Source organism: Oncorhynchus mykiss, chromosome 2 (genome assembly GCF_013265735.2).
Source record: "Oncorhynchus mykiss isolate Arlee chromosome 2, USDA_OmykA_1.1, whole genome shotgun sequence".
In the NCBI taxonomy this organism is placed as follows: Eukaryota; Metazoa; Chordata; class Actinopteri; order Salmoniformes; family Salmonidae; genus Oncorhynchus; species Oncorhynchus mykiss.
The window spans coordinates 102,269,520-102,341,608 of record NC_048566.1 but is presented as its reverse complement, the minus strand read 5'-3'; the positions used below and the strand labels follow the sequence as shown (position 1 = coordinate 102,341,608).

At 45.1% G+C, this 72,089-nt stretch overlaps 3 protein-coding genes across 5 annotated transcripts in view; 1 reads left to right on the top strand and 2 right to left on the bottom strand.

The window, feature by feature from the left end:
* Positions 1 to 27,174: 27,174 nt before the first annotated feature.
* LOC110501451 (immunoglobulin superfamily containing leucine-rich repeat protein 2) lies at positions 27,175 to 34,112 on the bottom strand. Its single transcript, XM_036961261.1, has 3 exons — positions 33,910 to 34,112; positions 29,884 to 30,129; positions 27,175 to 29,618 (listed from the first exon to the last, which is right to left on the bottom strand). The coding sequence occupies exons 2-3, from the start codon at positions 30,118 to 30,120 to the stop codon at positions 27,720 to 27,722; spliced, it is 2,136 nt and encodes a 711-aa protein (XP_036817156.1). The 5' UTR covers positions 30,121 to 30,129; positions 33,910 to 34,112; the 3' UTR covers positions 27,175 to 27,719.
* A 15,140-nt stretch (positions 34,113 to 49,252) lies between these two features.
* On the top strand, positions 49,253 to 53,714 carry commd4 (COMM domain containing 4). Of its 3 annotated transcripts, none has more exons than XR_005039315.1 (9): positions 49,253 to 49,387; positions 49,654 to 49,725; positions 51,123 to 51,188; positions 51,277 to 51,316; positions 51,468 to 51,587; positions 51,824 to 51,904; positions 52,139 to 52,315; positions 52,415 to 52,900; positions 53,421 to 53,714. XR_005039315.1 is itself a non-coding variant. In XM_021579008.2 (8 exons), exons 1-8 carry the CDS (start codon positions 49,385 to 49,387, stop codon positions 52,453 to 52,455), a joined length of 600 nt encoding a protein of 199 aa, XP_021434683.2. In that variant the 5' UTR covers positions 49,253 to 49,384; the 3' UTR covers positions 52,456 to 53,714. The 3 variants fall into 3 exon arrangements, 1 of the variants encoding a protein (XP_021434683.2); XR_005039316.1 differs by lacking the exon at positions 49,253 to 49,387 and adding an exon at positions 49,423 to 49,575; XM_021579008.2 differs by having other exon boundaries at positions 52,415 to 53,714.
* Positions 53,715 to 62,725: 9,011 nt separating this feature from the next.
* The window catches only part of LOC110501429 (kunitz-type serine protease inhibitor bitisilin-3), a 16,767-nt gene continuing 7,403 nt past the window's right edge, over positions 62,726 to 72,089 (bottom strand). Inside the window, exons 3-6 of the mRNA XM_021578996.2 lie at positions 65,348 to 65,524; positions 64,894 to 64,938; positions 63,343 to 63,421; positions 62,726 to 63,188 (exon numbers count right to left, since the gene is read on the bottom strand). Coding sequence (XP_021434671.2) covers positions 63,104 to 63,188; positions 63,343 to 63,421; positions 64,894 to 64,938; positions 65,348 to 65,524 — 386 coding nt within the window. The 3' untranslated portion in view covers positions 62,726 to 63,103. The remainder of the gene's footprint in view (positions 63,189 to 63,342; positions 63,422 to 64,893; positions 64,939 to 65,347; positions 65,525 to 72,089) is intronic.

Here is a 72,089-nt window from a genome sequence, read left to right as displayed (position 1 = left end):
GTTTCATCTCTGTCCTACCCTCGCTCTGCTATATTATCCACGTTTCATCTCTGTCCTACCCTCGCTCTGCTATATTATCCACGTTTCATCTCTATCCTACCCTCGCTCTGCTATATTATCCACGTTTCATCTCTGTCCTACCCTCGCTCTGCTATATAATCCATGTATCATCTCTGTCCTACCCTCGCTCTGCTATATTATCCACGTTTCCTCTCTGTCCTACCCTCGCTCTGCTATATTATCAACGTTTCATCTCTGTCCTAACCTCGCTCTGCTATATTATCCACGTATCCTCTCTGTCCTACCCTCGCTCTGCTATATTATACACATTTCATCTCTGTCCTACCCCCGCTCTGCCTAAACATCCACATTTCATCTCTGTCCTACCCTCCCTCTGCTATATTATCCACGTTTCATCTCTATCCTACCCTCGCTCTGCTTAAATATCCACGTTTCATCTCTGTCCTACCCTCGCTCTGCTATATTATCCACGTTTCATCTCTGTCCTACCCTCGCTATGCTATATTATCCACGTTTCATCTCTGTCCTACCCTCGCTCTGCTTAAATATCCACGTTTCATCTCTGTCCTACCCTCGCTCTGCTATATTATCCACGTTTCATCTCTGTCCTACCCTCGCTCTGCTATATTATCCACGTTTCATCTCTGTCCTACCCTCGCTCTGCTATTGTATCCATGTTTCATCTCTGTCCTACCCTCGCTCTGCTATATTATCCACGTTTCATCTCTGTCCTACCCTCGCTCTGCTATATTATCCACGTTTCCTCTCTGTCCTACCCTCGCTCTGCTATATTTTACACGTTTCATCTCTGTCCTACCCCCGCTCTGCCTAAACATCCACATTTCATCTCTGTCCTACCCTCGCTCAGAGAGAGATGTCCTACCCTCGCTCTGCTATATTATCCACGTTTCATCTCTGTCCTACCCTCGCTATGCTATATTATCAACGTTTCATCTCTGTCCTACCCTCGCTCTGCTATATTATCCATGTTTCATCTCTGTCCTACCCTCGCTCTGCTATATTATCCATGTTTCATCTCTGTCCTACCCTCGCTCTGCTATATTATCCACGTTTCATCTCTGTCCTACCCTCGCTCTCCTATATTATCCACATTTCATCTGTGTCCTACCCTCGCTCTGCTATATTATCCACGTTTCATCTCTGTCCTACCCTCGCTCTGCTATATTATCCACGTTTCATCTCTGTCCTACTCTCGCTCTGCTATATTATCCACGTTTCATCTCTGTCCTACCCTCGCTCTGCTTAAACATCCACATTTCATCTCTGTCCTACCCTCGCTCTGCTATATTATCCACGTTTCATCTCTGTCCTACCCTCGCTCTGCTATATTATCCACGTTTCATCTCTGTCCTACCCTCGCTCTGCTATATTATCCTCGTTTCATCTCTGTCCTACCCTCGCTCTGCTATATTATCCTTGTTTCATCTCTGTCCTACCCTCGCTCTGCTATATTATCCATGTTTAATCTCTGTCCTACCCTCGCTCTGCTATATTATCCACGTTTCATCTCTGTCCTACCCTCGCTCTGCCTAAACATCCATGTTTCATCTCTGTCCTACCCTCGCTCTGCTATATTATCCACGTTTCATCTCTGTACTACCCTCCCTCTGCTATATTATCCACGTTTCATCTCTATCCTACCCTCACTCTGCTTAAATATCCACGTTTCATCTCTGTCCTACCCTCGCTCTGCTATATTATCCACGTTTCATCTCTGTCCTACCCTCGCTCTGCTATATTATCCACGTTTCATCTCTATCCTACCCTCACTCTGCTTAAATATCCACGTTTCATCTCTATCCTACCCTCGCTCTGCTATATTATCCACGTTTCATCTCTGTCCTACTCTCGCTCTGCTATATTATCCACGTTTCATCTCTATCCTACCCTCGCTCTGCTTAAATATCCACATTTCATCTCTGTCCTACCCTCGCTCTGCTATATTATCCACGTTTCATCTCTGTCCTACCCTCGCTCTGCTATATTATCCACGTTTCATCTCTGTCCTACCCTCGCTCTGCTTAAACATCCACATTTCACCTCTGTCCTACCCTCCCTCCGCTTTGTTAGAGATCAGGCGTAGAGTCTTCCCTCACTCTGCTTTGTTCGAGATCAGGTGTATTCTTACATTGAGGGTATAATTTAAATTCTATTTACATGTGAGTGTCATGTTTCAGATCCGCAGGCTTTTGGAGTTGCCTACATTAAATGAGGTTAAGCAAAATAACACTTGATTTAGGCTACATTACAACATGCTACATTTTTCAGTGATGTATGGGCTACCACTTATATGCCCAGACAGAAACCAATTAACCAAATGGCCTATACAGACGGAGATTCATTGAAACAAAATCCCATTGATTGATTATCAGGCAGTTCTGTGAAGTCACAGACTTTTGGTTGGGAGTAGGTCTAGGCTACTAAGTGACTGCGAGTGAGCAGTAAAATAATCCACTTGGTAAACTACATAACATGCTAGCAAAATGTTCTGAAAAATTAGCCAACTAGAAAATATTATCGTGAGCAACATAGCTTGCCTAATTATAACCTAACCAATATCCAAATAACAAAAATCAGACATTTATTGATTTAACAAGATGAGTGCGCACGCTTGTCTCAAAGCATACAAGCCTACAAATACTGCATTTGAAAAGACTGGTTTCTCTTTGGATGAAGTACATGAGACTGGTAGAGCTACATCTGTTGTTTTAACATTCTGTCTGTCTGTTTTTGTGTGAACATGCTGTCTGTCTGATTATTGTGAACAACCTATGTGTCTGTCTGTTCAAATGTATACTCTGTGTGTGTGTGTGTGTGTCTCTCCCCCAGGCATCCATGTCAATCAGGAGGAGAAGCAGCAGCGTAAGGTATCTATCTCTATCTCTAAACGGGCACGGGACAACTGTCTGCTCTTCTAGACCCTGGTCACTGATTGGCTCTAGGAAGCACTTCCAGCTTCAGAGTAGAAGCCTAAACAGACCCGCCAAGGAGGGAAGCAAGAAGGAGGCAGGGAAGAAGACAGAGACAGCGGCTAACTGAAACTGAATGAAGGCAGATAGTCTCTATAGTATTATACTGCATGTCTATGCAAAGATCTGACTGCATGTCTGTTGACTCAATGAACCATTTACGATTTGTTTAAAACTCGAACGATTTAATTATTATTTGAAAGTCTGAGTCTGGTGGCATTGATGTTCAAATGGAAATGACAGGATTTTAGCAACATGAAATATTATGACAATCTGTTCATATACACCCCCAGGAAGAATATTACAGTTTTTTAAATTTTCGAACACGCGATCACTTAGATATTCTCATTTACACATTTTCATAAATTCTTAGAAAGTTGGGGAATTAGTTATTGGCCTGCCATCATCACTTTGAACTGGACTGTGTGTTCACAGGCAGTAGGGCCTGCCATCATTCACTTTGAACTGGACTGTGTGTTCACAGGCAGTAGGGCCTGCCATCATTCACTTTGAACTGGACTGTGTGTTCACAGGCAGTAGGGCCTGCCATCATTCACTTTGAACTGGACTGTGTGTTCATAGGCAGTAGGGCCTGTCATCATTCACTTTGAACTGGACTGTGTGTTCACAGGCATTAGGGCCTGCCATCATTCACTTTGAACTGGACTGTGTGTTCACAGGCAGTAGGGCCTGCCATCATTCACTTTGAACTGGACTGTGTGTTCACAGGCAGTAGGGCCTGCCATCATTCACTTTGAACTGGACTGTGTGTTCACAGGCAGTAGGGCCTGTCATCATTCACTTTGAACTGGACTGTGTGTTCACAGGCATTAGGGCCTGCCATCATTTACTTTGAACTGGACTGTTTGTTTACAGGCAGTAGGGCCTGCCATCATTCACTTTGAACTGGACTGTGTGTTTACAGGCAGTAGGGCCTGTCATCATTCACTTTGAACTGGACTGTGTGTTCACAGGCAGTAGGGCCTGTCATCATTCACTTTGAACTGGACTGTGTGTTCACAGGCATTAGGGCCTGCCATCATTTACTTTGAACTGGACTGTTTGTTTACAGGCAGTAGGGCCTGCCATCATTCACTTTGAACTGGACTGTGTGTTTACAGGCAGTTGGGCCTGCCATCTCTGCAGATCCTCTCAACCTCTGTCAGGTTAGACGGGGAGCGTTGCTGCACAGCTATTTTCAGGTCTCTCCAGAGATGTTCGATTGAGTTCAAGTCCGGGCTCTGGCTGGGTCACTCAAGGACCTTCAGAGACTTGTCCCGATGCCACTCCTGCGTTGTCTTGGCTGTGTGCTTAGGGTCAATGTCCTTTTGGAAGGTGAACCTTTCCCCTGGAACAGGTTTTCATCAAGTATCTCTCTGTGCTTTGCCCCGTTCATATTTCCCTAGATCCTGCTGCCACCACCATGCTTAATTGTAGGGATGGTGCCTCCACATGTGACGCTTGGCATTCAGGCCAAATAATTCAATCTTGGTTTTCATCAGACTATCATGGTCTGAGAGTCCTTTAGGTGCCTTTTGGCAAACTCCAAGCGGCCTATCATGGGACTTTTACTGAGCAGTGGCTTCCGTCTGGTCATTCTTCCATAAAAGCCTGATTGGTGTAGTCCTGCAGAGATGGTTGTCCTTCTGGAAGGTTCTCCTATCTCCACAGAGGAACTCTAGAGCTCTGTCAGAGTGACCATCAGGTTCTTGGTCACCTCCCTTACCAAGACCCTTCTCCACCGATTGCTGAGTTTGGCTGGATGGCCAGCTCTAGGAAGAGTCTTGGTGGTTCCAAACTTCTTCCATTTAAGAATGATGGAGGACACTGTGTTCTTGGGGACCTTCAATGCTGCAGACATTTGTTGGTACCCTTCTCCAGATCTGTGCCTCAACACAATCCTGTCTCGGAGCTCTACGGACAATTCCTTCCACCTCATGGCTTGGTTTTTGCTCTGACATGCACTATCAACTGTGTGACCTTACGTAGACAGGTGTGTGCCTTTCCAAATCATGTCCAATCAATTGAATTTACCACAGGTGGACTCCAATCAAGTAGAAACAAGAGACTCTTAATTGAGCTCAATTAAGAGTTTCATAGCAAAGTGTCTGAATACTTATTTACATAAGTAATTCTGTTTTTTATTTTCAATAAACGTGCAAAAAATTCAAAAAATCGGTTTCCACGTTCTGATTATAGGGTATTGTGTGTAGATAAAAATAAAAATAAACTTAATTTAGTCAATTTTAGAATAAGGCTGTAACATAACAACATGTGGAACAGGTCAAGAGGTCTGAATACTGTTTTTGTCCAAAATAGTCATTTATTCTGAGTCATTGAAACTGAAACAGTGCATCCCGAATGGAGGCAGCAAACAATGAACCAGGCCATTTACAACCTGATAGCAATATTTGTTGGACTACCAAGAAATACCAAGAAATGTATTGGTGAATTATATTAATCATGCATTCAACTGCATCCATCTATTCTGCCAACAATGCCTTCGTGCACGTCATGGAACGTTGACTCAAATATAACCTATTTTTAAAACCTCTTATGAAGTTGGTATTGTAGCAAGAACTGTGAATTTGATATTTTTGTCTAATATTATGATTGTTGGTTTGTTTCATATCTGCTAAGTAGTTTAAATTCTGTCAGTTCCAATGTAAAGACCCAGTACAGTCAGTTTTTTAAATGATATTTCCCCACTATGAGGTCGATAGAAAGATGATAAGGCCCTTTTTGTGTAAGAGGTGTTTGGAAAAAAAATCCTACCATTTCAGCCTGGACATTCCTGCAGTCAGCATGCCAATTGCACGCTCCCTCAAAACTTGAGACATCTGTGACATTGTGTTGTGACAAAACTGCACATTTTAGAATAGACCTTCATTGCCAATTTGAATGCACAAAAATACTGTAAAGAGATCCTGAGGTCCTTCTTGAGGCCCATTTTTTTAAGGTATCTGTGACCAACAGATGCATATCTGTATTCCCAGTCATGTGAAATCCATAGATTAGGACCTAATTAATTTATTTAAATTGACTCATTTCTTTATATGAACTGTAACTCAGTAAAGTCAAGGACATTGTTGCATGTTGGAGTTTATATTTTTGTTCAGTATTGAAAAATGATGACGTCTTGAACCAGACTCGTCTTTATTGTAGATCACCTGGTACCTCTTAGACATTTCTATACCATCATCTTGCTGCTAATGTTTTCGAATGTTTGGTTGTTTGTTGCTGTGAAGATATTCAGGATCCTCTTCTTATTTGCTTTGGATTCTTAATTTTAATATCCACCATTATATCCACGTTCAATTGTATATTGCATTGTATTTCAAAAGTGCCTCATGCTGCTTCTGACATAAATCTATTTGTATAATTAACATGAATCTACAACGAAAGATTTCCTTGTTGAATTATGTGTTAAGTCAAATGAAATATACTGTTTCGTTTCATGCCTTGAGGAAATAAATCCCTCTCACACCTTTATTTAACCAGGTAGGCCAGTTGAACATCTTTATTTAACCAGGTAGGCCAGCTGAGAACATCTTTATTTAAGTAGGCCAGTTGAGAACATCTTTATTTAACCAGGTAGGCCAGTTGAGAACACCTTTATTTAATCAGGTAGGCCAGTTGAGAACACCTTTATTTAACCAGGTAGGCCAGTTGAGAACATCTTTATTTAACCAGGTAGGCCAGTTGAACATCTTTATTTAACCAGGTAGGCCAGTTGAGAACATCTTTATTTAACCAGGTAGGCCAGTTGAGAACAAGTTCTCATTTACAACTGTGACCTGGCAAAGATAAAGCAAAGCAGTACGACAAAAACAACAACACAGAGTTACACATAAACAAATGTACAGTCAATAACACAAAAGAAAAGAAACATAGAAAGATCTATGTACAACGTGTGCAAATGTAGAAGAGTGGGGAGGTAAGGAAATAAATAGGCCCTAGAGGCGAAAATAATTACAATTTAGCATTAACACTGGAGTGATAGATGTGCAGATGATCAAATCAAATCAAATGTTATTGGTCATATTCACATGGTTAGCAGATGTTAGTGCGAGTGTAGCGAAATGCTTGTGCTTCTAGTTCCGACAATGCAGTAATAACCAACGAGTAATCTAACCTAACAATTCCACAACTACTACCTTATACACACAAGTGTAAAGGAATGATTAAGAATATGTACATAAAGATGTATCAATGAGTGATGGTACAGAACAGCATAGGCAAGATGCAGTAGATGGTATCGAGTACAGTATATACAAATGAGATGAATAATGTAGGATATGTAAACATTATATAAAGTGGCATTGTTTAAAGTGGCTAGTGATACATTTATTACATCAATTTTTCATTATTAAAGTGGCTAGAGATGAGTCAGCATGTTGGCAGCAGCCACTCAATGTTAATGAGGACTGTTAAACAGTCTGATGGCCTTGAGATATAAGCTGTTTTTCAGTCTCTCGGTCCCTGCTTTGATGCACCTGTACTGACCTCGCCTTCTGGATGATAGCAGGGTGAACAGGCAGTGGCTCGGGTGGTTGTCGTCCTTGATGATCTTTATGGCCTTCCTGTGACATCAGGTGGTGTAGGTGTCCTGGAGGGCAGGTAGTTTGCTCCAGGTGATGCGTTGTGCAGACCTCACTACCCTCTGGAGAGCCTTACGGTTGTTGGCAGAGCAGTTGCCGTACCAGGCAGTGATACAGCCCGACAGGATGCTCTCGATTGTACACCTGTTGAAGTTTGTGAGTGCTTTTGGTGAAAAGCCGAATTTCTTCAGCCTCCTGAGGTTGAAGAGGCGATGCTGCGCCTTCTTCACCACACTGACTGTGTGGGGAATGTAGTGCTCCTGAAGCCCAGGCTGTGGCAGTGAGTGGATAAGGGGAATGTAGTGCTCCTGAAGCACTGCTGCGGCAGTGAGTGGATAAGGGGAATGTAGTGCTCCTGAAGCCCAGGCTGCGGCAGTGAGTGGATAGGGGGAATGTAGTGTTCCTGGAGCCCAGGCTGTGGCAGTGAGTGGATAGGGGGAATGTAGTGTTCCTGAAGCCCAGGCTGTGGCAGTGAGTGGATAGGGGGAATGTAGTGTTCCTGAAGCCCAGGCTGTGGCAGTGAGTGGATAAGGGGAATGTAGTGCTCCTGAAGCCCAGGCTGTGGCAGTGAGTGGATAGGGGGAATGTAGTGTTCCTGAAGCCCAGGCTGTGGCAGTGAGTGGATAGGGGGAATGTAGTGTTCCTGAAGCCCAGGCTGTGGCAGTGAGTGGATAGGGGGAATGTAGTGTTCCTGAAGCCCAGGCTGTGGCAGTGAGTGGATAAGGGGAATGTAGTGTTCCTGAAGCCCAGGCTGTGGCAGTGAGTGGATAGGGGGAATGTAGTGCTCCTGAAGCCCAGGCTGCGGCAGTGAGTGGATAAGGGGAATGTAGTGCTCCTGAAGCCCAGGCCCGGGTCAGTGAGTGGATAGGGGGAATGTAGTGCTCCTGAAGCCCAGGCTTCGGCAGTGAGTGGATAAGGGGAATGTAGTGCTCCTGAAGCCCATTTCCCAGGCTGCGGCAGTGAGTGGATAAGGGGAATGTAGTGCTCCTGAAGCCCAGGCTGTGGCAGTGAGTGGATAAGGGGAATGTAGTGCTCCTGAAGCCCAGGCTGTGGCAGTGAGTGGATAAGGGGAATGTAGTGCTCCTGAAGCCCAGGCTGTGGCAGTGAGTGGATAAGGGGAATGTAGTGCTCCTGAAGCCCAGGCTGTGGCAGTGAGTGGATAAGGGGAATGTAGTGCTCCTGAAGCCCAGGCGGTGGCAGTGAGTGGATAAGGGGAATGTAGTGCTCCTGAAGCCCAGGCTGTGGCAGTGAGTGGATAAGGGGAATGTAGTGCTCCTGAAGCCCAGGCTGTGGCAGTGAGTGGATAAGGGGAATGTAGTGCTCCTGAAGCCCAGGCTGCGGCAGTGAGTGGATAAGGGGAATGTAGTGCTCCTGAAGCCCAGGCTGTGGCAGTGAGTGGATAAGGGGAATGTAGTGCTCCTGAAGCCCAGGCTGCGGCAGTGAGTGGATAAGGGGAATGTAGTGCTCCTGAAGCCCAGGCTGTGGCAGTGAGTGGATAAGGGGAATGTAGTGCTCCTGAAGCCCAGGCTGTGGCAGTGAGTGGATAAGGGGAATGTAGTGCTCCTGAAGCCCAGGCTGTGGCAGTGAGTGGATAAGGGGAATGTAGTGCTCCTGAAGCCCAGGCTGTGGCAGTGAGTCGATAAGGGGAATGTAGTGCTCCTGAAGCCCAGGCTGTGGCAGTGAGTGGATAAGGGGAATGTAGTGCTCCTGAAGCCCAGGCTGTGGCAGTGAGTGGATAAGGGGAATGTAGTGCTCCTGAAGCCCAGGCTGTGGCAGTGAGTGGATAAGGGGAATGTAGTGCTCCTGAAGCCCAGGCTGTGGCAGTGAGTGGATAAGGGGAATGTAGTGCTCCTGAAGCCCAGGCTGTGGCAGTGAGTGGATAAGGGGAATGTAGTGCTCCTGAAGCCCAGGCTGTGGCAGTGAGTGGATAGGGGGAATGTAGTGCTCCTGAAGCCCAGGCTGTGGCAGTGAGTGGATAAGGGGAATGTAGTGCTCCTGAAGCCCAGGCTGTGGCAGTGAGTGGATAAGGGGAATGTAGTGCTCCTGAAGCCCAGGCTGTGGCAGTGAGTGGATAGGGGGAATGTAGTGTTCCTGAAGCCCAGGCTGTGGCAGTGAGTGGATAGGGGGAATGTAGTGTTCCTGAAGCCCAGGCTGTGGCAGTGAGTGGATAGGGGGAATGTAGTGTTCCTGAAGCCCAGGCTGTGGCAGTGAGTGGATAAGGGGAATGTAGTGTTCCTGAAGCCCAGGCTGTGGCAGTGAGTGGATAGGGGGAATGTAGTGCTCCTGAAGCCCAGGCTGCGGCAGTGAGTGGATAAGGGGAATGTAGTGCTCCTGAAGCCCAGGCTGTGGCAGTGAGTGGATAGGGGGAATGTAGTGCTCCTGAAGCCCAGGCTTCGGCAGTGAGTGGATAAGGGGAATGTAGTGCTCCTGAAGCCCATTTCCCAGGCTGCGGCAGTGAGTGGATAAGGGGAATGTAGTGCTCCTGAAGCCCAGGCTGTGGCAGTGAGTGGATAAGGGGAATGTAGTGCTCCTGAAGCCCAGGCTGTGGCAGTGAGTGGATAAGGGGAATGTAGTGCTCCTGAAGCCCAGGCTGTGGCAGTGAGTGGATAAGGGGAATGTAGTGCTCCTGAAGCCCAGGCTGTGGCAGTGAGTGGATAAGGGGAATGTAGTGCTCCTGAAGCCCAGGCTGCGGCAGTGAGTGGATAAGGGGAATGTAGTGCTCCTGAAGCCCAGGCTGCGGCAGTGAGTGGATAAGGGGAATGTAGTGCTCCTGAAGCCCAGGCTGTGGCAGTGAGTGGATAAGGGGAATGTAGTGCTCCTGAAGCCCAGGCTGCGGCAGTGAGTGGATAAGGGGAATGTAGTGCTCCTGAAGCCCAGGCTGTGGCAGTGAGTGGATAAGGGGAATGTAGTGCTCCTGAAGCCCAGGCTGTGGCAGTGAGTGGATAAGGGGAATGTAGTGCTCCTGAAGCCCAGGCTGTGGCAGTGAGTGGATAAGGGGAATGTAGTGCTCCTGAAGCCCAGGCTGTGGCAGTGAGTGGATAAGGGGAATGTAGTGCTCCTGAAGCCCAGGCTGTGGCAGTGAGTGGATAAGGGGAATGTAGTGCTCCTGAAGCCCAGGCTGTGGCAGTGAGTGGATAAGGGGAATGTAGTGCTCCTGAAGCCCAGGCTGTGGCAGTGAGTGGATAAGGGGAATGTAGTGCTCCTGAAGCCCAGGCTGCGGCAGTGAGTGGATAAGGGGAATGTAGTGCTCCTGAAGCCCAGGCTGCGGCAGTGAGTGGATAAGGGGAATGTAGTGCTCCTGAAGCCCAGGCTGCGGCAGTGAGTGGATAAGGGGAATGTAGTGCTCCTGAAGCCCAGGCTGTGGCAGTGAGTGATAAGGGGAATGTAGTGCTCCTGAAGCCCATTTCCCAGGCTGTGGCAGTGAGTGGATAAGGGGAATGTAGTGTTCCTGAAGCCCAGGCTGTGGCAGTGAGTGGATAAGGGGAATGTAGTGCTCCTGAAGCCCAGGCTGTGGCAGTGAGTGGATAAGGGGAATGTAGTGCTCCTGAAGCACTGCTGCGGCAGTGAGTGGATAAGGGGAATGTAGTGCTCCTGAAGCCCAGGCTGTGGCAGTGAGTGGATAAGGGGAATGTAGTGCTCCTGAAGCCCAGGCTGTGGCAGTGAGTGGATAAGGGGAATGTAGTGCTCCTGAAGCCCAGGCTGCGGCAGTGAGTGGATAAGGCGAATGTAGTGCTCCTGAAGCCCAGGCTGTGGCAGTGAGTGGATAAGGGGAATGTAGTGCTCCTGAAGCCCAGGCTGTGGCAGTGAGTGGATAAGGGGAATGTAGTGCTCCTGAAGCCCAGGCTGCGGCAGTGAGTGGATAAGGGGAATGTAGTGCTCCTGAAGCCCAGGCTGCGGCAGTGAGTGGATAAGGGGAATGTAGTGCTCCTGAAGCCCAGGCTGTGGCAGTGAGTGGATAGGGGGAATGTAGTGCTCCTGAAGCCCAGGCTGTGGCAGTGAGTGGATAGGGGGAATGTAGTGCTCCTGAAGCCCAGGCTGCGGCAGTGAGTGATAAGGGGAATGTAGTGCTTCTGATGCCCATTTCCCAGGCTGTGGCAGTGAGTGGATAAGGGGAATGTAGTGCTCCTGAAGCCCATTTCCCAGGCTGCGGCAGTGAATGGTTAAGGGGAATGTAGTGCTCCTGAAGCCCAGGCTGTGGCAGTGAGTGGATAAGGGGAATGTAGTGCTCCTGAAGCCCAGGCTGTGGCAGTGAGTGGATAGGGGGAATGTAGTGCTCCTGAAGCCCAGGCTGCGGCAGTGAGTGGATAAGGGGAATGTAGTGCTCCTGAAGCCCAGGCTGTGGCAGTGAGTGGATAGGGGGAATGTAGTGCTCCTGAAGCCCAGGCTTCGGCAGTGAGTGGATAAGGGGAATGTAGTGCTCCTGAAGCCCATTTCCCAGGCTGCGGCAGTGAGTGGATAAGGGGAATGTAGTGCTCCTGAAGCCCAGGCTGTGGCAGTGAGTGGATAAGGGGAATGTAGTGCTCCTGAAGCCCAGGCTGTGGCAGTGAGTGGATAAGGGGAATGTAGTGCTCCTGAAGCCCAGGCTGTGGCAGTGAGTGGATAAGGGGAATGTAGTGCTCCTGAAGCCCAGGCTGCGGCAGTGAGTGTTGAGTTTAGTCAAAAGCAGCTCTATATTATGATGATGCACAAAAGGTATATTATTATATCTATAAATAAATTAAAAAGACGTTATTTGTTCAAATCACTTTGTCTGCTAAATGTAATAGCATAGCATGTATTTACAATTTAGAACCCAGTCTAAATAACCAACTCTTATCCCACAATGCATTTGTTCTCGATATAGCTCTTTCATATCAGTAAGAAAAATGTCTACAAATGTGAAGGAAAGAAAAACATTTTGTTATTTTGCTAGAATACAAAACAAGCTTCAGGTGCGCTTGATCACATACAGGCCAAAGCCCAAAATCATTAACCCTATATAAAACCCTTGTCACACCCTGGTCAAAGTATTTTGTGTTTATCTTTATTTATTTGGTCCTTCTCACCAAAAAAAACGTAACAGAATCACCCACCACAAAGGGACCAAGCAGCGTGTCAACAGGCAAGAACAGCCCAAAGTGGAGTACAGTATGGACTATACTTCTTGGGAGGAGATAGACAGGTGGGCGGTCGACCCAGGGAGAGTGCCGGAGCCCGCCTGGGATTCGATGGAGCAGTGCGCGGAAGGATATAGGAGAATGGAGTTTGCGAAGCAAGCAAGGCGGCGCGGACGGAGGCCCCATAGTCAGCCCCAAAAATTTCTTGGGGGGGGGCTCAGGGAGAGTGTGGCAGAGTCAGGAGCCAGACCTGAGCCAACTCTCCCTGTTTATCGTGAGGAGCCAAGGAGGAGACCAGAACCAGAGCCGGTGTTGGAGGTGAGCGAAACAGAGACTGTGAAGGAGTTAATGGGGAAATTGGAGGAGAGAGAAATGAGGGAGTTGCTGTGTTGGTGTTTTAAACATGGAATTCGCCCGACGGAGCGTGTCGGGGATTTGATGGCACCTGGGTCAGCGCTCCATACTCGTCCTGAGGTGCATGTTAGTCGGCTGGTGAAGATGGTGCCAGTCTCACGTACCAGGCCTCTTGTGCACCTCCCTAGCCTTGCACGTCCTGTGCCAGCACCGCTCTCAAGATCTCCAGTACGCCTTCACGGTCTAACCCATTCTGTGCCACCTCCACACCCCAGCCCTCCGGTAGCAGCTCCCCGCACCAGGCTTCCTGTGCGTGTCCTCGGCCCAGTACCACCAGTGCCAGCACCACGCATCAGGCCTACAGTGCGCCTCGCCTGTCTAGCGCTGTCGGAGCCCTCCTCCTCTCCAGCGCTGTCGGAGTCTCCCGCCTGTTTAGCGCTGTTAGAGCCTTCCTTCTCTACAGCGCTGCCGGAGTCTCCCGCCTGTTCAGAACTGCCAGTTAGCATAGAGCTGCCAGTTAGCATAGAGCTGCCAGTTAGCATAGAGCTGCCAGTCTGCAAGGAGCTGCCAGTCTGCAAGGAGCTGCCAGTCTGCAAGGAGCTGCCAGTCTGCAAGGAGCTGCCAGTCTGCAAGGAGCCGCCAGAGCTGCCTGTCTGCAGGATGCCGCCAGAGCTGCCAGTCTGCAAGGAGCCGCCAGAGCTGCCAGTCTGCAAGGAGCCGCCAGAGCTGCCAGTTAGCATGGAGCAGCCAGGGCCGCCAGTCAGCATGGAGCAGCCAGGGCCGCCAGTCAGCATGGAGCAGCCAGGGCCGCAAGTCAGCATGGAGCAGCCAGGGCCGCCAGTCAGCATGGAGCAGCCAGTCAGCATGGAGCAGCCAGTCAGCATGGAGCAGCCAGAGCAGCCAGTCAGCATGGAGCAGCCAGAGCTGCCAGTCAGCATGGAGCAGCCAGTCAGCATGGAGCAGCCAGAGCTGCCAGTCAGCATGGAGCAGCCAGAGCTGTCAGTCAGCATGGAGCAGCCAGTCAGCATGGAGCAGCCAGAGCTGCCAGTCGACCAGACTCTTCCAGATCTGCCAGTCGACCAGACTCTTCCAGATCTGCCAGTCGACCAGACTCTTCCAGATCTGCCAGTCGACCAGACTCTTCCAGATCTGCCAGTCGACCAGACTCTTCCAGATCTGCCAGTCGACCAGACTCTTCCAGATCTGCCAGTCGACCAGACTCTTCCAGATCTGCCAGTCGACCAGACTCTTCCAGATCTGCCAGTCGACCAGACTCTTCCAGATCTGCCAGTCGACCAGACTTTTCCAGATCTGCCAGTCAGCCAGGATCTGCCGAAACCACCAGCCAGCCAGGATCTGGTAGATTCATCAACCTGCCTGAGCTTCCTCTCACTCCTGAGCTTCCTCTCACTCCTGAGCTTCCTCTCACTCCTGAGCTTCCCCTCAGTTCCGAGCTGCCTCAGTCCCGAGCTGCCCCTCAGTCCCGATCTGCTCCTCAGTCCAGTGGGGTTCTGGGTGAGGACTACTAGGCCATGGTCGGCGGCGAGGGTGGACTATCCAGGGACGCGAGGAGAAGGGACTAAGACATTGATTGAGTGGGGTCCACGTCCCGCGCCGGAGCCGCCACCATGGACAGACGCCCACCCGGACCCTCCCTATTGTTTTGAGGTGCGTTCGGGAGTCCGCACCTTAGGGGGGGGGGGGGTTCTGTCACACCCTGGTCAAAGTATTTTGTGTTTATCTTTATTTATTTGGTCAGGCCAGGGTGTGGCATGGATTTTTGTATGTGGTGTGTATGTATGGGGATTGTAGCTAGTGGGGTGTTCTAGCTAAGTCTATGGCTGTCTGAAGTGGTTCTCAATCAGAGGCAGGTGTTTATCGTTGTCTCTGATTGGGAACCATATTTAGGCAGCCATATTCTTTGAGTTTGTCGTGGGTGATTGTCCTTAGTGTCCTGATGTCATTGTTCTGTGTTAGGTTACACAAGTATAGGCTGTTTCGGTTTTCGTTAAGTTTATTGGTTTGATAGTGTTTGTGTTTAGTGTGTTACTTCATTAAACATGGATTGCAATAGACACGCCGCATTTTGGTCCGACTCTCCTTCTCACCAAGAAAACCGTTACAACCCTGTTTTCTCATTTAATGCACAGCAGTTTAAAGATATACAACCGCCAAGTTGAATGCCTCCGGAGTGGCGGAGCTGGGACTGCATCGCAGTGCTTTAGGCGTCACTACAGACCTTATTTGATCACAGGATCAAAAAGTTGAAAAACATTGTGCTGAACCAATGACAGGAAATCTGAGGATGCAAACATGTTGTTAGATAATTTATTAATTTCACGTACATAAAATCATATAAAAAATCTTGAAAGGTCAGGAGATATTTGTACAACATCGTTGGGACAGTAACTCACAAAAACTCACGATGCATAAAAATACAGGACACTCAAATCCACCTGATGCTCTTTAAAGTGTCAGTTGATGATACTGTAGAAACTGATCATTTATGCTTTCACCAAAAAAATACAATTCCTTTCAATTTCACTGGGTCTTTACATCACTTTTCGACATTAAGAACAATATCTAAATTCCTATAGAATAGGCCTACGCTAAAAAAACACACGAAGGAAATAAGTAAGTATAATAAGTCATCTGTGTGACATGCCATGGACATGTTCAGATTCATTAGATGTTAAATAAGTCACATGTCAAAGCCCTCACATTACATTAAACAACATCAGTTGACAGTGAACCGGGAACATGCCTTGACTACATAACATGATGTTCCCTCTTTGATCATCACAGCTGTCACGAACCTCGCCGAAGATGGTGCCTCTTCCTGTTCGGGCGGTGCTCGGCGGTCGTCGTCGCCTGCCTATTAGCTGCCATCGATTCCCTTTCCGTTTGTTTTGGGTTATTGGGTAATTGGGTACACCTGTTTTGTATTAGGGTTTGTTTGTAGGGTATTTAAGGGCACTAGGCCCGCTGGGTATTTGTGCGGGCTTGTTTGTGTTACTCTGTGTTTGATGGTGTGATTTATTCGAGTCTTTATTCTCCGGACTATTTTGTCCTGTTGTTTGGACTGGCAACTTATATACGCCCTGTGTGTTGGCGTGACTGTTTTGTTGCGCTGGGGAATAAATTTGAAGAACGACTGAACCCTGCTCTCTGCGCCTGATTCCACCCACCACACCTAGTTGAGCGTAACAGAAGCCCGCACCACCAGAAATGGAGTCAGCAGGAGCAGCGACCACCCCTCTCCCCACTATGGAGGAGCGTGTCCATCACCACACAGCTGTCCTCCATCGGATTGGTACCGCGATGGACCAGATGATGGAGAGGATGGAACGATGGGAGAGGTGTGGTCTCCCGACGTCTACCCCAGCTCCCCCACTGCCGACACCACCTACTCCACCTACGTCGTCCTCTGGGTCCGGCGCACTGCATCTCTCCCCCCCCGAGGGAGTACGATGGAGCGGCGGCTGGGGTGCCAGGGATTTTTGCTCCAGCTAGAGCTCTACCTGGCTACCGTGCATCCGGCTCCCTCGGGTGAGGAGAGTGTGAGCCTCCTCGTCTCCTGTTTAACGGGTAGGGCCCTGGACTGGGCTAACGCAGTCTGGAACAGTCCAGACTCGGCTCGGGACAACTACCTGGAGTTCACCCGCCGTTTCCGAGCTGTGTTCGATCATCCACCAGAGGGTAAAGCGGCGGGTGAGCGACTGTTCCACCTCAGACAGGAGACGAGGAGCGCGCAGGACTTCGCGTTGGAGTTCAGGACCCTAGCTGCTGGTGCTGGGTGGAATGACAGGGCCCTGATGGACCATTACCGGTGTAGTCTCCGGGAGGACGTCCGCCGGGAGCTAGCTTTCAGGGACACAACTCTCTCCCTGGATGAACTAATAGACATGTCTATTCGATTGGACAACCTGCTGGCTGCCCGCGGGCGCTCCGATGGAGTTGGGAGGAGCTGCATCTAGGGGGATCAGTGGGGGCTCCTCCTGCTCCTATTGTGGACGGAGAGGACACACTTCGGACCGGTGTTGGAGGAGTCCCTCTGGGAGTCGAGATGGTCGGCGGAACACTCCTCAGCTACCCCAGGTGAGTAAGCACCAAACTCAGTCAGAGCTCCCTGTTGGTCACATGTTTTTGTTAATTTTTTTCCCTGCGTTTTTCCCCTCTCTTCAGCATAAGGCGCTAGTCGATTCAGGCGCAGCTGGAAGTTTTATGGATCGTGGACTCGCCCGTAAATTGGGTATTCCGTTAGTGCAGATAGACCCACCTGTCCCCGTGCACTCCTTAGATAGCCGACCGTTAGGGTCAGGGCTGGTCAGGGAGGCCACGATTCCGCTGGACATGGTAACGCATTGGAATCATAGGGAGAGGATCAGTTTCTACCTTATTGATTCACCTGGGTTTCCGGTGGTGTTGGGGGTTCCCTGGCTGGCTATTCACAATCCCCTTATTTCCTGGAAACAGGGGGTTCTTAAGGGGTGGTCAGACGAGTGTTCAGAGAGGTGTATAGGAGTTTCCATCGGTGCCACGACGGTGGAGAGTCCAGACCAGGTTTCCACCGTGCGCATTCCCCCAGAATATGCCGATTTGGCTATCGCTTTTAGTAAGAAGAAGGCGACCAAATTACCACCCCATCGACGGTGGGATTGCGTGATAAACCTCCAGGAGAACGCTGCACTTCCCCGGAGTCATGTGTACCCACTGTCACAGGAGGAGACGCTGGCTATGGAAACATATGTCACGGAAGCTCTGAGACAGGGGTACATTCGGCCCTCCATGTCACCCGTCTCCTCGAGTTTCTTTTTTGTGAGGAAAAAGGAGGGAGGTCTGCGTCCATGCATTGATTATCGAGGTCTCAATTCGATCACAGTGGGTTTTAGTTATCCGCTACCTCTCATCGCTGCTGTGGTGGAATCATTCCACGGAGCGCGTTTCTTCACAAAACTGGACCTCAGAAGCACGTATAATCTGGTGCGTATTCGGGGAGGAGACGAGTGGAAAACAGCGTTTAGTACCACATCAGGCCACTATGAGTACCTTGTCATGCCGTATGGGTTGAAGAATGCTCCAGCCGTCTTCCAATCCTTTGTAGATGAGATTCTCAGGGACTTGCACGGGCAGGGTGTGGTAGTCTATATTGATGACATCTTGATTTATTCTGCCACACGCGCCGCGCATGTTTCCCTGATGCGCAAGGTTCTTGGGCGACTGCTGGAGCATGACCTATACGTCAAGGCTGAGAAATGTGTGTTCTCCAAACCAGCCGTTTCCTTCTTGGGTTATCGCATTTCCAGCTCGGGGATGATGATGGAGTGTGACCGCGTTAACGCCGTGCGTAATTGGCCGACTCCGACCACGGTAAAGGAGGTGCAGCGGTTTTTAGGGATTGCCAATTACTACCGGAGGTTTATCCGGGGTTTTGGCCAAGTAGCGGCGCCCATTACCTCACTGCTGAAGGGGGGGCCGGTGCGTTTGCGGTGGTCAGCAGAGGCTGATGGAGCCTTCAACCAGTTGAAGGCACTGTTCACTGGGGCTCCCGTGTTGGCGCATCCGGACCCTTCGTTAGCATTCATAGTGGAGGTGAATGCGTCCGAGGCTGGGGTTGGAGCCGTGCTGTCTCAGCGCTCGGGCACGCCACCGAAGCTCCGTCCCTGCGCTTTCTTTTCTAAGAATCTGGGTCCGGCGGAGCGGAACTATGATGTGGGGGACCGGGAGTTACTAGCTATGGTAAAGGCCCTGAAGGTGTGGAGACACTGGCTAGAGGGGGCTAAACACCCTTTTCTCATCTGGACTGACCACCGTAATCTGGAGTATATTCGAGCAGCGAGGAGACTGAATCCGCGTCAGGCTAGGTGGGCCATGTTCTTTACACGTTTTAGATTTACGATCTCTTACAGACCAGGTTCCCTCAACACTAAGGCCGACGCGCTGTCCTGTCTCTATGACGCCGAGGACCGTTCCATCAAACCCACTCCCATCCTTCCAGCCTATCGGCTGGTGGCCCCAGTGGTATGGGAGGTGGACGCGGACATCGAGCGGGCGTTGATGGTTGAACCTGCGCCTGCACAGTGTCCGACTGGTAGAAGTTACGTACCGCTTGGTGTCCGTGATAAGTTGATTCGGTGGGCCCACACACTACCGTCAGCGGGTCATCCGGGGATCGATAGGACAGTGCGGGGTCTTAGAGGGAAATACTGGTGGCCCACCTTAGCTAGGGATGTGAGGCTCTATGTCTCTTCCTGTTCGGTATGCGCCCAGAGTAAGGCTCCTAGGCACCTTCCTAGAGGGAAGTTACAGCCCCTCCCGGTTCCACAACGGCCATGGTCCATCTCTCGGTAGATTTCCTGAACTTCCCCCATCTCAGGGGAACACTACCGTTCTGGTCGTTGTGGATCGGTTCTCTAAGTCCTGCCGTCTCCTCCCATTGCCTGGTCTCCCTACGGCCCTACAGACTGCAGAGGCTCTATTTACCCACGTCTTCCGGCACTATGGGGTTCCAGAGGATATCGTCTCCGATCGGGGTCCCCAGTTCACGTCTCGGGTTTGGAAGGCGTTTATGGAGCGTCTGGGGATCTCGGTCAGCCTTACCTCTGGTTATCACCCCGAAAGTAATGGGCAGGTGGAGAGAGTAAACCAGGAAGTGGGCAGGTTTCTGAGGTCGTATTGCCGTAGGTCGTAGGAGAATGGGCGAGGTACGTCCCGTGGGCAGAGTTAGCCCAGAACTCTCTTCGGCATTCGTCCACGAATATGTCGCCATTCGAATGTGTACTGGGCTACCAGCCGGTCCTGGCTCCGTGGCATCAGAGTCAGACCGAGGCTCCTGCGGTGGAGGAGTGGGTACAGCGCTCTAGAGAGACCTGGCGGGCAGTCCAGGATTATCTCAGGCAGGCCAGTGAACGGCAGAAGAGAGACGCTGACTGCCACCGCAGTGAGGCCCCGGTGTTCGCACCAGGGTACAGGGTCTGGCTCTCGACCCGAAACCTGCCCCTCCGCCTGCCCTGCCGGAAGCTGGGGCCGCAGTGTGTGGGGCCATTTAAAGTCCTGAGGAGGATAAACGAGGTGTGTTATAGATTGCAACTTCCCTCTTATTATCGTATTAACCCCTCGTTTCATGTGTCTCTCCTCAGGCCGGTGGTAGCTGGTCCCCTACAAGACAGTGAGGTACCGGAGGTCCCTCCACCCCCTCTGGACATCGAGGGGTCCCCGGCGTACACAGTACGAGCTATTCTGGACTCGAGACGCCGGGTGAGGGGCCTGCAGTACCTCGTGGACTGGGAGGGGTACGGTCCGGAGGAGAGGTGCTGGGTACCGGGGAGGGACATTTTAGATCCTTCCCTCTTGAGAGATTTCCATCGCCTCCACCCGGATCGCCCTGCACCTCGTCCTCCGGGTCGTCCTCGAGGCCGGGGTCGGCGCGCTGCGGGAGCCGCGCGTCAGGGGGGGGTACTGTCACGAACCTCGCCGAAGATGGTGCCTCTTCCTGTTCGGGCGGTGCTCGGCGGTCGTCGTCGCCGGCCTATTAGCTGCCATCGATTCCCTTTTCGTTTGTTTTGGGTTATTGGGTAATTGGGTACACCAGTTTTGTATTAGGGTTTGTTTGTAGGGTATTTAAGGGCACTAGGCCCGCTGGGTATTTGTGCGGGCTTGTTTGTGTTACTCTGTGTTTGATGGTGTGATTTATTCAAGTCTTTATTCTCCGGACTATTTTGTCCTGTTGTTTGGACTGGCAACTTATATACGCCCTGTGTGTTGGCGTGACTGTTCTGTTGCGCTGGGGAATAAATTTGAAGAACGACTGCTCTCTGCGCCTGATTCCACCCACCACACCTAGTTGAGCGTAACAACAGCACAATGGAAGTAACAGTTGATAAGCACTGTGCTGGCGAGCATCGTGTCCTGTTGAGGTGAAGCTTACATTTAAAGGCTAGAATACACGTTGCATAAAGGGGACAATTCAATGTCTTCTGCTTTTTACAAGTTATGAGGTCTGTTTGAACTGTCGAACAGCTGTGCTTCCAGTAGTCTATTGTTACTGTAAGAGGAATGTTGTACGTTTTATATACAATGCATTCAGAAAGTATTCAGACCCCTTGAATTTTTCCACATTTTGTTACATTACAACATTATTCTAAAATTGAGTAAACTGTTTTTTTTTTACCATAATCAATCTACACACAATACCCCATAATGACAAAACACAAACAGGTTTTTTGACATTTTTGAAAATAAAAAAATAAAAAATGTAAAACTGAAATATCACATTTATATAAGTATTCAGACCCTTTACTCAGTACTTTGTTGAAGCACCTTTGGCAGTGATTACAGCCTCGATTCTTCTTGGGTATGTCGCTGCAAGCTTGGCACACCTGTATTTGGGGAGTTTCTGTCATTCCTCTCTGCAGATCCTCTCAAAATCTTTGCTGCACAGCCTTTTTCAGGTCTCTCCAGAGATGTTGATCGTGTTCAAGTCTGGGCTCTGACTGGGCCACTCAAGGACCTTCAGAGACTTGTCCTGATGCCACTCCTGAGTAGTCTTGACTGTGTGCTTAGGGTCATCGTCCTGTTGAAAGGTTTGAGGTTGTGAGCGCTCTGGAGCAGGTTCTCCGCAAGGGTCTCTCTGACTTTGCTCCATTAATCTTTGCCTCAATCCTGACTAGTCTCCTAGTCCCTGCTGCCACCACCATGCTTCACTGTAGGGATGGTGCCAGATTTCCTCCAGATGTGATGCTTGGCATTCAGGTCAAAGAGTTGAATCTTGGTTTCATCAAACCACAGAATCTTGTTTCTCATGGTCTGAGAGTCTTTAGGTGCCTTTTGGCAAACTCCTAGAGGGCTGTCAGGTGCCGTTTATTGAGGAATGGCTTCCGTCTGGCCACTCTGCCATAAAGGCCTGATTGGTGGAGTACTGCAGAGGTGGTTGTCCTTCTGGAAGGTTATCCTATCTCCACAGAGGAACACTGGAGCTCTGTCAGAGTGATCATCAGGTTCTTGGCCACCTCCCTCACCAAGGCCTTTCTCCACCGATTGCTCAGTTTGGCCGGGAGGCCAGCTCTAGGAAGAGTCATGGTGGTTCGAAACTTCTTCCATTTAAGAATGATGGAGGCCACTGTGTTCTTGGGGACCTTCAATGCTGCAGAAATGTTTTGGTACCCTTCCCCAGATGTTTGCCTCAACACAATCCTGTCTCGGAGCTCTACAGACAATTCTTTCGACCTCATGGCTTAGCTTTTGCTCTGACATGCACTGTGAACTGTGGGACCTTATGTAGACAGGTGTGTGCCTTTCCAAATCATGTCCAATCCATTTCATTTACCACAGGTGGACTCCAATCAAGTTGTAGAAACATCTCAAGGATGATCAATGGAAACAGGATGCACCTGAGCTCAATTAAGAGTCTCATAGCAAAGTGTCTGAATGCTTACAGTGCATTCGGAAAGTATTCAGACCCCTCAACTTTTTCCTCATTCATCTACACATTTTACCCCATAATGACAAAGCGAAAACATATATATGTATATATATATATATATATATATTTTTTAACTTCACAGGAGAGCTATTTGAATGTTAATCAAAATGTGTTTTTGGGCAGAAATGCCTTCTGGAACATGTGAACTTGCATATGCCTTAATAACAAACCTAGTTGGTTTAGCCACGAAAAAGTGAGTAACCTTTCCAGTAGCTATTATTGGCTGAGATAGTGAGTGGCTGGACATGCCGAGATGAGTTCGGATTGGTCTACCATGTAGCGCGCTTCTGTCTATAATTTGAACTGGTCAGTATGTGTATGTAATCCTTTATAACGGAGCTTTGTGAAAGATATCAGGTTCATGATGTCACTGCGCCAACTGTCAATAGAACTGTTGCTCTCCACTTTCTTGAGGACCGAGTTTTGAAATCAGTGGAATTAGAGTATGATAGCTAAAGAGATGGATAAAACACCTGTCTCCGGATTACATCTTCAAACTAAGGGCAGCCATGGAATCTGTGACAGAGAGGGTGAGGAGTCCATCCATGTATACGGGCAAAATAGTCTAGCTAGCTACATTTTCCATTTTCAGATATTACACGTTTCTAATTTTGTCAGAAAGTCATTTTAATTTCAAGTTAAAGTGTACTGTTAGCTAGCTAGCTAACATTAGTGGCGCTCCTAGTGGCCGGGGACTTTAATGCAGGCAAACTTAAATCAGTTTTAACACATTTTTACCAGCATGTCACATGTGCAACCAGAAAAAAGAAATCCTAGACCACCTTTACTCCACACACAGAGATGCATACAAAGCTCTCCCTGCCCTCCATTTTGCAAATCTGACCATAATTATATCCTCCTGATTCCTGCTTACATTCAAAAACTAAAGCAGGAAGTACCAGTGACTTGCTCAATGAAGAAGTGGTCAGATGACGCTGATGCTACACTAGAGGACTGTTTGGCTAGCACAGACAGGAATATGTTCCGGGATTCATCCAATGGCATTGAGGAGTATACCACATCAGTCACCGGTTTCATCAATAAGTGCATCGATGACGTTGTCACCACATTGATCGTACATACATATCACAACCAGAAGCCATGGATTACAGGCAACATCCGCATCGAGATAAAGGCTAAAGGTGCCGCTTTCAAGGAGCAAGAGAGTAATCCGGATGCTTATAAGAAATCCCGCTATGCCCTCAGACAAACCATCAAACAAGCAAAGTGTCAATGCAGGATTAAGATTGAATCCTATTACACCGGTCCTGATGCTCGTCAGATGGGGCAGGTCTTGAAAACTATTACGGACTACAAAGGGAAACCCAGACCCCGAGCTTCCCAGTGATGTGAGCCTACCAGATGAGCTAAATGCCTTTCATGCTCGCTCTGAGGCAAGCAACATTGAAGCATGCACGAGAGCACCAGCTGTTCTGGATGACTGTGTGACAACGCTCTCGGTAGCCGATGTGAACAAAACCTTTAAACAGATCAATATTCACAAAGCCGCTGGGCCAGACTGATTACCATGACGTTTACACAAAGCATGTACTGACCAACTGTCAAGTGTCTTCACTGATATTTTCAACCTCTCCCTGACTGAGTCTGTAATACCTACATGTTTCAAGCAGACCACCATAGTCCCTGTGCCCAAGGAGGTGAAGGTAACCTGCCTACATGATTCCCGCCCCGTGGCACTCACGTCGGTAGCCATGAAGTGCTTTGAAAGGCTGGTCATGGCTCACATCAACAGCATCCTTCCGGACACCCTAGACCCACTCCAATTCGCATACCACCCAAACAGATCCACAGATGACACAATCTCAATCACACTCCACACTACCCTTTCACACCTGGACAAAAGGAACACCTATGTGAGAATGCTGTTCATTGACTTCAGCTCAGCGTTCAACACCATAGTGCCCACAAAGCTCATCACTAAGCTAAGGACTGTGGGACTAAACACCTCCCTCTGCAACTGGATCCTGGACTTCCTGACGGGCCGCCCCCAGGTGGTAAGAGTAGGCAACAACACGTCTGCCACGCTGATCCTTAACATTGGGGCCCCTCAGGGGTGTGTACTTAGTCCACTCCTATATTCCCTGTTCACCCACGACTGCGTGGCCAAACATGACTCCAACACCATCATTAAGTTTTCTGACGACAGAACAGTGGTAGGCCTGATCACCGACAACGATGAGACAGCCTATTGGGAGGAGGTCTGAGAACTGGCAGTGTGGTGCCAGGAGAACAACCTCTCCCTCAATGTGAGCAAGACTAAGGAGCTGATCGTGGACTACAGGAAAAGGAGGGGCGAACAGGACACCATTAACATCGACGGGGCTGTAGTGGAGCGGGTCGAGAGTTTCCAGTTACTTGGTGTCCACATCACCAACGAACTATCATGGTCCTAACATACCAAGACAGTTATGAAGAGGGCACGACAAAACCTTTTCCCCCTCAGGAGACTGAAAAGATTTGGCATGCAAAAGATTCTACAGCTGCACCATTGAGAGCATCCTGACCGGTTGCATCACCGCCTGGTATGGTAACTGCTCGGCATCTGACCGTAAGGCGCTACAGAGGGTAATGCGAATGTCCCAGTACATCACTGGGGCCAAGTTAACTGCAATCTAGGACCTATATAATAGGCCGTGTCAGAGGGAAGCCCATACAATTGTCAGAGAATGTTTTCTCTGTTATCGCACGGCAAACGGTACGGGAGCACCAAGTCTAGGACCAAAAGGCTCCTCAACAGCTTCTACCCCCAAGTCATAAGACTGCTGAACAATTCCTAAAATTGCCACCGGACTATTTACATTGACCCCCTCTCCCTTTTGTACACTGCTGCTATTCGCTGTTTGTTTGTTTGTTTGTTGCCATTGCATAGTCACTTCGCCCCCAACTACATGTACAGATTACCGCAAATAGCCTGTACCCCCGCACACTGACTCAGTACCGGTGCCCCCTGTATATAGCCTCGTTATTGTTATTGTTATTCTGTTACTTTTTATTATTACTTTTTATTTTAGTCTACTTGGTAAATATTTTCTTTTTCTTGAACTGCACTGTTGGTTAAGGGCTTGTAAGTAAGCATTTTACAGTAAAGTCTACACATGTTGTATTCGGTGCATGTGACAAATTAAGTCTGATTTGATTTGGGTCGCTAGCTAATGTTATGTGTATGATCTGTGTAATAATATTACCTGTATCTCAGGGCCATTATAGCCTAATGTTAGCTAGGTAACATTGAACCTGGTTGGTTAGCTACCTGCAGATTCATGCAGGGTAGTAAAGTTATGAGTTGGGATTATGGTTCATTGTTTAGCTAGCTAGCTAGCTACATGTCCAAACAAAAGACTCCTCTATGCAAGTAACCATTTCATAGACTGTTCATGATGTCACTGTGCCAACTGTCGATAGACGTAGCTGGTAATTTGCTCTGGCTATCTACTCCGATTTCAGAGCCTCTCGTCTGAGTGTGGATAACTGACAGATTTATGAACGCTCAACACCTATTGAATATGGCCTTTGGCAAAAGAGAGTAATTAAATTGTTGCCAGCAGCACAGTTGCAGTCACCAACACTCTGGATAAATAGGCTGTTTTATCCAGAGTGTTGGTCTCTTAGGGTGAGTAAAATGGTCAGAGTGAGCTGTTCTCTCATTTGTGTCTGAAAGTAGCTAGCAAGATAGCCAATATTAGCCCGTTAGCTTGAGTGCTTGACTGCTGTTGTTACGTCAGAACACTCAGATCAACCCTACTCCTCGGCCAGAGCGTCCAGCTCTGAACGCTCTGACAGTGAAACACTCTGAATTTCCGAACGGACAATCTGACAACGCTGAGATTACAAATGCCCAGAAAACACTCTGGCACTCCAGATTAAATTTACGAACACACCCGTAGTATTTACCAGCCTTTACTCTTGAAATCTTTGGTTGTTTAGAACATTGCCTTACATGTGAATCCTTAAAGAGTTGGGTGGGGCTAAAGCTTAAGAGGATGTGAACGATGTTGAATGGGTGTAAACAAAGAAGAGCTCTCCAGTAGGTGTACCAAAATGTTCAAGGGCTATTTTCTCAAAAGTGATTTACCATTGTTCCTCAACTGTAGTGTACGATATACCATTTTCTAGCTCTGAGTCTCTACTTTTATTCAGTATGAAAAACACAATTTCAAATTTTGCTACATAAGACCGAATCGAGCCGGTCGGTCACATATTAACATAAGTATTCAGACCCTTTGCTATGAGACTCGAAATTCAGCTCAGGTGCATCCTGTTTCCATTGTTCATCCTTGAGATGTTTCTACAACTTGATTGGAGTCCATCTGTGGTAAATGCAATTGATTGAACATGATTTGGAAAGGCGCACCTGTCCATATAAGGTCCCACAGTTGACAGCGCATGTCAGAGAAAAAAACAATCCATGAGGTAGAAGGAATTGTCCATAGAGCTCAGAGACAGGATTGTGTCAAGGCACATATCTAGGGAAGGGTAACAAAACATTTCTGCAGTATTGAAGGTCCCCAAGAATGCAGTGTTACTGATCTATCGGGGGAGAAGGGCCTTGAGCAGGGAGGTGACCAGGAACCCAATGGTCACTCTGACAGAGCTCCAGGGGTCCTCTGTGGAGATGGGAGAACCATCCAGTTTGTCAAAAGGCACCTAAAGAATGGTCAGACCATCAGAAACAAGATACTCTGGTCTGATGAAACCCAGATTTAACTCTTTAGCTTGAATGCCAATGTTCCGTCCGGAGGAAACCTGGCACCATACCTACAATGAAGCATGGTGGTGGCAGCATCGTTGTGGGGATTTTTTTCAGCGACAGGGACTGGGAGACTAGTCAGGATCGAAGGAAAGATGAACAGAGCAAAGTAAAGAGAAGTCCTGATGAAAAACTGAGGCTCCAGAGTGCTCAGGACCTCAGACTGGGGTGAAGGTTCACCTTCCAAAAGGACAATGACCCTCAGCACATTGGTGGCTTTGGGACAAGTCTCTTCTTTGGGGTATAACGGGTTACCACTTACTTTCTGAGGTAAAATGAACTATCCACCTTCATCAGGGCTATAATTTCTACGTGAAATAATGATCTGTGAGTTACCTGCTTTAAAATGTAGTTGAAAGTAACTATTTTACAATCTCTCTCTCCTCTGATAGCATCACACGGCTCTGCTCAGCAACTCAGCTCTTTGTAGTTACCGTTTCCATCCTCAGAGATATTCACCGCCTCGGCGCCCAATGGTAATCTATCGCTGTACTCCGAACCCACCTCAAATTTTAATGTAGAACCCGGGATAGACTCGGTAACCACACTCCCCTTCACCTCCTCCCCGTCCTGTCCGTCCTCCCCCTCTCCTCCTATCTCACTTGGGTTAGAATTATTCTCTGACTCTACAAACGACACCTGGGGGTCGAAATCCCCTCCAACCATATGTTTGTCCATTTGATCTGGGTTCTTCTGCGCTGCCTTCATGATCAGTTTGTAAGTCTTTCCCTGGTACTTGTTTAAGAGATGACAGCAGGTTGCTCCCAGCAGAGGGACTGTAGCCAGCACCAACAGGAAGGTACTAACCATCACTATGATCAACAGAGAAGGAATTTTCATCCTGGTTGTGAAGACAACCTGGACCTGACAGTCCTGCCCTCCGTAGGTCAGACACAGGGTGTAGTTAGTGCCTGGTTGTAGGCCCTGGAACTTATAGGTGTTGATCCCTTCCTCTATCCGGGACCACTGCACCACAGAGTGTCCGTTACCAGTGTTAAAACACAGATAGAGCATGTCCAGAGGGGTTTTGGTTGAGCCTTGATAGAGGCTGAAAGGCTCTTTGTCGACGGTCTCTAGGTTCTCATTGTGGCTGAGGTGAAGGTTGTTCTTACTGTTGGGGAGCTGGAGAGGGTTGAGCTGCACTTTGGCCTCCGTCTCGGATACCTCCAACGCGATGACACCTAAATCAAATGTATATTGTTTCAGCTGGTCCAGACTGAGGTTGAATGCGTGATTGGAGATGTACTGAGTGCCATCGCTGATGCCACACTTCCTGGTAAACGGAAGCTCCTCTGAGCCCTCACCAGCCTGCACTGAGCCATCAGCGTGTTTAACAGACGACCCAGTTGGATCGTTCTTGGTCTTCTCAGAGTCGGACTTGGGCCAGTTGATGATGTTGTTGGTCATCTTAGGCCCCGGCTTGTTTCCACCAGACGGACGGAGGATCTTATCTGCTGTGGTGTCCAGCATGGAGTTAATGGCTTGTTTCTTGGTGCCTGCCACCACTACCTTCACTGTGCTGTCTGTTTTACCGAGGTCGTTGACAGCTGAGCAGCTGTAGTTCCCATCCTCCTTCTTGCTCATACGGGGGATGATCATAGTGCCGTTCTGGAAGACCAAGAACCGGCCGTTGGTGCTTTTATCATTGATGGGCGAGTCACTATTCATGCTGGCCACAGAGGGCAAACTGAATGTGAACTTCTGGTTCCCTGCATTCACCACCTCCCAGCTGACCTCTGGTTTGGGGTTGCCCTTCGTCTCACAGTTGAGAATCACCATAAAGCCCTCGTATAGCTCAGTGTGGTCCAGGTTTGGCTGGTAGGTGATGGACACTGACGGGGCCTTGCAGTCCAGCTTGGGCATTTTGGTCACCAGGGCCCCTTGCAGATGCTCTGGGGCCTCGCAGACGATAGAGTCCTGCTCCGGGACCGAGATCTTAGACTCCGTGATCCAGTCTCTCAGCCACTCCAGACTGCAGGAGCAGGTGAAGGGGTTGTTGTAGATCTGAAGGTGAGACATGGAGCTCAGAGAGCTGAAGGTCCCCTGAACTATAGTAGTGAACCTGTTGTTGTTGATCCTCAGGGACCTCAGGTCTTTGAGAGTCGAGAAGGAATATTTAGGGAGGTTGATCATCTCGTTGTTGTTCATCTTGAGCAGCTGAAGGGAGGTGAGGTTGGCCAGGTCTTCCCAGGGGAAGCTGATGATCTTATTGTAGCTGACGTCCAGGTTTCTCAGCTGGATCAGCAGTGCCAAGGTGTCCCTCTCTATGGTCACGATCTCATTGTGGGCCAGCCATAGGGAGGTCACCTGAAGAAGAATACTTTATTAATATCTATTTTGCTGTACCCAGCCCAGCCCATCCCAGCCCATATGCCAGTGACTTGCAGTCATGCTTTCAGACAGTTTTCATATGGCTGGCTCCAGTGTGAATCAAACCCACAATCATGGTTTTGCAAGAACCATGATCTGCAAACTGAACCCCACAGGACCATATTCACACACACACCTGGGTGACGTTAGGACCATATTCACACACACCTGGGTGACGTTAGGACCATATTCACACACACACCTGGGTGACGTTAATAAAGCTCTTGGCCTTCAGGAGTTTGATCTTGTTGGCAGAGAGAGAGAGAGTGGTGACGTTGAAGGGGAGGCCTACGGGAACTAATAGCAGGTCTTTGTAGGCACAGTCAGCGAAATGGTGGGCGTATTTATCCAGACAGCTACAGGTATCTGGACAACACTGGGCCAGACCCAACACAGAGGTCCATACAGCCAGGACACAGACCAGCCGCCACGACGCCATGTTCACCACCTGAGAACACACAGATAAGATGTTAATTAACAATTCATGAGATTATTTTCCGCTAATCTATACAGATCTTTAAAATACAAAACCCACACATCATGATGTTCTACACAGAAATAATCCTTATGATAATGCATTGAGACATCCTGTGCATCACATCACGACACTACATCACTACACTATATCAATACATCACTACATCACTACACTAAATCAGGACATCACTACATTACATCACTACATCAATAAACTACATCCCTACTTCACTACATCATGACACATCAATACATCACTACACTACATCACTACACTAAATCAGGACATCACTACATTACATCACTACATCAATAAACTACATCCCTACTTCACTACATCATGACACATCAATACATCACTACACTACATCACTACACTAAATCATGACATCACTACATTACATCACTACATCAATAAACTACATCCCTACTTCACTACATCATGACACATCAATACATCACTACACTACATCACTACACTAAATCATGACATCACTACATTACATCACTACATCAATAAACTACATCCCTACTTCACTACATCATGACACATCAATACATCACTACACTACATCACTGCACTAAATCAGGACATCACTACATTACATCACTACATCAATAATCTACATCACTACTTCACTACATCATGACACATCAATACATCACTACACTACATCACTACACTACATCACGACACTAAATCACTACACTAAATCACTACATCACTACATCACGACACCACATCAGTACAAATAAATCACATTACATCACTACATCACATTATATCACTACACCACAACAGTACATCATTGCAGTATAGCACTACACTATATCGCTTCATCACTACACTACATCACTGCATCATCACATTACATCACTACACTACACTACATCACTACATCACTACATTACATCACTACACCACAACAGTACATCATTACAGTACAGCACTACATCGCTTCATCACTACACTACATCACTGCATCATCACATCACATTACATCACTACACTACACTACATCACTACACTACATCCCTACATTACTACAGTATGTCCTTACATAACTACACTACATAACAAAACATCACCACATTACTACACAACATCACTTCCTTACATCACTACACTACATTACTACACTAGACCCCTGCAATATATCATTACATCACAACACTACATCACCTACACTATATCATGCTAACACTACACTATATCACAACATTACATCACTACATCACTGCACTACAACACTACACTATATCACTACATTACTACACTAGACCCCTGCACTATATCATTACAGTACATCACTACACTACATCACTTCCTTACATCACTACACTACATCACAACACTACATCCCTACACTATATCACAACATTACTACACAACATCACTTCCTTACATCACTACACTACATTACTACACTAGACCCCTGCACTATAACATTACATCACAACACTACATCACTACATCGCTGCACTACGACACTACACTATATCACTACATTACATCACTACATCACTGCACTACGACACTACACTATATCACTACATTACATCACTACACTATATCATTACATCACATAACTAACTACACTACACCACCACACTACACTATATCACTACACTACATCATTAAATTACATCACCACACTATATCACTACATTACATCACCACACTATATCAGTACATTACATCACTACACTATATCACTACATTACATCACTACATCATTACATTACATCACTACACTATGTCACTACATCACATCACCACACAATATCACATTACATCACTACGTCACTACACTACATCACTACATTACATTACTGCATCACATCACTACATCACTACATTACATCACTACATTACATCACTACACTATGTCACATCACTACATTACATCACTACACTACATCACATCACTACAACACTACACCACATCGCCAAACATCACTACACTGCAGTAGACCAGGGCTGTGTCTCAGAGAGGTTATAGGGATTACTGCAGTAGACCAGGGCTGTGTCTCAGAGAGGTTATAGGGATTACTGCAGTAGACCAGGGCTGTGTCTCAGAGAGGTTATAGGGATTACTGCAGTAGACCAGGGCTGTGTCTCAGAGAGGTTATAGGGATTACTGCAGTAGACCAGGGTTGTGTCTCAGAGAGGTTATAGGGATTACTGCAGTAGACCAGGGCTGTGTCTCAGAGAGTTTATAGGGATTACTGCAGTAGACCAGGGCTGTGTCTCATAGAGGTTATAGGGATTACTGCAGTAGACCATGGCTGTGTCTCAGAGAGGGCCTAGGGATTACTGCAGTAGACCAGGGTTTGGCTGTCCCTAGGAGAGGTTATAGGGATTACTGCAATAGACCAGGGTTTGGCTGTCTCTAGGAGAGGTTATAGGGATTACTGCAGTAGACCAGGGCTGTGTCCCAGAGAGGGCATAGGGATTACTGCAGTAGACCAGGGCTGTGTCTCAGAGATGGCATAGGGATTACTGCAGTAGACCAGGGCTAGGCTGTGTCTCAGAGAGGGCATAGGGATTACTGCAGTAGACCAGGGCTAGGCTGTGTCTCAGAGAGGGCATAGGGATTACTGCAGTAGACCAGGGCTAGGCTGTGTCTCAGAGAGGGCATAGGGATTACTGCAGTAGACCAGGGCTGTGTCTCAGAGAGGGCATAGGGATTACTGCAGTAGACCAGGGCTAGGCTGTGTCTCAGAGAGGGCATAGGGATTACTGCAGTAGACCAGGGCTAGGCTGTGTCTCAGAGAGGGCATAGGGATTACTGCAGTAGACCAGGGCTGTGTCTCAGAGATGGCATAGGGATTACTGCAGTAGACCAGGGCTAGGCTGTGTCTCAGAGAGGGCATAGGGATTACTGCAGTAGACCAGGGCTAGGCTGTGCAGATCTCATACAAATACACTTCAACTAAGGACTTTAAGAAAAGGTTTAAATGTTCAATCTGTTTTAACCTGTAATGAAAAGGTTCAACGTGTTCAATCTGTTTTATTGTAATGTTATCTTATTGGTTTCGGGCAACCAACTTCCCGTGTTCAGGCAAATTCATACAGCTACAATTTCACAAAGCTTCCAAATTAACTGGGCAAGACAAATATATAAGTGCCTTTGAACGGGGTATGGTAGTAGGTGCCAGGTGCAGAGGTGTGTCAAGAACTGCAACACTGCTGGGTTTTTCACACTCAACTTTTTCCCGTGTGTATTAATTGCAGGAATGGTCCGCCACCCAAAGGACACCCAGCCAACTTGCCACAACATTGTGAAGCATTGGAGTCAACATGGGCCAGCATCCCTGTGGAATGCTTTCTAAACCGTGTAGAGTCTATGCCCGAAGAATTGAGGTTGTTCCGAGTGCAAAAGGGGGTGCAATTCAATATTAGGAAGGTGTTCCAAATGTTTTGTACATTTTGTGTATATTTTCGTTGTCATTTTGCCGTCCGAAGTATAACCTCACAAACTGCACTTATTTCTGAACAAAGAACACTAGTGTTCAAATAAAGAATACAATAGTTGTGAGGTTGTTTTTTTTCATGCTGAGAAATGCAACATTAATTAAACATGGAATGGATCTATGGTTAAAGTCTGATAATGCATCAATCTAATCCTATTTGTCCACATTACTACCGAATAAACATCATATTGGGGTCATAATGCATGTGTGTATATATATATATATATATTTACATCATTATCTCCAGTTTACTTTCTGATTTCAATCAACTTACCTCTCTGAAATTAAAATTCCCAATCCTTGCAGTTTTCCTAACAGGGCACTATCTGGATTATATCTTCTTTACAACATAAATTAGTGGTCAAAACAAGTAACGTCCTCTGTAGTAGATCCTTTTACGTGTCTTTTCTCCACGCTGATAACGTAGACGGTGGAGGATGATACGGTGCGATCCGAGCCAGTTCCCTCTCGCGACTGACAGAGGACGAACGGTCCACTGCGCGCTCCTGCCGTTAGTCACAGCGATGGTAGAGTTTGTGATCGCGCAGGCAGCCTCTCCCATTCCTTCACCATCATCAGTTCTGGAGTAAAGATAGGCCTTCAAGGGTTCCGGATTCGCCTGCCATCCACGAAAAATATTGATAATTTAGACACTAATGTTTAATTCATTGTTATTTCGACCTAAACTCATTTTTGACACCATTCTCCCCAGAGTTTGGTTTTTCCAGTTACAGGCTTGAGAGATTTGACCAACCTAAACATAAAAGATGAGGAGTTATTTGTAAACATTATGAGTTGTGCTCTGTTGAGTTGGGGACTTAAATAGGTCTGGATGGTTGTAACGAAACATGTTATTGTTGTCATATATGGATGAAAGCTAAAAAAAATTTTTTAAATCACATTGACAGAACAGGAAAATGTGAGGTCCCTCAATTGCTGGCGAAATTATAGGGCTACGTGACGATACATTTGATCATTATGATTATAATAATGAGGCATTGGGCTAATTGGAAAATATGTATATTGCACTACAGTGTGAATTTATTTGCACCAAAGAAAATAACTGATAAACAACCATACAGATAAAAACAGATCAATAATAAAAGCGTGCATGTGATTGGGTTAGGGTTAACCCTAACCCTAACCCAAGGGCTGATATAAAAAGCACAACAAAACTACATACAATAAGTAAATACAAGTTTGTTAAAACAGATAACAAAACCCATGAATCATAAATGTACAAAGGAAGCAATCAGCAATCAGAAATAAAAAAAAAACAACAGTATTTGTTTTGATGGAATAAAGGAAGACAGAAAGATATAGGCCTATTGACACACAAAATGAAATCATCCACCATATCAGAGGTGTTGGCTATAGGCCAACGTCTGGATCAAATCTACAGTGGATCTATTTTCAAATAACTACTGCCATCTTCTGGTTTGACCTGCTGTTCTCCAGTAACAGCCTCATTTCAAGACCATGAAACTTGAAACTAGATTCTGGAATAAAACCTTTGCCTTACAATTTACGATACAAGGACATACATGTTCTGTCTTCAGTTTTTAAAACTATTTTAGCTCTTTGCCTGTTGTGTTGTTGTGTGTATCCACAGGCTACTCAGTCCCTTTCCTCTTTGCCGTGCCCAGCTGCACTTACTATCCATGTATCCCATCTAATGCCCAGCTGCACTTACTATCCATGTACCCCATCTAATGCCCAGCTGCACTTACTATCCATGTACCCCATCTAATGCCCAGCTGCACTTACTATCCATGTACCCCATCTAATGCCCAGCTGCACTTACTATCCATGTACCCCATCTAATGCCCATCTGCACTTACTATCCATGTACCCCATCTAAAGCCCAGCTGCACTTACTATCCATGTACCCCATCTAATGCCCAGCTGCACTTACTATCCATGTACCCCATCTAATGCCCAGCTGCACTTACAATCCATGTACCCCATCTAAAGCCCAGCTGCACTTACTATCCATGTAATCCATCTAAAGCCCAGCTGCACTTACTATCCATGTACCACATCTAATGCCCATCTGCACTTACTATCCATGTACCCCATCTAATGCCCAGCTGCACTTACTATCCATGTACCCCATCTAATGCCCAGCTGCACTTACTATCCATGTACCCCATCTAATGTCTCTTTGGAGTACTGCATCACACTCTTCACCCCACAGACAGCAGGCTAGTTGGGTCACAGACAGCAGGCTAGTGGGGTCACAGACATCAGGCTAGTGGGGTCACAGACATCAGGCTAGTGGGGTCACATACATCAGGCTAGTGGGGTCACAGACAGAAGGCTAGTGGGGTCACAGACAGCAGGCTAGTGGGGTCACAGACATCAGGCTAGTGGGGTCACAGACATCAGGATAGTGGGGTCACAGACATCAGGCTAGTGGGGTCACAGACAGCAGGCTAGTGGGGTCACAGACATCAGGCTAGTGGGGTCACAGACAGCAGGCTAGTGGGGTCACAGACAGCAGGCTAGTGGGGTCACAGACAGCAGGCTAGTGGGGTCACAAACAGCAGGCTAGTGGGGTCACAGACATCAGGATAGTGGGGTCACAGACATCAGGCTAGTGGGGTCACAGACAGCAGGCTAGTGGGGTCACAGACATCAGGCTAGCGGGGTCACAGACAGCAGGCTAGTGGGGTCACAGACAGCAGGCTAGTGGGGTCACAGACAGCAGGCTAGTGGGGTCACAGACATCAGGATAGTGGGGTCACAGACATCAGGCTAGTGGGGTCACAGACAGCAGGCTAGTGGGGTCAAAGACAGCAGGCTAGTGGGGTCACAGACAGCAGGCTAGTGGGGTCACAGACAGCAGGCTAGTGGGGTCACAGACAGCAGGATAGTGGGGTCACTGTAACGGCACATGACAGGTGACCTGAAGGGAACATGACAGGTGACCTGAAGGGAACATGACAGATGTTCCCTTCAGATCACCTGTCATGTTCCCTTCAGATCACCTGTCATGTTCCCTTCAGGTCACCTGTCATGTTCCCTTCAGTTCACCTGTCATGTTCCCTTCAGGTCACCTGTCATGTTCCCTTCAGGTCACCTGTCATGTTCCCTTCAGATCACCTGTCATGTTCCCTTCAGATCACCTGTCATGTTCCCTTCAGGTCACCTGTTATGTTCCCTTCAGGTCACCTGTCATGTTCCCTTCAGATCACCTGTTATGTTTCCTTCAGGTCACCTGTCATGTTCCCTTCAGATCACCTGTCATGTTCCCTTCAGGTCACCTGTCATGTTCCCTTCAGATCACCTGTTATGTTTCCTTCAGGTCACCTGTCATGTTCCCTTCAGATCACCTGTCATGTTCCCTTCAGATCATTATCTTCCTTCTCCTCTCACAGATGTCTGATGTGAGATTGGGCAAACCCATCACAGATGTCTGATGTGAGATTGGGCAAACCCATCACAGATGTCTGATGTGAGATTGGGAAAACCCATCACAGATGTCTGATGTGAGATTGGGCAAACCCATCACAGGTGTCTGATGTGAGATTGGGCAAACCCATCACAGAGGTCTGATGTGAGAATGGGCAAACCCATCACAGATGTATGATGTGAGATTGGGCAAACCCATCACAGATGTCTGATGTGAGATTGGGCAAACCCATCACAGGTGTCTAATGTGAGATTGGGCAAACCCATCACAGATGTCTGGTGTGAGATTGGAGAAACCCATCACAGATGACGGTTATTGACCAGTTATAATTTCCCAGGTGGCTCCGGTTATTGCCCAGTTATAATTTCCCAGATCGCTCCGGTTAATGCCCAGTTATAATTTCCCAGATTGCTCCGGTTATTGCCCAGTTACAATTTCCCAGATGGCTCCGGTTATTGCCCAGTTATAATTTCCCAGGTGGCTCCGGTTATTGCCCAGTTATAATTTCCCAGATGGCTCCGGTTATTGCCCAGTTATATTTTCCCAGATGGCTACGGTTATTGCCCAGTTATAATTTCCCAGATGGCTCCGGATATTGCCCAGTCATAATTTCCCAGATGGCTCCGGTTATTGCCCAGTTACAATTTCCCAGGTGGCTCCGGTTATTGCCCAGTTATAATTTCCCAGATGGCTCCGGTTATTGCCCAGTCATAATTTCCCAGATGGCTCCGGTTATTGCCCAGTTATAATTTCCCTGGTGGCTCTGGTTATTGCCCAGTTATAATTTCCCAGATGGCTCCGGTTATTGCCGAGTCATGATTTCCCAGGTGGCTCCGGTTATTGCCCAGTTATAATTTCCCAGACGGCTCCGGTTATTGCCCAGTTATAATTTCCCAGGTGTCTCCGGTTATTGCCCAGTTATAATTTCCCAGATGGCTCCGGTTATTGCCCAGTCATAATTTCCCAGATGGCTCCGGTTATTGCCCAGTTATAATTTCCCAGGTGGCTCCGGTTATTGTCCAGTCATAATTTCCCAGATGGCTCCGGTTATTGCCCAGTCATAATTTCCCAGATGGCTCCGGATATTGCCCAGTCATAATTTCCCAGATGGCTCCGGTTATTGCCCAGTTACAATTTCCCAGGTGGCTCCGGTTATTGCCCAGTTATAATTTCCCAGATGGCTCCGGTTATTGCCCAGTCATAATTTCCCAGATGGCTCCGGTTATTGCCCAGTTATAATTTCCCTGGTGGCTCTGGTTATTGCCCAGTTATAATTTCCCAGATGTCTCCGGTTATTGCCGAGTCATAATTTCCCAGGTGGCTCCGGTTATTGCCCAGTTATAATTTCCCAGATGGCTCCGGTTATTGCCCAGTTATAATTTCCCAGGTGTCTCCGGTTATTGCCCAGTTATAATTTCCCAGATGGCTCCGGTTATTGCCCAGTCATAATTTCCCAGATGGCTCCGGTTATTGCCCAGTTCTAATTTCCCAGATGGCTCCGGTTATTGCCCAGTCATTATTTCCCAGATGGCTCCGGTTATTGCCCAGTTATAATTTCCCAGATGGCTCCGGTAATTGCCCAGTTATAATTTCCCAGATGGCTCCGGTTATTGCCCAGTCATAATTTCCCAGATGGCTCCGGTTATTGCCCAGTCATAATTTCCCAGATGGCTCCGGTTATTGCCCAGTCATAATTTCCCAGATGGCTCCAGTTATTGCCCAGTCATAATTGCCCAGATGGCTCCGGTTATTGCCCAGTTATAATGGTCAAGTGCTGCAAAGAAGAAGCTAGAAAATCTGCAGCTGACACACACAGGTACCCCACCAGACATGCCACCAGGGGTCTTTTCACAGTCCCTAACTCCAGATAAAATTCAAGAAGATGTACAGTATTATATAGAGCCCTTGTTGCATAGAACTTCCTTCCATCTCAAATTGCTCAAATAAACACGAAACCTGTTTTAAAAAAACAGATAAAGCAACACCTCACGGCACAACGCCTCTCCCCTATTGGACCTAGATAGTTTGTGTGTATGTAGTGATATGTAGGCTACGTGTGCCTTTAAAACAATGTATGTAGTTTTGTCTTTGAGCTGTTCTTGTCTATTAATGTTCTGTATTATGTCATGTTTCATGATTTGTGTGGACCCCAGGAAGAGTAGCTGCTGCTTGTGCAACAGGGGGGATCCTGTTGGGGATCCTAATAAATACCAAACTCAATACAAAGGCTTATTACCTGAGCCAACAGATGACCACCAATGTACAGGCTATCATTGGCCTTGTTCGACAGTATCAAAACGACTGAATACAAATCACATTGCATCATAAATAACGACTCATTATTATTTGTCAGTCAGTCACAATTTAACCATGATACATTGCGGTTTAGATCCTATCAAACACGGCCATTGTACACCCGTATTCAGGCTGTGTCACTGTGCGCGTCCAAGGGGATCACTTTCGTTGGTCACTGCCTTCCAAGGTGTGTTGCATTATGGGGAGAAGAATTGTCAGACTTGTGACTACAAGTGATCAAAGGTCATGAAGTTTGACTGCAGTCTACCGCAAGTTCCTGCAGTTGTTTTTTCACCAATTTCATCCTGCAGCCATCGCCTGCATTGTGGGAGGATTTATTGTCAACCAATCATTAGGGTGTTTTTGTTTGACCCACGCAAAAGTTACCAAAGACATGACAAACCCCAACTAACTTTGCCGCAACTCATGTATACAGTTGATATGATAGAATTGCTGTCTTCCCGGATCAGAAATGATTGGAATGTGTGTGAGGTCCTCCCTGTGTGGATGTGACATATGTCTTACACCAGTCCAAAGGCCTAATGGTGGAAATAATTCATATGATTATCATAGAGGTGTCCAAGACCTGACACAGCCCAAAGTAACAAACACCCCACTCTGACACCTCCCTAGAGGGGTCCCTGACACAGCCCAAATTAACAAACACCCCACACTGACACCTTCCTAGAGGGCTCCCTGACACAGCCCAAAGTAACAAACACCCCACTCTGACACCTTCCTAGAGGGGTCCCTGACACAGCCCAAAGTAACAAACACCCCACTTTGACACCTTCCTAGAGGGGTCCAAGACCTGACACAGCCCAAAGTAACAAACACCCCACTCTGACACCTTCCTAGAGGGGTCCCTGACACAGCCCAAAGTAACAAACAACCCACTCTGACACCTTCCTAGAGGGGTCCCTGACACAGCCCAAAGTAGCAAACACCCCACTCTGACACATTCCTAGAGGGGTCCCTGACACAGCCCAAAGTAACAAACACCCCACTCTGACACCTTCCTAGAGGGGTCCCTGACACAGCCCAAAGTAACAAACACCCCACCCAGTATTCAAACCTGCACCTTAGAGACTCAGTCCTCCTTAGCTTAACATCCATTCCATCACTATTCCACCTCAGTCAGTCAACAACATCACCAAGGTTATACATAAGAGCTATATAGTCTGAGGTGTGGTATTAACATCCTACCAGCTGTATAGACTGAGGAGTGGTATTAACATCCTACCAGCTGTATACTCTGAGGAGTGGTATTTACATCCTACCAGCTGTATAGTCTGAGGAGTGGTATTAACATCCTACCAGCTGTGTAGTCTGAGGAGTGGCATTAACATCCTACCAGCTGTATAGTCTGAGGAGTGGTATTAACATCCTACCGGCTGTATAGTCTGAGGAGTGGTATTAACATCCTACCGGCTGTATAGTCTGAGGAGTGGTATTAACATCCTACCGGCTGTATAGTCTGAGGAGTGGTATTAACATCCTACCGGCTGTATAGTCTGAGGAGTGGTATTTACATCCTACCAGCTGTATACTCAGGCGTGGTATTTACATCCTACCAGCTGTATACTCTGAGGAGTGGTATTTACATCCTACCAGCTGTATACTCTGAGGAGTGGTATTTACATCCTACCAGCTGTTTAGTCTGAGGAGTGGTATTTATATATCATTTATGCATAAGTATTCAGACCCTTTACTCAGTACTTTGTTGAAGCACCTTTGACAGTGATTACAGCCTTGAGTCTTCTTGGGTATGACGCTACAAGCTTGGAACACCTGTTTTCTGGAGTATCTCCCATTCTTCTCTGCAGATCCTCTCAAGCTCAGTCAGTTTGGATGGGGAGTGTCGCTGCACAGCTTATTTCAGGTCTCTCCAGAGATGTTAGATCGGGTTCATGTCCCACTCAAGGACATTCAGAGATTCCTCCCGAAGCCACTCCTGCGTTGTCTTGGCTGTGTGCTTAGGGTTGTTTTCCTGTTGGAAGGTCCTGAGGGCTCTGGAGCATGCTTTCATCAAGGATATATCTGAACTTTGCTCCGTTCATCTTTCCCTCGATCATGACTGGTCTCCCCGTCCCTGCTGCTGAAAGACCTCCCAACATGATGATGCTGCCAACACTTTGCTTCACCGTAGGGATGGTATTGGCCAGGTGATGATTGTTACCTGGTTTCCTCCAGACCTTACACTTGGCATCCAGGCCAAAGAGTTCAATTTTGGTTTCATCAAACCAGAGAATCTTTTTTCTCATGGTCTGAGAGTCTTTTAGGTGCCTTTTGGCAAACTCCAAGAGGGCTATCATGTGCCTTTTCACTGAGGAGTGGCTTACGTCTGGCCACTCTAAAAATTGGGCGTGCAAAATTATTCAGCCCCCTTAAGTTAATACTTTGTAGCGCCACCTTTTGCTGCGATTACAGCTGTAAGTCGCTTGGGGTATGTCTCTATCAGTTTTGCACATCGAGAGACTGAAATGTTTTCCCATTCCTCCTTGCAAAACAGCTCGAGCTCAGTGAGGTTGGATGGAGAGCATTTGTGAACAGCAGTTTTCAGTTCTTTCCACAGATTCTCGATTGGATTCAGGTCTGGACTTTGACTTATGTTTAATATGTTTATTTTTGAACCATTCCATTGTAGATTTTGCTTCATGTTTTGGATCATTGTCTTGTTGGAAGACAAATCTCCGTCCCAGTCTCAGGTCTTTTGCAGACTCCATCAGGTTTTCTTCCAGAATGGTCCTGTATTTGGCTCCATCCATCTTCCCTGTCCCTGCTGAAGAAAAGCAGGCCCAAACCATGATGCTGCCACCACCATGTTTGACAGTAGGGATGGTGTGTTCAGGGTGATGAGCTGTGTTGCTTTTACGCCAAACATAACGTTTTGCATTGTTGCCAAAAAGTTCAATTTTGGTTTCATCTGACCAGAGCACCTTCTTCCACATGTTTGGTGTGTCTCCCAGGTAGCTTGTGGCAAACTTTAAACGACACTTTTTATGGATATCTTTAAGAAATGGCTTTCTTCTTGCCACTCTTCCATAAAGGCCAGATGTGTGCAATATACGACTGATTATTGTCCTATGGACAGAGTCTCCCACCTCAGCTGTAGATCTCTGCAGTTCATCCAGAGTTATCATGGGCCTCTTGGCTGCATCTCTGATCAGTCTTCTCCTTGTATGAGCTGAAAGTTTAGAGGGACGGCCAGGTCTTGGTAGATTTGCAGTGGTCTGATACTCCTTCCATTTCAATATTATCGCTTGCACAGTGCTCCTTGGGATGTTTAAAGCTTGGGAAATATTTTTGTATCCAAATCCGGCTTTAAACTTATTCACAACAGTATCTCGGACCTGCCTGGTGTGTTCCTTGTTCTTCATGATGCTCTCTGCGCTTTTAACGGACCTCTGAGACTATCACAGTGCAGGTGCATTTATACAGAGACTTGATTACACACCGGTGGATTGTATTTATCATCATTAGTCATTTAGGTCAACATTGGAGCATTCAGAGATCCTCACTGAACTTCTGGAGAGAGTTTGCTGTACTGAAAGTAAAGGGGCTGAATAATTTTGCACGCCAAATTTTTCAGTTTTTGATTTGTTAAAAAAGTTTGAAATATCCAATAAATGTCGTTCCACTTCATGATTGTGTCCCACTTGTTGTTGATTCTTCACAAAAGAAATACAGTTTTATATCTTTATTTTTGAAGCCTGAAATGTGGCAAAAGGTCGCAAAGTTCAAGGGGGCCGAATACTTTCGCAAGGCACTGTATCTCCCTTCCCTTCTGGAAGCTTCTCCCATCTCCACAGAGGAACTCTGGAACTCTGTCAGAGTGACCATCCAAACTTCTTCCATTTAAGAATGATGGAGGCCACTGTGTTCTTGGGGACCTTCAATGCTGCAGACATTTGTTGGTACCCTTCCCCAGATCTGTGCCTCGACACAATCCTGTCTCAGAGCTCTACTGACAATTCCTTCGACCTCATGGCTTGGTTTTTGCTCTGACATGCACTGTCAGCTGTCGGACCTGATATAGTGTGTGCCTTTCAAAATCATGCCCAATCAATTGAATTTACCACAGGTGGACTCCAATCACGTTGTAGAATGGATGGATGTGGGGGTTTTATGACACCTCACTCATCATAAACCATAGGCAGCAGACGATTCCCTTTGTGGCCTAGTTTGGGTGATCGGAATGTCTGTGTGCCTTATGAAGAGTGTACCGCCCAAGAACTTCAACATCAAATAATGGACACCGGGACAATATATTTCATCCCCCAAATGTTGGTAATGATGAGAAATGGAATATGGGAAATTGTTGTCTATTTTGTGATGTCATTAAAATGATCAGAAAGCCGTTATAACAAACTTATTTTTAAGAGCTTTCACACTGTATATCAGATTCACATCTAAATGTTGTAAAACGTATATGATTAAAGATGAAAATATTTGTGAAAAGATATCAACGTGACTTTAGTCAAATGAGAGTTGTTTTTCTTTCAAAACTTGAGCCAGTCAGTAGCCACACCCAAGTCAGCTCAACATGATGGAACTGCCTTTCAGGCCAGAGTGCTTAAAGTGACTCGGTGAGAATTTAAATACAGACCAGTCAGTGTGGAGCCGTGGCTACATGGATGAAAATGGTGAGACCAGAGAACGTGAGGACGTGGTCCACTCATTGAAATTGTTAAAACTACTAGACCAGAAAATGGTAAGACCCTCTGAAACTTTCGACGAGTGAAGAAGTTGAAGACTAGACCAAATCATGCACCGTCTGCAGCTCTGCATGTAAAGTAGTCTAGGACAATTGGCCCAAGACGAGAAGGAAGAACAGACCCCTCTCACCAACGTGTGGTACTCTGCTGTATCCATTCTAAGAACACTCCAGAACAAAAGAAGCCTACAACTAAGAAGGACATTGTGACCTCTGGTGGACAACCAGAGACTTACATCGAACTACTCGCCATAGACAGATCGAGTGGTTTTAACAGAGAGACAAAGACATCTACGTGTAAATATATGTTGCATTTCTAATCCGAATGAGTGGTTGTTAGGGTGCTAAATATTCATATTTACAGTGGGTGTAGTTTCCAAATGTATGTATAATAAGTCCACTCTCTTTGTCTCTTCCGCTCTTTATCTTTCCCCACCCCTTTTCAATTTTGTAACAAGCCGCCATGTTGGGTTAGTCCACTAGGGACTGTTTTCATTATGTTAGTAATCAATATCCTATACCCTGTGTGTGTGTTGATGTATTTCTGTGTGATTATTTAGTTAGTTAGTAAATAAATAATTAAGCCAATTTGTGTATCGCTGATTCATCACTTAGGTTAGGGTTCATGCAGATTTACGAAGTCAACGACATTCAGAATGAGGCTGTTATGAGGAAATTATTAATTAATGACTGGTATGATATCAATATATTAGTTAACTCCGGAAATGGTAACTATTTAAACAAACTTTTCACATGGTGCCCCAAATTCCTAATGATTTAATTGTTACATGATGAATTTAATTGAGTAACAATTAAACGTAGTAGGCAATGATTAGCTGAATAGCAGTTATCACATTAATGATATATGTATGTGTATGTACAGTGGGGCAAAAAGTATTTAGTCAGCCACCAACTGTGCAAGTTCTCCCACTTAAAAAGATGAGAGAGGCCTGTAATTTTCATCATAGGTACACTTCAACTATGACAGACAAAATGAGAAAAAAAATCCAGAATATCACATTGTAGGATTTTTTATGAATTTATTTGCAAATTATGGTGGAAAATAAGTATTAATTTTTTGCCCCACTGTATATATATTTATCATTGTCATGTCGAAATGTCCATTCTATCATCCTTGATGATACTCAGAAACATGTATTACCACATCAAAATATCATTATTTTAGGAATTATCTTAAGAACAAGCATATAATGTTCACATATGGGAAAAATCACCTAAATCAAATCAAATTTTATTGGTTCACATACACGTGTTTAGCAGATGTTATTGCGGGTGTAGCGAAATGCTTGTGTTTCTAGCTCCAACAGTGCAGTAATATCTAACAATTTCATAACAATACACACAAATCTAAAGTAAAGGAGTGGAATTAAGAATAAATCAATATTTGGACGAGCAATGTCAGAGTGGCATAGACTAAGATAGAGTGGAGTAGAATAGAATATCAATTGTATTTTAATACACCTTTTCCTCAAAAATATGTACCGTGATGGTAATGACTTAGCGTGTGGTGGAAATTACATTTCATATAAAACCACTGATGAAAAACACCATCCAAAATGTTAATATCACACCATTCAAAATCTTTAAAAAAAAAAGACACATGCCTCAATAACTTACAGCGTCTTTTAGAACAATTTGGGGATTCAATGCAGTAGGAAGAAACACTGTTTGACAAACAAATGATTGTTCACTGGCTGCAGTCTATTGATTCAGACTCATGAGACAGGTGTGTGCTCGCTCAAGGTTTGCCCATAATGCTCTCTGTTGCTTAACAACAGAGCAAATTTCATCCCAGACTGAGCCATCAAGAATCATATGCTGTTTTGTCACTGCATGAGGCTCAGGGACAAGACCAAGCACATTATCTGGTTGGTACCATACAATGTCCTCTCTCATTGGCCAACATAATCGGTTGGCTCCCACACGACTCATCAACATCTTGTATAATACCAGGGTAAGGGTCTTCATCATATTTCCCAACACACCACTTTCCAATCAGTCCCTCATGCATGTCTGCAATGGGCTGTATTGTGCTAGGAGATGGTTGTGGTGCTGTGAAAGTGGAAGGTTGTGCTTTGTCTGCCTCTGTTTGTTGAATTATCACGGTCTGTGGGCCAAAACAATCACATAGATGTGAGTCCTTTGAGGGGCAAGCAGGGCATCATTCTGTAGATGTAAGACTTCAGGTGAGAGTGGCGGTGTGTTCCTTGACAGGTATGACTCCATAACCACTCTGTTCTGGATAGTTGATCTTCAATCACTTGAGTGGCAGGTAGGTAATCATTCAGGTAAAACTTCAGGTGAGAGTGGCGGTGTGTTCCTTGACAGGTATGACTCCATAACCACTCTGTTCTGGATAGTTGATCTTCAATCACTTGAGTGGCAGGTAGGTAATCATTCAGGTAAAACTTCAGGTGAGAGTGGCGGTGTGTTCCTTGACAGGTATGACTCCATAACCACTCTGTTCTGGATAGTTGATCTTCAATCACTTGAGTGGCAGGTAGGTAGGTAATCATTCAGGTAAAACTTCAGGTGAGAGTGGCGGTGTGTTCCTTGACAGGTATGACTCCATAACCACTCTGTTCTGGATAGTTGATCTTCAATCACTTGAGTGGTAGGTCAATATACAATAATAATATATATAGTGTAAGTAAAATGAACGCAAATAAGTTAGAAATTGTGCTGCTAATGCACATGACGGCACAAACACATCTCGTAAAAATTAAATATGCTATTGTTGGTTATCTTATGGAATTTATAGAAATAAAACATTTCCCTTCTTCAGAAGTTCCAGCTAGGCAGGCTAATGTTAGTTAGCTAATGTTAGTTAGCTAATTAATTTACTAGCTATCATACAATTGGCGTAAATTTATAATTATGTATAATTATGTATTTATTATAAGCAGACATGATAATTAATAATTATGTATTTATTATAAGTAGACATGCAGTCATAATTGACTGTAGAGCATAAAGAACCCACAAGCTACCGGTGGCTGAAAGCACAATCATTGTGGGATGAATGAGTGCCGAATTTCCGGCAAAGGGTGGTCCATTCCTTCCTCCCTCGCCCCTTTTATTACATTTTTTTGTAATTTTTTCGTCTCCAATGTTTATTGAAAACATAAATAGATTTGCACAATGAACACTTATTTCTCAAATACACCGTTACAGTTGTTGGTTAGCTATCTAGCAAATTTTTTGGCAAAGCATTGACATGAAATCAGTCAAAACACCTCAAAACAAGCCATGGTGTCAAGTCCAGGACAGGATGAAACTAGCTTAAACGAGTCACTTACGATTCCCCACATGTCAGTTCCTTGTTCACGATCTGGCAATCCAGCATCAAAACTATTCACGGACCTCGGGCCCCATTTTAATTTTTTTTAAATAAATTAAGAAATATAACATTTCAAATGACAATAGAATAGAATAGAATAAGGCATCACTACATGTGTAGTTTTTCTGAATAAATATAAATAGCATTAAGAGTAAAAATAAATAAATCAGAAGGCTTAACTTTCAAAAGTTAAAGTTCCTAAAAGAAACTAACTAAAAAAATGATAAATCCTCCCTCGCTCGGCAGACTCAACAGCCTTGGTTTCTCAAATGACTGCCTCGCCTGGTTCACCAACTACTTCTCAAACAGAGTTCAGTGTGTCAAATCAGAGGGTCTGTTGTCCGGACCTCTAGCAGTCTCTATGAGCGTGCCACAGGGTTCAGTTCTCGGGACGACTCTTTTCTCTGTATACATCAATGATGTCGCTCTTGCTGCTGGTGATTCTCCGATCCACCTCTACGCAGACGACCCCATTCTGTATACTTCTGGCCCTTCTTTGGACACTGTGTTAACTAACCTCCAGACGAGCTTCAATGCCATACACTCCTTCCGTGGCCTCCAACTGCTCTTAAATGCAAGGAAAACTAAATGCATGCTCTTCAACTAATCACTGCCAGCACCTGCTCGCCTGTCCAGCATCACTACTCTGGACGGTTCTGACTTAGAATGTGTGGACAACTACAAATAACTAGGTGTTTGGTTAGACTGTAAACTTTCCTTCCAGACTCACATTAAGCATCTCCAATCCAAAATTAAATCTAGAATTGGCTTCCTATTTCGCAACAAAGCATCCTTCACCCATGCTGTCAAACATACCCTCGTAAAACTGACCATCCTACCTATCCTTGTCTTCGGCGATGTCATTTACAAAATAGCCTCCAACACTCTACTCAGCAAATTGGATGTAGTCTATCACAGTGCCATCCGTTTTGTCACCAAAGCCCCATATACTACCCACCACTGCGACCTGTATGCTCTCGTTGGCTGGCCCTTGCTTCATATTCGTCACCAAACCCACTGGCTCCAGGTCATCTATACGTTTTTGCTAGGTAAAGCCCCACCTTATCTCAGCTCACTGGTCACCATATTAACACCCACCCATACGTAGCATGCGCTCCAGCAGGTATATCTCACTGGTCACCCCCAAAGCCAATTCCTTTTTGGCCGCCTTTCCTTTCAGTTCTCTGCTGCCAATGACTGGAACGAATGGCAAAAATCACTGAAGCTGGAGACTCATATCTCCCTCACTAACTTTAAGCACCAGCTGTCAGAGCAGCTCACAGATCACTGCACTTGTACATAGCCCATCTGTAAACAGCCCATCCAACTACCTCATGCCCATACTGTTATTAATTTGATTTATTTTGTACATTTGCACCCCAGTATCTATACTTGCACTCATCGTCTGCACATCTATAACTCCAGTGTTTAATTGCTATATTGTAATTATTTCACCACTATGGTCTATTTATTGCTTTACCTCCCTTATCCTACCCCATTTGCACACGCTGTATATAGCCTTTCTATTGTATTATTGACTGTATGTTTGTTGCTTTGCTTTATCTTGGCCAGGTCGCAGTTGTAAATGAGAACTTGTTCTCAACTAGACTACCTGGTTAAATAAAGGTTAAATAAATAAAGTGTATGCTCATCAGATCTCATGAAACGTCATCAGAAGTGTCGACTTCATTTGAGGGCTGTGTCTTTTAAGTGTTTGGACCACAAAGCCTTGGTGTGAGACAGGACAACAACAGTGAAATACAGACATGAAATGCTTTAGAAAATAAAAGAAACAACATTTTGAAAGCTGAAAAAAAATGGAAAGTTAGTTTAGTCTCTACTTGATGTGGGGAAAAAAAATATATAAATGGTTTGCCCTGCCCCGTCTCCCTAAACTCTGGGAACAATGTTTTTGTCCCGGGACTTGAGCGTTATCACATGACACTTGGTCAACTGCTGAAATGGTAAATGCTGCTAGCTGTTTATTTCGATAAAGTGTGAATATTGTGTTTCCTATCATTACTACTTAGCTGAGCATTTGATAGATAGCATGTTGATCCGTCTGGACAAGAAGAGTCAAGACAAGAAATGCTAGCTGGCTAAAAACAATCACTCGGATGCTTATTAGCTAAATTAGCTATCCAGCTGCCAGGTAAATAAATGTGTCAGTGTTCATTACATGCACAAACAGCAACCATAATATTGTGCATATGTTTCTTACTGTTCCTAGAGATTCCGGTTTTGTGGGGATTTGGACTGCCCAGACTGGGTTCTTGCCGAAATCAGCACTTTGGCGAAAATCGTAAGTTTAGCGCCGTGACTGGTTGCATCACGGCCTTCGAGACAAGCCGCTAAGAGTGGATGACTCCTCTGGTCTCTAATATGTAGGCTCACTTCCATCACAAGTCAGAATTTGGAATAAACTTCAATTTGAACGTACTTTACATGTTGTCTGCTGATTTTTGACCGTATGTAGGAGGTAATCTGAGACAATATATCCACAGATTAGTGTTATTAACCCGACTTTTCGGTAACTGGTTTGTATTTTCAATGCTGATAAACGCGACTTGCACAAATATGTCCGAGTTTAACTGAAGCACAGACCAAATGTTGTCCCAGGTAATCAGCTGGCACTTTCAGCTGATTGGGAGGGACATGCTTTGGTCCACAATGTTTGGTTACATCTGGCTATTTACATATTGTGCATCACGTGAAATGTGTCAGGAGATGGGAAATGCAAGGAACAGAACCTACTGGCGGCAAAAAGTTGGGTAACAATACTTTACTGTGGACATTTGATCTCCACTACCTTCCAGAAAAATGACCAACTGCATGGACGACTGGTAAATTAACCTAAAATATAATTGTATTCAACATTCTGGCTTGCATATTTTCTTACAGCTACTTCTTTCAGACATATTATCATGTAGTAACGATGGTACCAGTCTGACGTTTAGGCAAGGCCTTGTACTGGAATTGCTCTGTCCATGACTGTAACGCCCTCCAGCGGATGGTGAAGACGGCCCAGTACATCACTGGGAACGTGCTCCCACCAATGATGTGTATATAAATCATTGGCTCCCACCGATCCAGGACATGTATGTGAAATGATGCCTGAGGAAGGCCCGCAGCAACATCAAGGACCCCACACAACCCAGCCACGAGCTGTTCACTACCTTACTGTGGGGCAGATTGTGTCGGAGCATGAGGTCTGATACTAACATGCTCAGAGACCGTTTCTATCTACAAGCCATCAGACTGCTGAACACTTGAATTGAACTGACCACCTGCTCTGATTCTCTGAACCTTACACATGTACTCACACACCCACACAGACATAAACACATCCACACACCCATATACATTCATGTTACACACCCATCACAACTGCTGCTACCAGACTCTTATTATGACTGCTAAATAATACACAATTTAAACACTTGCCCCCAATCCTCCCTTCCCCAAAATATGTATAAATATTGGACTGTGCCTTCCTGTATCTTCTACTGAGCCATTTACTTTGTTCCTATCTTTTTATTAGTTCTCATTGTTGCTCCATTGTCCATATTGAACCTGCAGGAAGCATTTGGTTGGACGGTGTATACCATGTGTATCCTGTACCTACGACTAATAATACTTGAAACTGCATTCATCCAGTAGAAATCATCCCCTGATGTTTGTCTTCTCTATTCCCAACAGTCAAGTGTGAAGATGAAACTCCTCTGTGTCCAGGTGTTGATGGATCTGCTGGGAGAGGGTATTGATGTAAGTATCTCATACATGAACTCCCTATTGTCACCTGCAATTTTATTGTCTTAAAATGTGCCATTCCCTTTTTTTTTGTCTTTTTCAGTATGACAAAGTTTCAAAGCTAACTGCAGATGCAAAGTTTGGTAAGCTGAATTCTCGGTTTTTAAAATGTGCTGCTACTTTGATGCAAACTGTAATAAAGGACAGCTTCAACACAGAAAGCTATACACACATGATGCTGGTCTATACTCTCCATCTATTATATCAATGCATCTGTGTTATTCTGATTTCTAGAGAATGGAGACATCAAGGCCAGTGTAGCCGTGTTGACCTTCATCCTCTCCAGTGCAGCCAAACATGATGTGGACAGTGAATCTCTCTCCAGTGAGCTGCAGCAGTTAGGACTCCCTAAAGGTACAGTAGTTTTCCATAAGTTACTCATACTATAGCCATTCATAGTGAGAATACCTCAAAGTACTGGGTTTGTTACAACCACTCACTGCAAAGGCTCATTTATTTTTCAATTAATGGATTGTAATAATATTTGTATGCGTGCAGACTCCATTTCACTGTGGATGTTCCAAGCCCTCTAACGATGTGTAGTATGATAGTCATGCCTTTTTGGTTTTCCTCATCGGTATATCATGTAGAACACACCACAGGACTGTGTAAATCCTATGAAGACAAGCACATTCTCCTGCAGGAGAAGCTAAGGGAGAGCAGTCTGAGATGTGAGTTATCAACCTTCATTTGATTGAAGAAAACTTATAATACCTAAATGTTTTCTGGGGGGAGTAACACAAGATGGCTAAAGAGATTTCAGATTCTCATTGGGCACTGCATTTTCTCTCGTGCTGTGTTTGTGGGTCATCTGGAGAGTATGGTGTGTTGACTAAACTCTGAGCCCCAGTATAATATAAACATGTTTCTGTACATATATGGCATGTATTATTGCTGTGTTTCAGTGGGTCGGTTGGATGTAGTGTCGTGGCGTGTTGACTACACCTTGAGTTCCAGTGAGCTTCAGGAGGTTAATGAGCCCACAGTGAAGCTCTGTCTCCAGACCCAAGGGGCAGAGACTGGACACACGGAGACCACCATCGTCTCTGTGTCTGCAGACAAGTTCAGAGTCCTGCTGACAGGTGAGCCTGTGATGTACCATAAATACTGTTGTTACAAAAAATCTACTCAAATCCTGAGGGCTTCACTGATTTCAATGTCTCTCTATGCTTCCCCCCCAGAACTAAAACAAGCACAGGCCATGATGAATGCACTACAATGAAGCAAGACTCTAAAGGTTTCGATTAAGGATGCAGTGACTGGATCAGAAGAAAGTCAAGCAAGAGTGCAAGACATTGACAGAATATCATACAGGATGAGTGGACCATGATCTTTTGAATGTATTTTGTACATTGTGTTTATTCTATAATTGTTATTAAATATGTTGCTGTATTTCTCATTTGTCCATGTCGAATCTATATGTATTTTCTTGAAAAAATTACAACTTTACAATTAAATGTTTTGTCTACTTGTAATTTGTTAATTAGAAAATGTGTAAGAGTAGAACTTACCCTCTAGTAACATTTGGTGACGGGTACCCGTAGATATTAAATGTGGAACTACATGTCCCATCAGCCATTGCTCTTTTTAAGTATTGCAACTGGCCGACTAAGGTGCATCACTGAGTGGGCGTGTTAATGTGAGTCGCAGTTCCAGAAGCAGCACACGTAAGTTCGTTGTTGTAATTGCAAACATTGTTCATTGATATTTATTGAAGATGCACTCGGAAACAAAAAAGCTCAAAATCACGAAGTAAATTTACCACCAGATTGAAAGTGAGTGCTGTTTGGCACGTTTTTTAAATGAATATAACGCAGTAGCTAGCTAACGTTCGCTAGTTACACAACTCATTTAACATCACAACACTCCATGCGTCCATACAAGGTTTGGCTATTGACTTGCATGCAATTTATTCGTAAATACATTCGTGCAGCTACTTTCCTGACATTGTCACTCGCTGCTTGTGTAAAAAGTGTACAGTACAGGCTGTATGACAATGTGACTGCCCACAATGGCTGTTTAGAAAAATATGATTTAATTGAATGTGTAGCCACAAGGTCTCTTTTTAAATTGTACCCGCCAAACAATTGAACATGTAATGTTTGGAATTAACTTGCGTAGTTGGGCCTATACTATGCAGTGTCCTAAAACTCTTCTGTCTGTCTCTCTTGGTCCCCCTGTCTCCAGAACCACCAGGATGCCTTAGGGTCAAGAGCTGCACCTGGCCAGTCTGTCAACAGGATGCGTTGTGGGTGGTCTTCACTGGCCCTGTACAGAGACTTCATATCCATGCACATTGAATTTCTACTGGTACCTGTGAAAATAGACAAGTTATCTTTACTCATTGTGTATTTATTATTAAGTGTTTTGCTTTTCTTTCACTATTTTCTTTCTCTCTGCATTGTTTTCTCTTAGCATTTACTGTTTGTCTACACATGTTGTTTAGTAAGCATGTTATGAATAAAGATTAATCAGATGTCACCAAAAGTCCTGAGTTCCCCTTTTCCTGCCCGGCCAACACCATCACCTCCAGAAGCAAGGAGGTCCGGCTCACACGTACCCCCTAGAGGGCGACCCCGCCCTGGGTAGCAGCAGGTCGTGGGTACTAGTTAGCCCAGAGTCCACACATTTCAGAGTAGGTGCTGATTTAGGATTGGGGGTTTGGTATAGTAGGACTTAATGTTTACTAAAGTAGGATTTACGCTCTGGTGTGTATGGTTCGGTAGGACTTCAGATATATAGTGTATAGTGCGGTAGGACTTCAGATATATAGTGTATAGTAACATCACAACCCAGTGTGACGTCAGTATAGAATATAGTACTTCAGGTATAGTAAAGTGTGAATTCAGTATAGGATATAGAACAGTAGGACTTCAGTATAGTTCATAGTATGATAAATGTATATGTAAAAAATTGAGAAGACATTACAACCTTGCATAACAAGGATAAGAAGAATAACCTCATACAATGCAAGGAAAATTATATTCACCTGAAGTGCTGGTCCTGCTTCATCAGGTGTTGCCAGCCATATCTTTCCACCAACAGTGTTCCATCCTCCAGTCCAACCAGCTGTGGGCTGTTGACCCCTGTCACAGTGCTGTTCTTCACAACACCAGCAATCTCAGACAGTGTTCATTCAGGTCTTTCTGAAGCGTTGCTCGATGAGGCCGAAGCCCCCAGTCGGGGGGGGGGGCAAACTTGGTGTGGCCTGTGATCAGGAAGTGAAGGTCCAGACTGTGGTGGCGCTTGTGCATGGTCCACCAGGAACAATACCAGAGCACACTCTTGTTCTTGTTTTGGCCACTGCAGTTATCACAATTCAGGTCCACACATGTTTCCCCAACTAGCCAAAATGCTTGTGCTTCTAGTTCTGACAGTGCAGCAATATCTAACAATTCCACAACAACAACCTAATACACACAAATCTAAGTAAAGGAATGGAATAAGAATATATACATACAAATATATGGATGTGCAATGACCGAGCGGCAAAGGCAAGATCAAATAAAATGTTATTGATCACATACACATGGTTAGCAGTTAATGTGAGTGTAGCTAAATGCTTGTGCCTCTAGTTCCGACAGTGCAGTAAGTAATCTAACAAATTCACAATGACTACCTCATACACACAAATGTAAAGGGATGAATAAGAATATCTACATATAAATATATGGTGAGTGATATATTTTTTAATTTCACCTTTATTTAACCAGGTAGGCTAGTTGAGAACAAGTTCTCATTTACAACTGCGACCTGTCCAAGATAAAGCAAAGCAGTTTGACACATACAACAACACAGAGTTACACATGGAATAAACAAAACATAGTCAATAATACAGTAGAACAAAAGAAAACAAAAAGTCTATATACAGTGAGTGCAAATCAGGTAAGATAAGGTCGTTAAGGCAATAAATAGGCCATCGTGGCGAAGTAATTACAATATAGCAATTAAACACCGGAATGGTAGATGTGCAGAACATGAATGTGCAAGTAGAGATACTGGGGTGCAATGGAGCAAGATAAATTAATAGAGTATGGGGATGAGGTAGGTAGATAGATGGGCTGTTTACAGATGGACTATCTACAGGTGCCGTGATCTGTGAGCTGCTCTGACAGCTGGTGCTTAAAGCTAGTGAGGGAGGTAACAGTCTCCAGCTTCAGAGATTTTTGCAGTTCGTTCCAGTCATTGGCAGCATAGAATTGGAAGGAAAGGCGACCAAAGGAGGAGTTGGCTTTGGGGGTGACCAGTGAGATATACCTGATGAAAAAAATTAAATCAACGTTCAAACGCCTCTCCTGTGAAGTTATGATTTGCGACACACACCTAGTTTCCTGAAACTAGTCACCTAATTACTTCTTGCACAGAATAGAATAGGTCGGCTTTTGTACTATGGGGGATAGTAGATTGACATAGGCCAGTGCTTTTGCAGTTCATTAGGCCTGCTCATCTTGTTGGCTGACGAAAAGTAAATGTGGAGAGTTCTTCCAATATCTTCAACATGCACCTCGGAGTTGGATAAGGATGTGCGCAGTTGCGACCCCGATGTGTCCGTATTCACTTGTAGCCTGTGAGAAAGACCCGATCACATGATGGAGAGCCATGTGAGTGAGAGGCACTTCGGATTACGCAGCACTCAGGGAGAAGGGCACAACGCAGCACTCTGGGCCACGGGCAAAATGGCCACTGGCAGCAAAAGGAATGGATTTTTTAAGGTGCATTATGGCCACAAAGGGGATGCAGCTGTGAAATTCGAGGCATTATCAAGTGCTTTTCAAATTGTGAATGAGAGACTGATGAAGTGTGTACAGCCTTCGCAATAAACAAAGCAGAGCTCATGCCTTTCAAGCGACTTTAAAAAAATGATCATTAGAGTCGCATCATGCAGCCTTACAATGTATATGTTGCATTAACAACTCTAAATGAAGTATATAGGACTCATTTCTTTGTTAACCTGTCGAGGACTGGGGTTCCGCAACAGCCAGTGAAAGTGCAGGGTGCCAAATTCAATAATATAATTACAATTCCTCAAGCATACAAGTATTTAACACCATTTTAAACATAAAATTCTCGTTAATCCAGCCACAGTGTCTGATTTCAAAAAGGATTTACAGCGAAAGCACCACAAACGATTATGTTAGTTCACCACCAAGCCACAGAAAAACACAGCCATTTTCCCAGCCAAAGAGAGGAGTCACAAAAAGCAGAAATAGAGATAAAATGAATCACTAACCTTTGATGATCTTCATCAGATGACACTTATAGGACTTCATGTTACACAATACATGTATGTTTTGTTTGATAAAGCTCATATTTATATAAAACAATCTGAGTTTACATTGGCGCGTTACGTTGAGTAGTTCTAAAACATGCAGTGATTGTGCAGAGAGCCACATCAATTTACAGAAATACTCATAATAAACATTAATAAAGATACGACAATTATACATGGAACTTTAGATAAACTTCTCCTTAATGCAACCGCTGTGTCAGATATTTTAAAAACTTTACGGAAAAAGCAAACCATGCAATAATCTGAGTGCAGCCTTTTTTGACAACAAAGCAGCCAAAAAGATACCCGTCATATTGGGTAGTCAACATTACTCAGAAATAGCATTTTAAATATTCACTTACCTTTTAAATATTATTTATATTTTAAATATTCACTCAAAGGAATCCCAGTTACACCATAAATGTTTGATACTTTTTATTTTAACTAGGCAAGTCAGTTAAGAACAAATTCTTATTTTCAATGACGGCCTAGGAACAGTGGGTTAAACTGCCTGTTCAGGGGCAGATCGACATATTTGTACCTTGTCAGCTCGGGGATTCAAACTTGCAACCTTTCGGTTACTAGTCTAATGCTCTAACCACTATGCTACCCTGCCGCCCATAACAAATCCGAAGCGCGTTCAGGTCGCGCCGAATGTTGGACGAAAAGTTCAAAACGTTCCGTTACAGCCCGTAGAAACATGCCAAACTAAGTATGGAATCAATCTTTAGGATGTTTTTAACAGAAAACTTAATTCATGTTCCAACCGGACAATTCCTTTGTCTGCACAAATTAAGTGGAACGTAGCTACCTAGCCCCTCCTTTATAGTAGAACCCTCAAAACAGGTTCTAAATACTGTTGACTTCTAGTGGAAGCCATGGGAAGTGAAACATAACTAATATCACCCTGTATCTTCAATGGGGGCTGAATTGAAAACTACAAACGTCAGATTTCCCACTTCCTGGTTGGATTTTTTCTCAGGTTTTTGCCTGCCATATGATTTCTGTTATACTCACAGACATCATTCAAACCGTTTTAGAAACTTCAGAGTGTTTTCTATCCAATACTAATAATAATCTTCATATACAGTGGGCCAAAAAAGTATTTAGTCAGTCAGCCACCAATTGTGCAAGTTCTCCCACTTAAAAAGATGAGAGAGGCCTGTAATTTTCATCATAGGTACACTTCAACTATGACAGACAAAATGAGAAAAAAAATCCAGAAAATCACATAGTAGGATTTTTAATGAATTTCTTTGCAAATTATGGTGGAAAATAAGTATTTGGTCACCTACAAACAAGCAAGATTTCTGGCTCTCACAGACCTGTAACTTCTTCTTTAAGAGGCTCCTCTGTCCTCCACTCGTTACCTGTATTAATGGCACCTGTTTGAACTTGTTATCAGTATAAAAGACACCTGTCCACAACCTCAAACAGTCACACTCCAAACTCCACTATGGCCAAGACCAAAAAGCTATCAAAGGACACCAGAAACAAAATTGTAGACCTGCACCAGGCTGGGAAGACTGAATCTGCAATAGGTAAGCAGCTTGGTTTGAAGAAATCAACTGTGGGAGCAATTATTAGGAAATGGAAGACATACAAGACCACTGATAATCTCCCTCGATCTGGGGTTCCACGCAAGATCTCACCCCGTTTAGACAAAATGATCACAAGAACGGTGAGCAAAAATTCCAGAACCACACGGGGGGACCTAGTGAATGACCTGCAGAGAGCTGGGACCAAAGTAACAAAGCCTACCATCAGCAAGGGCATTGAAGATGACAGTAACACACCCCCTGTTTGGACAGCAACACACCACCTTTGGATAGGAACACCCCCCGGTTGGACAGTAACACACCACCTTTGAAAAGGAACACCCCCCGGTTGGACAGTAACACATCACCCACTGTTTGATAGGAAAACCTCCTGCTTGACCAGTATTACCCCACCGTCGAAACGTAACACACCACCGTTGGACAGGAACACCCCCTGGTTGGATAGGAACACCCCCTGGTTGGACAGTAACACACCACGGTTGGATAGGAAAAACCCCTGGTTGGACAGTAACACACCACTGTTGGATAGGAACACCCCCTGGTTGGACAGGAACACCCCCTGGTTGGACAGTAACACACCCCATGGTTGGATAGGAACACCCCCTGGTTGGACAGTAACACACCACCATTGGATAGGAACACCCCCTGGTTGGATAGGAACACCCCCTGGTTGGATAGGAACACCCCCTGGTTGGACAGTAACACACCACCATTGGATAGGAACACCCCCTGGTTGGACAGTAATGCATCACTGTTGGATAGGAACACCCCCTGGTTGGATAGGAACACCCCCTGGTTGGACAGTAACACACCACCATTGGATAGGAACACCCCCTTGTTGGACAGTAACACATCACCGTTGACTAGGAAAACCTCCTGGTTGGACAGTAACACATCACGGTTGGGATAGGAAAAACCCCTGGATGGACAGTAACACACAACTGTTGGATAGGAACACCCCCTGGTTGGATAGGAACACCCCCTTGTTGGATAGGAACGCACCACCGTTGGATAGGAACACCCCCTGGTTGGACAGTAACACACCCCATGGTTGGATAGGAACACCCCCTGGTTGGACAGTAACACACCACCATTGGATAGGAACACCCCCTGGTTGGATAGGAACACCCCTGGTTGGACAGTAACACACCACCATTGGATAGGAACACCCCTTTGCTGGACAGTAACACATCACAGTTGGATAGGAACACGCCCTGGTTGGACAGTAATACACCACCGTTGGATAGGAACACCTCCTTGCTGGATGGTAACACATAACCGTTGGATAGGAACACCCCCTGGTTGGATAGGAACATCCCCTGGTTGGACAGTAACACACCCCATGGTTGGATAGGAACACCCCCTGGTTGGACAGTAACACACCCCATGGTTGGATAGGAACACCCCCTGGTTGGACAGTAACACAACCCATGGTTGGATAGGAACACCCCCTGGTTGTCAGTAACACACCACCGTTGGATAGGAACACCCCCTGGTTGGACAGTAACACAACCCATGGTTGGACAGTAACACCCCCTGGTTGGACAGTAATACATCACTGTTGGATAAGAACACCCCCTGGTTGGATAGGAACACATCACTATTGGATAGGAACACCCCCTGGTTGGATAGGAACACATCACTATTGGATAAGAACACCCCCTGGTTGGATAGGAACACATCACTATTGGATAGGAACACCCCTTGGTTGGATAGGAACACATCACTATTGGATAGGAACACCCCCTGGTTGGACAGTAACACACCACCGTTGGGTAGGAACACCCCCTGGTTGGACAGTAACACATCACAGTTGGATAGGAACATACAACTGTTGGATAGGAACACCCCCTGGTTGGACAGTAATACATCACTGTTGGATAGGAACACCCCCTGGATGGATAGGAACACCCCCTGGTTGGACAGTAATACACCACCCTTTGATAGGAACACACTCTGGTTGGACAGTAACATACAACTGTTGGATAGGAACACCCCCTGGTTGGACAGTAACACATCACAGTTGGATAGGAACATACAACTGTTGGATAGGAACACCCCCTGGTTGGACAGTAATACATCACTGTTGGATAGGAACACCCCCTGGTTGGATAGGAACACCCCCTTGTTGGATAGGAACACCCCCTTGTTGGATAGGAACACCCCCTTGTTGGATAGGAACACCCCCTGGTTGGACAATAACACACCACTGTTGGATAGGAACACCCCCTGGTTGGATAGGAAAACCCCCTTGTTGGATAGGAACACCCCCTTGTTGGATAGGAACACCCCCTGGTTCGACAGTAACACACCCCATGGTTGGATAGGAATACCCCCTGGTTGGACAGTAACACACCACCATTGGATAGGAACAACCCCTGGCTGGACAGTAACACATCACCGTTGGATAGGAACACCCCCTGGTTGGATAGGAACATCCCCTGGTTGGACAGTAATACACCACCTTTGGATAGGAAATCCCCCTGGATGGACAGTAACACACCACCTTTGGATAGGAACACCCCTGGTTGGACAGTAATACACCACCTTTGGATAGGAAATCCCCCTGGATGGACAGTAACACAACACCTTTGGATAGGAAATCCCCCTGGATGGACAGTAACACACCACATTTGGATAGGAACACCCCCTGGTTGGACAGTAATACACCACCTTTGGATAGGAAATCCCCCTGGATGGACAGTAACACACCACCTTTGGAAAGGAACACCCCCTGGTTGGACATTAATACACAACTGTTGGATAGGAAATCCCCCTGGTTGGACAGTAACACACCACCTTTGGATAGGAACACCCCCTGGTTGGACAGTAACACACCACCGTTGGACAGGAACACCCCCTGGTTGGATAGGAACACCCCCTTGTTGGATAGGAATACACCACCGTTGGATAGGAACACCCCCTGGTTGGATAGTAATACACCAACGTTGGATAGGAACACCCCCTGGTTGGATAGGAACACCCCCTGGTTGGACAGTAACACACCACCGTTGGATAGGAAAACCCCCTGGTTGGACAGTAACACACCACCGTTGGATAGGAACACCCCCTGGTTGGACAGTAACACCCCCGGTTGGATCAGAACACACCACCGTTGGACAGGAACACCCCCTGGTTGGATAGGAACACCCCCTTGTTGGATAGGAATACACCACCGTTGGATAGGAACACCCCCTGGTTGGATAGGAACACCCCCTGGTTGGACAGTAATACACCAACGTTGGATAGGAACACCCCCTGGTTGATAGGAACACCCTCTGGTTGGACAATAATATAACACCCTTAGGTAGGAACACCCCCTGGTTGGACAGTAACACACCACCGTTGGATAGGAAATCCCCCTGGATGGACAGTAACACATCACCGTTGGATAGGAAAACCCCCTGGTTGGACAGTAACACCCCCGGTTGGATCAGAACACACCACCGTTGGATAGAAACACCCCCTGGTTGGACAGTAAAAAACCACCGTTGGACAGGAACACCCCCTGGTTGGATAGGAACACCCCCTTGTTGGATAGGAATACACCACCGTTGGATAGGAACACCCCCTGGTTGGATAGGAACACCCCCTGGTTGGACAGTAACACACCACCTTTGGATAGGAACACCCCCTGGTTGGACAGTAACAAACCACCGTTGGATAGGAAAACCCCCTGGTTGGACAGTAACACACCACCGTTGGATAGGAACACCCCCAGGTTGGATAGGAACACCCCCTTGTTTTATAGGAATACACCACCGTTGGACAGTAACACACCACAGTTGGAGAGGAACACCCCCTGGTTCGATAGGAACACCCCCTGGTTGGATAGGAACACCCCCTGGTTGGACAGTAACACACCACGGTTGGATAGGAACACCCCCTGGTTGGACAGTAACACACCACGGTTGGATAGGAACACCCCCTGGTTGGACAGTAACACACCACGGTTGGATAGGAACACCCCCTGGTTGGACAGTAACACACCACGGTTGGATAGGAATAACCCCCTTTTTGGACAGGAACTACCCCCTTGTTGGACAGGAACAACCCCTCATTGTCCAGGATAAACCCCCTTGTTGGATAGGACAAACCCCCTTGTTGGACAATAACACCACGTTGTTTGACAGGAACAACCCCCTTGTTGGACAGGAACAATCCCCTTGTTGGACAGGAACAACCCCCTTGTTGAACAGGAACAACCCCCTTGTTGGACAGGATCACCTTGTTGGGCAGGAAAACCTTGTTGGGTAGGAAAACCTCCCTTGTTGGACACCCTCGCTATCAGTGGTGATAACCTGGTCCAGTACGATGTCATAGCAGTCCCGTGAAAGACTAAATGTTTTCAAACTGTGTATTGGTTTATTCTCATATCATGTCCTACAAAAACATACCATTTAGTATTTTCTACAAAACCTATGTGAATGTTAATATTATTATTAGAATGTTGATACAGACCAAACACAAACCTTTCGTAGCACATAAAACACATTAAAAACGATTAAAATATCAGATAAATCTTGTTGCACACTCAGTAGTTCAATAACAAACTTTAATCTAACTGCTTATTCTTTCAAATCTGTGGAGAAGATTTGAGTAGTTACCAAATTTACTTGAAATAAACATACATTCTTATTGTAAAAGAGGAGAGTGTATAAAAAATACATTATAAAATAACTGAGATGTCAAACATAACCATGAGGAAAATAGCCTGGCGTACATTTGTGATGGGGAAGTCAGATACGATATTGTCAACACAGAAACAAATGATTTTTGAATAGTCTGATAACAACAAATGAGGTAAACATTATATGGAATTTGAAGTTTGTTAGTTGCAACTGTAGGCCTATGTTACTCTATGATATCACCCTGAGAGGGGCCATTCAGATGAGGGCCAGAGCTGGTTTTTCCCCTACAATTAGAATGACTGGCATGTGTACACTCAATATGGCTTCCCGTCAACTCATCATGGACGCTGACATGAATGAAATCATGCGTTCTAGTCATTCTAATTTCCTTTCATGGTTGTCTTCTCTTCTCTACGCCATCTCAATTGGTTCTTCTTGCAGTTGTGTCTCCAGCTTGACATCTTTCACTTTCTTTGTATCACTTTTGTGATTCTTCCTGATATTTGATATAAAAGAACAGTTCGTTATTTGTAGCATAAATATGCTAAAAAAATACTAAAATAGAACAAACTGAGTAATTCTAATTGTCCTGTTCAACTAGTTTCCTAACAGAAGAGATTACAGAAGAGAATGATGAATAGTGTATTTACTTGCTCTGCATGGCCAGGACAACAATGACTATGATGAGTATTGCTCCAGTGATCCCAAACACCACTCCTAGAATCAGGGCTGCAGGAAACAGAATAACAGGTCAGTGTTTAATTAACAGAAGATAATACATGAATATTAAGTCCAAAATGTTGAACAGGCCTACAGTATTTTGTTTTTTTAACAGACCTACACTACACAGTGCCTTTGGAACATATTCATAACCCTTGGCTTTTTCCACATTTTGTTACTTAACAGCATTATTCTAAAATGGATTAAATTATTTATTTTTCTCATTAATCATTAATACCCCATAATGACAAAGTGAAAAAGTGTTTTTAGAATTTTTGCAAATGTTAAACAATTATATATGAGACACAAACATGAGACTTGAAATTGAGCTCAGGTGCATCCTGTTTCCATTGATGATCCTTGAGATGTTTCTATAACTTGATTGGAGTCCATCTGTGGTAAATTCAACTGATTGGACATGATTTGGAAAGGCACACACCTGTCTATATAAGGTCCCACAGTTTGGAAACATCAAGACTCTTCCTAGAGCTGCCCCCCGGCCAAACTAAGCAATCGGGGGACAAGGGCCTTGGTCAGGGAGGTGACCAAAAACCTAATGGTCCCTGGGACAGAGCTCCAGAGTTCCTCTGTGGAGATGGGAGAAACTTCCAGAAGGACAACCATCTCTGCAGCACTCCACCAAGCAGGCCTTTATGGTAGAGTGGCCAGACGGAAGCCACTCCTCAGTAAAAGGCACATGATAGCCCTCTTGGAGTTTGCCAAAAGGCACCTAAAGGACTCTCAGACCATGATAAAAAAAGATTCTCTGGTCTGATGAAACCAAAATTTAACTGAATGCCAAGCGCCAGGTCTGGAGGAAACCTGGCACCATCATCCCTACGGTGAAGCATGGTGGTGGAGGCATCATGCTTTGGGGATGTTTTTCATAGGCAGAGACTGGGAGACTAGTCAGGATCGAGGGAAAGATGAACGGAGCAAAGTACGGAGAGACCCTTGATGAACCCTGTGAAAGGTCTGAATACTTATATAAATGTGATATTTGTTTTTTATTTTTAATAGATTAGCACTGATTTCTAAAGAACGGTTTTGATTCGTCATTATGGGGTATTGTGTGTTGACTGGTGAGGAAAAAAAAGATTTAATCAATTTTAGAATAAGGCTGTAACGTAACAAATGTGGAAAAAATTAAGGGGTCTGAATACTTCCGAATGCACTGTACAATACAAAAGTATGTGGACACCACTTCAAATGATTGGATTTGGCTATTTCAGCCACATTCGTTTGCTGACAGGTGTATAACATCGAGCACACTGCTCGACCTCACTAATGCTCTTGTGGCTGAATGGAAGCAAGTCCCCGCAGCAATAATCCAACATCTAGTGGAAAGCCTTCCCAGAAGAGTGGAGGCTGTTATAGCAGCAAAGGGTAGACCAACTCCATATTAATGCCCATGATTTTGGAATGGGATGTTCGACAGGTGTCCACATTCATTTGGTCATGTAGTGTATTTCTCTACTCACCAACAGGAGTATCGGGCTCATCCTCCTCCTCTTCAGTACCCTCATCTGATGACAGAACATGTCGGAAATATTATAGACAACATAATATCAGATTATTATAATATCAGATTATTATAGACATAACATCAGATTGTTATAGAAATTATAATATCAGATTATTATAGAAATTATAATCAGATTAATATAGAAATGATAATATCAGATTAATATAGATATTATAATATGAGATTATTATAGACCGAACATCAGATTGTTATATAAATTATAATATCAGATTATAGATATTATAATATCAGATTGTTATAGATATTATAATATCAGGTTATTATTCAACATGACATTCATCTGTAGTTAGTTTTCAGTTTCATTGAACACTACAAGAATAATTTATATTGATATCATTGATTAATACATTTTTTGCTATGCTATGTAATTTTATGTAATGTCATTTTACCATGAATCCCAGCACAGGTGGCATTACAGGCCTGATGGTCGATGAACCTGTTCCCGTTCCCCACACAGCCAGTCCAGTGAAACTTCTTACACTTCTCATGGATGGGGTCGTAGAAATAACGCAGGTAGGTGCCAAAGCATTCACCCAGAGCCTTCTTGAAGTGGCAGGCTTTTGACTCTGGGGAAGGACAAGGGTTGGGTATGGAGAGATGGCATTAATTACACACTAAGATGTGTGATTAATTACACACTAGGACACATTGCTCTTACAATGGAAAGCATAGGGTCATATGCAATCCCAGATTGCAATTCCTATGGCTTCCACTAGATGTCAGCAGTCTTTGTTCATTGAAAAATGAAGAATAAATATGAGTTTTAGTACAATGACACAAGTTCGGAAATCCGTGTTTGAGTTCGCAGCGAAGCGAACCTGCTAATTTTGCTTTCCTATTGAACATACTTCTTTAATTATAGTGTAATTACATTTTAGGGTACGTGAGGAATAAATAGACATGTATTTTGACTTGTTAAAACAAAGTTTAAGTGTAGATTTCGGATTCCATTCTTTCCATGTTAAACGAGTGGATTACTCAAATCGATGGCGCCAACTAAATTGACTTTGGGATATAAAGAAGGATTTTATCTAACAAAACGACACTACATGTTGTAGCTGGGACCCTTTGGATTGCAAATCAGAGGAAGATTTTCAAAAAGTAAGTGAATATTTAATCGCTATTTGTGAATTTATGAAACCTGTGCTGGTTGGAAAATATTTTGATGTTGGGTGCCGTCCTCAAACAATCGCATGGCATGTTTTGCTGTAAAGCCTATTGTAAATCAGACAATTCAGTTAGATTAACAATCATTTAAGCTTTTAACAGATATAAGACACTTGTATGTACCTAAATGTTTAATATCCATACATTTTATGATTATTTATTTGAATTTGATCGCACTCCAATTTCACCGGAAATTGTCAACAGGTGTCCCGCTGGCAGGATGCCTAGCTCATGTGTACATATTTGTATGAACATAGCAACATTCAACAACTGAGACATAAACTGAACAAGTTCCACAGACATGTGACTAACAGAAATTGAATAATATGTTCCTGAACAAAGGGGGAGACAAAATCAAAAGTAAGTCATTATCTGGTGTGGCCACCAGCTGCATTAAGTACTGCAGTGCATCTCCTCCTCATGGACTGCACCAGATTTGCCAGTTCTTGCTGTGAGATGTTACCCCACTCTTCCACCAAGGTACCTGCAAGTTCCTAGACATTTCTGGGGGAATGGCCTCCTCCTCTGATCCAACAGGTCCCAGATGTGCTCAATCAGTGGGATTGAGATCTGGGCTTTTCGCTGGCCATGGCAGATCACTGACATTCCTGTCTTGCAGGAAATCACGCACAGAATGAGCAGTATGGCTGGTGGCAGTCATGCTGGAGGGTCATGTCAGGATGAGCCTGCGGGAAGGGTACCACATGAGGGAGGAGGATGTCTTTCCTGTAACGCACAGCGTTGAGATTGCCTGCAATGACAACAAGCTCAGTCCGATGACGCTGTGACACACCGGCCCAGACCATGACGGACCCTCCACCTCCGAATTGATCCCGCTCAAGAGTACAGTTCTCGGTGTAATGCTCATTCCTTCGATGATAAACGCAAATCCGACCATCATCCCTGGTGAGACAAAACCGTGACATGTCAGTGAAGAGCTCTTTATGAGCTAAACGACTACCGCCCTGTAGTACTCACTTCCGTCATGATGAAGTCAAGTCAAGTCAAGGACCATATCTCCTCCACCCTACCTGACACCCTAGACCCACTCCAATTTGCTTACCGCCCAAATAGGTCCACAGACGACGCAATCGCAACCACACTGCCCTAACCCATCTGGAAAAGAGGAATACCTATGTGAGAATGCTGTTCATCGACCACAGCTCAGCATTTAACACCATAGTACCCTCCAAGCTCGTCATCAAGCTCGAGACCCTGGGTCTCAACCCCACCCTGTGCAACTGGGTACTGGACTTCCTGACGGGCCTCCCCCAGGTGGTGAGGGTAGGCAACAACATCTCCTCCCCGCTGATCCTCAACACTGGGGCCCCACAAGGGTGCGTTCTGAGCCCTCTCCTGTACTCCCTGTTCACCCACGACTGCGTGGCCACGCACGCCTCCAACTCAATCATTAAGTTTGAGGACGACACAACAGTGGTAGGCTTGATTACCAACAACGACGAGACAGCCTACAGGGAGGAGGTGAGGGCCCTCGGAGTGTGGTGTCAGGAAAATAACCTCACACTCAACGTCAACAAAACTAAGGAGATGATTGTGGACTTCAGGAAACAGCAGAGGGAACACCCCACTATCCACATCGATGGAACAGCAGTGGAGAGGGTAGTAAGTTTTAAGTTCCTCGGCGTACACATCACAGACAAACTGAATTGGTCCACTCACACAGACAGCATTGTGAAGAAGGCGCAGCAGCGCCTCTTCAACCTCAGGAGGCTGAAGAAATTCGGCTTGACACCAAAAGCACTCACAAACTTCTACAGATGCACAATCGAGAGCATCCTGGCGGGCTGTATCACCGCCTGGTACGGCAACTGCTCCGCCCTCAACCGTAAGGCTCTCCAGAGGGTAGTGAGGTCTGCACAACGCATCACCGGGGGCAAACTACCTGCCACCACTAACATTGAGTGGCTGCTGCCAACAGACTGACTCAACTCCAGCCACTTTAATAATGAAAATGTATCAATATTGATGTAAAAATGTATCACTAGCCACTTTAAACAATGCCACTTAATATAATGTTTACATACCCTACATTACTCATCTCATATGTATATACTGTACTCGATACCATCTACTGCATCTTGCCTATGCCGTTCTGTAACATCACTCATTCATATATCTTTATGTACATATTCTTTATCCCTTTACACTTGTGTGTATAAGGAAGTAGTTGTGGAATTGTTAGGTTAGATTACTCGTTGGTTATTACTGCATTGTCAGAACTAGAAGCACAAGCATTTCGCTACACTCGCATTAACATCTGCTAACCATGTGTATGTGACCAATAACATCTGCTAACCATGTGTATGTGACCAATAACATCTGCTAACCATGTGTATGTGACATATACAATTTGATTTGATTTATGCCAGTCCTGTCTGGTCCAGCAACGGTGGGTTTGTGCCCATAAGCGACGTTGTTGCCGGTGATGTCTGATGAGGAACTGCCTTACAACAGGCCTACAAGCCCTCAGTCCAGCCTCTCTCAGCCTATTGCGGACAGTCTAACCACTGATGGAGGGATTGTACATTCCCGGTGTAACTCTGCAGTTGTTCTTGCCATCCTGCACCTGTCCTACAGGTGTGATGTTCGGATGTACCGATCCTGTGAAGGTGTTGTTACACGGGGTCTGCCATTGCGAGGACAATCAGCTTGTCCGTCCTGTCTCCCTGTAGCGCTGTCTTAGGTGTCTCACAGTACGGACATTGCAACTTATTGCCCTGGCCACATCTGCAGTCCTCATGCCTCCTTGCAGCATGCCTAAAGCACATTCACACAGATGAGCAGGGACCCTGGGAATTTTTATTTTGGTGTTTTTCAGAGTCAGTAGAAAGGCCTCTTTAGTGTCCTAAGTTTATAGTTGGGAAAGCTGTCAATGTTTTGGTCCTTAAATGAAACTGGTATACTTTTTTTTAAATCACAATTTTCTTTAACCAATTATGGTCTTTAAGTTGTGACTAGGGAGCAGTATTTTCATTTTTGGAAAAAAAAAACGTTCCCGTAGTAAACGGGATATTTTGTCAGGACAAGATGCTAGAATATGCATATAATTGACAGTTTAGGATAGAAAACACTCTATAGTTTCCAAAACCGTAAAAAATATTGTCTGTGAGTATAACAGAACTGATGTTGCAAGCGAAAGCCTGAGAAAAATCCAATCCGGAAGTGCCTCATGTTTTGAAAGCGCTGCATCCTATGCGTTCCTATTGAGCAGTGAATGGGCAATCAACCAAATTACGCTTTCTACGTATTCCCCAAGGTGTCTACAGCATTGTGACGTAGTTTTACGCATTTATGTTGAAGAATACCCGTAAGCGGCTACAATGCGCAAGTGGTCACCTGATGCTCCCAGAGAGATTCTCGTGTAAAATACAGTGGTAGCCACTCCAATCGGTCCTACTGAAAAACGAATTGTCCCGATGGATATATTATCGAATAGATATTTGAAAAACACCTTGAGGATTGATTATAAACAACGTTTGCCATGTTTCTGTCTATATTATGGAGCTAATTTGGAATATTTTTCGACGTTTTCGTGACTGCAATTTCCGGCCGATTTCTCAGCCAAATGTGAAGAACAAACGGAGCTATTTCGCCTACAAAAATAATATTTTTGGAAAAAAGGAACATTTGCTATCTAACTGGGAGTCTCGTGAGTGAAAACATCCGAAGCTCGTCATTTTCTGATGTCATTTTCTGATTTCCGTGACCAAGTTACCTGCTGCTAGCTGGACAAAATGCTGTGCTAGGCTATTGATGAACATACACAAATGCTTGTCTTGCTTTGGCTGTAAAGCATATTTTGAAAATCTGAGATGACAGGGTGATTAACAAAAGGCTAAGCTGTGTCTCAATATATTTCATTTGTGATTTTCATGAATAGGAATATTTTCTAGGAATATTTATGTCCGTAGCGTTATGCTAATTAGTGTCAGTCGATGATTACGCTCCCTCATGTGGGATGGGGAGTCATTAGAGGTTATTAATGCAGCTCCGACAGACAAGTTCCTTACTTTCCCCCTGCCTCTTCCATTTGTTCTGTAATGCTGCAATTAGTTGGTTGTAATGTTGGGTAGAGCATTTCCATATATTTTTGTTAGCTGTATGTGTGACATATCATAAATAGGACTGGTGGAGTTATCATTTACAAAGATTATACATTTTTATTTTAATCAATTAGTTTGAGTTTAACCATAATATTTGTTGGATTATTTGTTCTGGCTTTTTTGGTGGATTAAACTGAAATTGTAACTAACTTTCTATGGCTTATTTTAAAAATAGAGATATTTGGAGAATATTTCCTTTTCAAATAACCGAAGTGTGATGTTGTAATCTAAATAAAAAGGCTGTTCTTGAACATGGGGTGAGACGTTATTACTAATCTGCTGAAGAACCAGTTTGGATTTAGTGAGGTCTAATGCTTTAATATTTAATATCTGTCCTCCGAATTAATATTTATTATATAAATAGTCTAGTTTAATTTTATCTGGCTTGCCATTCCAAATACAATGGAATACTTTTCATTGTTAAAAGGTCGCTAGGTGTAGGCAAGGCCATAAGCAAATTGGTAAACTGGGATAAATGACTAAAGATTTAAATCGGGGATTTTCAACAAATAGATAGGGATTTTCCTTTCGATGGTAGCAAGATCTTATTTATTTTCGCTAACTTCTCATTAGAATATATTTTAATAGGATCATCTACTTTATGAAATGACTGCCTGATGCGATCGCATCGGTGAAATCAACTTCAATCGCGCTGCTTTGAGGGAAAGTGTACAGATGCAATCCACATTCCTAGCTAGGCTACCAATGTTGCAGTCTGGCTTTGGTTTTTAAAGCTTTACAATTAATAACCAAAAAACTAAATCGGCAACAAAACACCATGCAAAAGAGAAATGTGTAGACCTATTATAGCAGTAGCCTAGGTTGGTTACTCAACTACAATACATGTGGAACGCACCATACAACAATGCTGCATTCAACCACACTGATAATCCACGCAGTGAAAAAACATGTTCAATTTAAATGTTACAACAACCTAAAGCTAGGTTTGGGTTTTTGAGTTATTAAATCCCTTTTGATTAGGGTTGCAGCATATTATGCACATCTGCAGGCATAGCAGCAAAGGCTGGACTAATATTATTTATCTCTTTTTGTTTTATCAGTTGACATGCTATATACACCGTCCTTTGTACATAAGTGGGCATTATAAAGGCGCACATTTTTTTTCCAATAAAACAATGGCCAGTTTGGGTCGCAGTTTCACGTTTAAAAACGACAACAAATGGGCTATGTCTGGCCCGCGAATTCGTTATATTTTTTTCAGTATGGTCCATGCGCTGATTGAGTTTGACACACCTGGGCTAGCGTATCTAATTATGAAGCTAGATATTTATTTATAAAGCTAAAAACATGAGGCCTAACGTTAGACTTTGTCTATTTGGTAGGATGTCATGTCATTGGAGGAGTGGGTGAGGGACCGACTTTTCCCCCTCTTATTGTTTTCGTTGGCTACAGCAAGAGATGCTGCAGTTGGGTCCAGCAAAATGAAGGCAGCTACACAATTGTAAAAACATTACAATACATTCACAACAGTTTTCACAACACACTACGGTGCCCTCCCTATTCTAATACCACATACACTATCATTCAAAAGTTTGCGGTCACATAGAAGTGTCCTTGTTTTTGAAAGAAAATTATTTTTTGTCCATTAAAATAGCATCAAATTGATCAGAAATACAGTGTAGACATTGTTAATGTTGTAAATGACTATTGTAGCTGGAAACGGCATATTTTTAATGGAATATCTATATAGGCGTACAGAGGCCCATTATCAGCAACCATCACTCCTGTATTCCAATGGCACTTTGTTAGCTAATCCAAGTTTATAATTTCATTAAAAGGCTAATTGATCATTAGAAAACCCTTTTGTAATTATGTTAGC

Bases quoted from the DNA above. Each gene is read 5' to 3' on its own strand.
- LOC110501451 (XM_036961261.1), bottom strand. From the start codon at position 30,120: ATGGCGTCGTGGCGGCTGGTCTGTGTCCTGGCTGTATGGACCTCTGTG. The intron at 29,619-29,883 runs GTGTGTGTGTGA...ATTCTTCTTCAG, and splicing joins GCTTTATTAACGTCACCCAG to GTGACCTCCCTATGGCTGGC.
- commd4 (XM_021579008.2), top strand. The intron at 51,905-52,138 runs GTGAGTTATCAA...GCTGTGTTTCAG, and splicing joins AAGGGAGAGCAGTCTGAGAT to TGGGTCGGTTGGATGTAGTG. The intron at 52,316-52,414 runs GTGAGCCTGTGA...CTTCCCCCCCAG, and splicing joins GTTCAGAGTCCTGCTGACAG to AACTAAAACAAGCACAGGCC.